The sequence below is a fragment of the Dermacentor albipictus genome, chromosome 1 (genome assembly GCF_038994185.2).
Source record: "Dermacentor albipictus isolate Rhodes 1998 colony chromosome 1, USDA_Dalb.pri_finalv2, whole genome shotgun sequence".
NCBI lineage: Eukaryota > Metazoa > Arthropoda > Arachnida > Ixodida > Ixodidae > Dermacentor > Dermacentor albipictus.
The window spans coordinates 365,059,115-365,131,203 of NC_091821.1; the positions used below are offsets into that span (position 1 = coordinate 365,059,115).

The window sequence follows — 72,089 nt, forward strand, 5'->3', positions numbered from 1 at the left end:
TATACCTCTTAAGTTTGATTACGACTACTGCTACCCTCTCGTTAATGCTGCAGAATTCGTCAATGTTGCTCGCTATGTCCTTATGGATTAGGAATCCTATCCCATATTGCTTCTTATCAGGGAAACCTCTATAGCAGAGAACATGAATGTTAATCAGCAATGTGTAAGCCGCACCAGTTTTTCTAGTCTCACTAAGGCCGATAATATCCCAAACAACCTCTGATAGTTCCTCAAAGATTCCTGCTATGCTAGCCTCACTCGAGAGAGTTCGGCTGTTAAAGGTCGACAGGCCAGTTTCCATTGGCGGCCTGTCCGGACCCAGAGATTGGCAGTCCAATGCCCATTGGCGGTTTACAAACAGAGTTCTGGTATAAACAGGTGTGAGTAACTGGATGATCTATCTCGCTTTTGAACCTTCTGCGATGCCGACGTAGAATCACCTTAGAGGGTGAAGTTAATGTGATGGGAGACTCATTACGGTAATCATCATCATCATCAGCATCATCATTAGCCTGGCTACGCCCACTGAAGGGCGAAGGCCGCTCCCATACTTCTCCAAATACCTCGGTCATGTGCTAATTGTGGCCATGTTGTCCCCGCAAACTTCTTAATCTCATCCACCCGCCTAATTTTCTGCCGCCCCCTGTTACGCTTCCTTTCTCTTGGAATCCAGTCCGTAACCCTTAATGACCATCAGTTATCTTCCCTCCTCATTACATGCCCTGCCCATACCCCTTTCTTTTTCTTGATTTCAACTTAGTTGTCATTAACTCGCGTTTGTTCCTCACCCAATCTGTTCTCTTCTTATCCCGCCTTAACATTACACACATCATTCTTCTTTCCATAGCTCGTTGCGTCGTCCTCAATTTAAGTAGAACCCTTTTCGTAAACCTCCAGGTTTCTGCCCCGTAGGTGAGTACTGGCAAGACACAGCTGTTATGCACTTTTCTCTTGAGGTATAATGACAACCTGCTGTTCATGATCCGAATGCCTGCGAAGCGCGCCCCATCCCATTCTTATTCGTCTGATTATATCAGTCACATGATCCGGATCCGGGGTTGCTACCTGCACTAAGTAGATGTATTCCCTGTGATCTTGATTTTCCCCTTTCCCATTCCCCCGCTGTAAGGTAGCCAACCGGACGTTATTCTGGTTAACCTCCCTGCCTTCTACTTTTCTCTCCCCCCCTCTCCCCCCCCCCCCCACTACTTCCAGTGCCTCGCTACCTATTGCAAACTGCTCTTCTCTTCCGAGACTCTTCCGAAATGTCACTCCCTCCTCTCTCGCTTCTACTTTCCCGGCGCTCACCTGCTAGCTCGCTCACTTGCCCGCAATAGCTGCGCGCGCTCGTTACATGCTCTGAGGTCAGCACCGGAGAGGGTGCGTAAGGAGCGCTTCGTGCACTGCTCGCTAGGTGGCAACGCCCTGCCGGGCGGTGTAGAGTCACTGGAAAAAACGCCGCAAAACGCCGACACCGACGCCGACACCCGACGCCGACGACACCGGCTTTTCTGCGACACGAGCTCCTTAACGCTATCGCGTTAAAATTCCAGTGACTCTAGGGTGGCGCGCGTGGCGCTTGCTCCTCGACCTCCTTCGTTCCTCGCCCGCTTATCGTGCCAGGGGAAAGACGTTCGCTCGCTTAGCCTAACGAACACCAACGCCGAGGTGCGTGTGCAACGTATGGACACCTATGTCAAAGACTAGGATCGCCTACCATTTTCTTTTTGCGCAGGCGATCACAAATTTGCAAATTACTTCTTTTGTACATTACATATAAAATTGTAAATATCTGTGCTAGAGGCACGTCTACGCACTTTCTAAAATTTGGAAACGTCCAGAGAAGCGTCTCGTACGTTCAGCTAACTTGGAAACACGTTTTTTTTTTCGGCATAGAAGGCTGACAGGGAGCGAAACCGGAAGTTTCTCGGGGTTGCAGGCTCACTGGTGCCAAGGCTTCTGCAAAACCGTCTATGCCGGTTAGGCGGGCTTCCTCCATGTAGGCGTGCTGTCGCAGATGATTGTGATGAGTGATTCGTCGTTCGAAGTTTCCTTGACTTCAGTCCTTGTCGACTTCGTAAGCTGCACCGTTGTATCTATGCGAACGTCCTTGGAATCGCAACACCTTTCCGATGAAAAGGATGAAGCTGGGGAACCGTTGATCCAGAACTGATTTATACCCCCTCGTTCTGTCTTTGTTTTACACGTCATAAGCTCTGATCTATGTGAAAGAAAAACAAACACTAGCGTCATGTTTTGCTGGGACGTCACCTTTATTTTATTTATTTATTTGAATACCTTCGAGGCCCAATTAAGGGAATATAGTAGCACCTATTTGAGCAAACTGATGAGATCCATGGGATTCTTGCGAGACATGAATAGAATTTCGATGCTGCCTTTCATTTTGAAATATATGTACATGAGAACATCGCCGAATGTCCATTCGTTTATTTTTTGCTGCAATTTTGAGAATGTATGTTCCACTGGGGCCAGCTCTGCTTAATAGCGTAAGCGGTTATGGCCTTCTTTATCTGCGTCCTTCTCGAGTTGCTTATGTTATGCTGATGCCGATTTCTGCGCCGTTTTCTTCTGACACACGCAGGCACACATGTGCGCGCGCACATGCGAAGAGACAACAAGTAACGTTAGGCGGGGGTTGCTTCGAGTCGTTTGTGCATTTTGGTTTCCAGATACGGGGATCCGGAGGATTTTCATTACAGCGAGGGCAACTTTTTTTTATTGAGTCGCTGTCTTTTCAGGTGGGTTCCAAAGGCGCAGTCATTTTAATGTATATCTTTTGTCGCTAAAGTACAGAGCAGTCTCTCAAAAAACAAATAGGTTAGCACCGCATGGCGTGCCATAAATGACTAATTTTCTGCCATTGCTAATCACCTCCTGTGCTTTATCATATTTCAAAAATTTGCAAGCCTAACTTATGAGCCCCGCATCCCTATGTTAAGCATCTTCAATTAAGCAAAGTTTTGGCTACAGAGCAATTGCGGAGCGCTGTCTTGAGCAAATCATCAAGTCAAGTTTTATTTACAACATGCACAAAACACAGGGTTGAAGGGCACCCTGGCAAGAAAGCTGTAAACATACAGCTTGGCGAGACCAGGGACCCCAAAAAAACTTGAAAGTTCACAGTGGAGAGGGGCTTTTTTCCATTCGCTAAGCGGCTCCTGGTCAACCTGTGTAGGATGACACTGGCCTGTAGAGTACGTTCTGAAACTCTTTCACACTGTTCTTTCGAAAAGAAAAAAAAAAGAAATACAACAAAAAAAAAAGAACGAGCAATATTGGTCGCTGGCGAGCAGCCTGCTGTTCACCTCGGATTCCTTCGCGGAAAGCACAACCGGTGGCTCCACGTGAGGCAGAGAAAAGCAAGAAAAAAAAAGATAATGGAAATGTAAGAGAAGCAACAACAAAAAGCAATAACAACATTTTTGTACATGGCGCCAGAAAAGCAATCAGGCCGTGCTGTCGCTACTATGAAGATCTCCTCCAGGTTGTCCATATGCCGCCGTGCTTTTCGGGGTAAGATCGCGGATCTTCGGGTTGGTTCCGGTGTGGAATCATGTTTCGCTCGAAGCTTTGCAGCATGCGAACCATAGTGCCCATGGTCTGAAAAAAGGGATAGGTGGAGAATTAGTTATGCGCGACTACAACCGGTGAAACCATTGAGCTGCAAACATATCGTTAAGACACTCAGCACAATTTAATGCTTACTTGAATTTGTCTGCATAGGTGGGAATATTCATTCTGAACAGAGAAAGGGTCCTTGATGCTGTTGTGCTGCAGTTCGTTTCGAGAGCCCGTATGATAGCGAAATATACAACCGTAGTCAAACCTAACACAAATATTGAATATAAGTGTGCAGTGGTATAATTCTAACAAACAAAGCCTGAAAGGAAAACATTGAGTACAGCCGAAGGAAGACGCACTTTTATAGTAGATTAAGGTAATGCTAACCAGAAAACTTCAGCACCTTCTGCGAGAGAAGCGAAGGAGCGCTTAAGACGTGTTTTGGTTAACTATCAGGGTGACTGCAAGGCCGCAGCTCTGTGGATGATGCAAAAATGTAAAATTTAGTCTGAATGCTGTGATAATGATCCACCTATTCTGATTATGCTTTACGCATGAAGCGAAACCTAAAGTAAATAATGTAAAGAACAAATTTTAAGAGAAGTGAGCACCGAAGCAATAAAGTAGCACAGCACTGAGTAAGCCGGATGGAAGTTGTGGCTGATGCTTTTTTACCGTCACCCTTAGGCGATACCAAACGTCTCGTGTATTGAGTACCATAAAACACAATATTGTTAAGCATTTTAAGCCTGCACTGCACGATGTAGCGCTGCACGCCATCGTCGACGTGTCAATAAGAAAAAATGCTAACACTAAATAGAGCACGTCTCTGTAAATTTGGTCGCCGTTAGCGTCGTAGTGTGTAAAATGTTTAAGCAAGGAGCTTTGCTAAGAAACTGTTCGCTTCGTGTCTTTCCAGGTGGAGGAGGAAGAGGAGGAGGATGAAAAGGAAAGAAGGAAAGGTAGAGAGGTTAACCAGAAGCACATCCGGTTTGCTACCCTACAGAAGGGAAGGGGTTTAAGGGAAGAAAAGAAAGGAGGGGGCGGGGAGAAGGTACTGTCTGGTGTCAGTACATGCGGATGCCCATAACTTCACGCCTAGAATCGGTCACTGAGGCCATTCGCTTTCATGCAGCGTAGCAGTGCCAGGGGGAACGTTTCAAATGAAGAACGAGTGTTTCATTCTTATGTTTGGCAACAGGAACAAAAAGGAAAAAGGGAATAAGCAGGCAGGCAACTGCCATCTGGCATAGACCTGCTTACTCTTCATGTAAAACAGAACAAGTGAAGTAAGGGATAAAGAAGGAGGGAATAAAGGAAAACAACACACTTCAAGAAACATAAAGCAACACCGCGAGGAAGCTATGTACTTCTGAAGTATTTTCACCAAAACGTGATTAAAATGCATCATAAGTACATAAATTAAGAGGTACGCTGCTGCTTTTGAACAGATATGTGTCAGAGGGCAGATTCGCTTGTTTTTGCAACGCAATATGCTATATACTAAATAGTATAGATAGTAAATGAAGGTGTCTTCAACAATACGGTTTGGCGCTACGTTGCTTGAATGGTAATCGCATTAATATCGATAGTCATCGAGTGTTGGATTTTGCCTGAATTATTTTCTGGATTTGGTTGTTTTTTCGCTTTGCTGCTCTTATGTGGAATTTTATCATTGTGTGTTTTTTATTCTGCCCGAAAATGTCATGCTGCTGTGTGTATGGGTTTATGGTCCTCGTGAAGTTGAAAAGAAGCGGCATTTAGTACAGCAAACTTCTTCTCAAAGGAAAATGAAATTGATGTGACTATGCGCACGCACCCTTCTTCTTATGTCGGCGAGATTGAACATCTCGCACGGATCGATCTCGAGGTCGAACAGGTAGGGCGGTTGCTGCGAGACGAAATTGCTGTGATAGGCGAGCACGCCGCACTGAACCGTGGCGTCCCTCCTCCAGTTGGGTCTCAGGGGCAGCCGGTTGGTGTTGTAGAACATGCGCAGCGCTTTGGCCGCCAGCGAGTTTTCCATGAGCCAGTCAAGCTCTTCATCTGCCTGCAACGTTGGCCTAGGCTGACCGGCCGTCTTGAGTTGCACGTCCGACGAACCCCTGATGGGAATGTCGTACACGATCTTGTGCTTGCCGTAGCGCAGGGCGCCCGAGCCCGTCACTGGGTCGATGTTGAGCAACACTTCTTTGCGCGGCGACCGCCAACCGCGGGACAGGGCCTCCCACATGTTGTAGCCGTCCACGTAGCCCAGGCTCGAAGGATTGCCCCCTGTTCGAAAAGAGCAAAACATTTGACTTGGCTCAGTGACAACAATATAACTGTGGGCGAGTGCTGCTCGACTAGAGCCTGAGAGAAAGAGGCAACACACCTGGAACGCACATGCTTTAGGATAGTGGCTATAGATTGCGAACAAGCTCTTGTGGATTATGACCTCGTTTACTAGCTTAAACATATTACGGGCAAGTTGCAGAACCGGACTTTTCGATCCCCCAAAAAGTGCTTTTGCCACTCACATGGAGAGTTACGGACGCTGTGTATAGGCTTCCCGTACGCGTTTACTACAGCCTATATATAGACTATCAACTGTTTCTGTCCTTATTGTCTCCCCGTTTCAGGTATCCGTTGTCTCTGCGGTAGCGATATGTTATGTTTAGAACAATGAACTATATATGGATGCGATATTAATGGTATCTATAAAACTCCCTATTGGCGGTCTACAAACTGAGTTCTGGCATAAACAGGTGTGAGTAACTGGATCATCAATCTCGATTTTGAAACTTAACTCCACCCTCTAAGGTGATTCTGCGTCTGTATCGCCGGTGAAGTTAATGCGATGGGAGACTCATTACGTTATTGGTGTATATATGCATGGTTTGTGCTTAAAGGCCCATGAGCTAGATGGCTACACGAAACTGATCTCGCACTCGAACCTCCGTGTATCTGCGTATCCATGTGCGTAATAGCACTGGGTGCTGTGCAACCTAGCGGTAGGTGAGAATGGCTCTTGTGCTTTTCTTAGGTAAATCTCGTTCCTTAGACATAGAGAGCGACAGAAAAAAAAAAGAGAAAGGCGGGGAGGTTAACAAGAGGAGAAGATCCCGTTTGGTACCCTACGCTTGGGAGAGAGGGGAGGGGGAGGTAAAGTGACAGGAAAGCAGAGAGAGAGAGAGAGACAGAGAGATAGAGAGAGAGCACACATACACGTATGCGTTCCTTAGACAACTTTGTTATAATGTCGATGTGGCAATTCGAGACCGTGCCCCTACCTGCAGCGGCGTAAAGTGTAGGCAGCCAGTCGGTGATGTGCATGAGCTGCCGGGAAACGCGACGCCGCTTCTGCAGGAGGGGGCTCCAGATGAATGCCGGCACGCGGACCCCTCCCTCCCAGAGCGACATCTTGGTGCCACGCAGGGGCCAGTTGAAGCCGCTGTTGGCGTGGGTGCCGTACGGCAGCGCCCCATTGTCGCTGCTGAACACTATTATTGCGTTCTCCAGCATATCGGCACGTTGTAGAGCTTCCGTGAGCCTTCCTATGGACTCATCAAGGTTGTCAACCATGGCTGCGAGTCAGAGAGTTGAATATCACCAAAACAACGAAGAATCTACAACCCTGCAGACACATATTGCTGCTACACCATTTCAATGCAAGACCACGGGCAGGAGCAAGTGCGAAAGCCGTGAAACCGCACCTTAAGGAACGGCACTACAGCTAAGGTTGTAGCACAGAAAATTGTCGCAAAGTGACATCCAAAAGAAAAGCGATGAAATGTCGTCCTAACAGTTGAATATTTTCACCATCACAGCGCCCATTGTACATCAATAATGCTTTCCTGTGATCTGTAGTGCGTGATGTATTCTTTGTGGTAGTATATACGAAGCACAGAAAAACAGGAAAGCGCAGGACATAGTACAGAGACAGAGGGAGAGCCCATAGTGTGAGGCTTTAGTATTAATTGGGTTGGTCGCATCGAATAATTGCCTGACTGATTTACTATCGCAATAGCAATTATATGGACACTCCAGGCGCATTTCACCCGTCGGCGTTGCCGTAATGTTCTGTATAAAGTCTAAGGGCCATAATACCGTTGCCGCGCGCCCTACGCTGTGTGTGCGAGTGAAAGGTTGCGAGGGAAGCCTAAGATCGCGGCGCCAGCTCGCTCACGCGAAAGGGAGGAGAGCAGGGAGGAAGCGTGCCGTCTTCATTCGCGCGCGAGGCACCCAACGTTGCGAGGCACTGGGCGGAGGGGAGGGAGGGAGGACGGCGTTTAACTCCGGCTGCAACTGCGTGTGTGGCGGCTGCGCGCGGTCGCGCGGCCATATATTGAGGGCGATCTGAGTCTAGGTGCGTCGACGGTTCGTAGCTTTGTGCGTGCCATGTGTTGTCGGCTTTGAGTCAACAACTGCGGAGCTAGCAGCGATTAATGTTGCACTGAAATACGTGCAACAGGAGTTAACTACATCGAAGGTTGCCATCTTTACGGACTCCCGTGCTGCCCTTAGCAGATTACAACGCAGTGAGATTGATTGTCCACTTGTGCGCAGCATTACTGACTCTGCGAGCAAAATTACATCACGTGGGGTATCTCTCGTTGCTCAATGGATACCTTCACACGTAGGAATCGCCGGAAATGAAGAGGCTGCCTGGCTCGCTTAAACTTGCGCTCATAACAATTGTGACTGCCCAGAAATTTTGTGCAAGCTTGATGACGCCCGTCTGCTGATTCGTCGCCACCTAATCAAGCAGCATCCAGACCAGCGCGTCGCAAAGGGAACATTCCCGCCCCGTGTTCGCGTTCGAGACTTGCCTCGTCGCGCTAGATCACAACTACTCAAGTTGAGGGTTGGTTGCGTGAACGTATACGAACGTTTATACAGACAAGGACGTGTGGCAAGTTCATTGTGTACGTCTTCTGACTGCTGCGAGACACTTGAACACGTTATATTTGAGTGTCCCGCTTTCAGTGAGCAGCGCATGTCGCTAGTGAGAAACTATCATCTCCTTGGCCTGCAGTGTTGCAGTGCGCGACACTCGAGGAATGTTTATACCCCATTGGTTGTGCCTCTAAACGTGATCAGGCCCATCGCGCCCTACTTACCTTTCTAGAGTTAACCAACTTAGGTTCACGTTTGTAGCGTTAACATTCAACATTCTGTAGTAGTGTGACCTTCAGTGACCGGCCCTACTGTGTGTGATCTGTACTGTGTTATACTTTAGTCTTTAAATTTGTCCTGTTGCTCTTCCTTTCTTCTTTCCTCCCCTCCTTCCTATCTTCCATTTCTGTGTTGCTGTCACCTCCCTTCAGAAGAGTAGGCAGGCGTTGTGCCCCTTCCGGTGGTAGTTGCCAGCCTGCTCCTCGCTTTCCCTTTCCTGTTAACTGTGTATATGTGTTCAAAACAAATTTGAGTTTCCGTTGAAGCGATAGAAGGCATGGAGGTCACTTTGCTCGCTGCTGCGGCGGCACTTGCTCACGCCAGCGTTTCGACAGCGAGTGTCCGCGGTCATCGAGTCAGATGTGTTCACGCTTGCTGTGCGCGCTGACACCTCGCTTGTTAATTCAGTTAGCAAGCGAACGTTTACAAGTTGATACGGCCGATAAAAGGCTATCCTTATCTCGTATGGCTGTCTGCTAATTTTGATGTCACAATCGATGCTTCGCCTTTCTGGCGAAACTGCGACTTTTTTTTTTTCCTTAGGATACAATCATTCACTTGATGGAAACAATTTGAGGGAATGACTGGTTTATTTGTATCGAACATTGTTTACCAATGACATAAAGGCACGCTAGACAAAAGGCCGATATCTCGCTGCGGTATTCATCATTTACCAGTAATTCTCGACCCTACTGAAAGCTCCCACATGCCCCATCCATATTCCTGTAAGATTATACAGAATACTGTATGAAAACCAGCATGTTTCCGTACAAATCCATATCGTCATATATGATTATGATACGGGGCATATGACATCTAAGGAGTGACAAAAATTCAAAAGTGAGATAGATCCTCAAGTAAAGGAATTCACGCGTATTTTTTTCACAATCAAGCAGCGTCATTTAACAGCCGCACACGTTTATCAAGCAAGCCGTTGTCGTGAGCGCTCACGCCAAGGCAAACAATGACCGTCCAGCCACTCTACAAGGATATTAACAAAATATTTATCTTCGGATGACATCAAGGGCTACAATCAAGACAACAGGGATGGTCGGTTTCTGAAAGCTCGCTTCTAATGCTGAAAGACTGTAGTAAGGCAGGCTGTGAACAGTCTGGTTGGACATGCCATTTTACGTATCCTCACTTTTTCACTGACGCTGCTCGTCGTCACCCGCCACACACATCATGATTATTCCCTGATGTCCAAGGAAATAAATTGTCGTTGAGGTATATCTTCACGGTTACAGAAACGGTGCACCTTAAGTGCTCACCTGCAAACATCGTCCTGTTGCCGTCTCCGATATAGCCGAACTTGCGAACGTTCTCATCTGGTGCCTGCAGGGGCTCTTTCTCCGTGGCTGCGTGAGGTGCCAGGTGGCTGAGGTACAAAAACAGAGGCTACCGAAAATAATGAAGAAGAGCCAAGCGTCCGTAAACTTGGAGCGCGACAGAATGACCGCTTGATAGCACACTGCCAGCGGCCTTGGCGACACACCTTCTAAACCACCATTAGCCAGTGTTATCTGCACGAGGCTTAAGGGATTAAATGGCAAACATAACTTCTACACTGTGCGAATAACCAACGTACTAGGAATTCTCTACTAAGAAAAGTACGATAGCTGGCTTGACGAAACACCCAGCTGGTGCTATTTCATCTTTTAAAGCATTAAACAGCAAACATAAATTTTACGCTTTGCAGAGAAGCAACGTATTTGGAATTATCAATTAAAGAATCATAGCTGGTTTGAATAACTGTAAGTTCTTAGCAGTCTAGTAACTGTACTAGCAGAAGAAAGTATAATTAAGGGCGCAGCTCACGTTGAAAGAGAATCAAGAAGCGAATAGCAGCAGGTGGAAAAATACACTATGAAGATATTCTAATCATAACCTGAAAGGCAACATTCGTACAAGAGAACGTTACTTTAACCTGTATCCCAAATGCACTCCTAATTCGTTTAGAGCGAGCGCAGAATTATTTAGAAATTGCAATTCGAAGAAAGTACCATTGCAATCTTTTTTCAACCCTCAAAAGAAAAGCTGGTGTGGTAATATCTATAGGTCACACGCTAGTGTACTTAATTCGAAAACATTATATGCCCAATTACGCGAAAATAAAAATCTGGCGTCATCGGCGGTGGCGGCGCCGAGCTATGGTACTCAAAATGGCCGACGGCGCAGAGAGTAAAAACACGTCAAACATGCTCGGATTGACGCCATCTTACTCAGGAAGGTTCGTGTACAAAAAGTAAATTAATGGCTTTGAAAAAAATTGGTACTCTTGAGTCTGGGTGGGGAATGGAACCAAGACCTCCGGGGGGCGAGATGAGCTCGCTTCTCTGATGCTACGGCGGTTCCACGGTTCTATCTCTCATTTGTTGGGCGCGTGATGGCGCAGCCAATTCGGGGGAGATTGCGCCATGTGAATGTTACCCGTGAACGAGAAGGGATTCATGATGTCTGCATTTTGTTGTCTTCCTGTTCGTGTTTTTCGTAACCTGTATGACAATATTATTTCTGCACTCATGTCAATTTTTTCGCCGCAGTGCGAAATAACTTTGTATAAGTAGTCGCATTTATCCCCATATTGTTTATATTTTTTATTGTTCATCTTGTATTTGTGCACGCATTGCTACGTGATGCCAAAGAAACCAATAAGGGACACAGACCTAGTCAAGCCGATTTTATGGCTTTTTGTCTGTGCCCCTGCTATCTGTACGTTGTATAGATGCAAATAAAGTTCAAAGTTCAAGTTCATGTCATGGTTGTATGAAATGAGCTCGCTGCCTCCCGCGCGTCACTTTTTCTTCGGATTTCATCGCGGCTGTGTCTATCGCGAAGGACTCTCGACACCACGTCATGATTGTGTAAAATGAGCCGATCTGTTGCCAACGCACATGCAAACATACATTCAAAATCAGCAGAAATAACTTTAAAGCATGTCTAAAATATAAATCGAGAACATTTCACCAAAGCGACTATAAAGCTTTTGCCTTCACACACATAAGCCGTCTTGAGTGTCTCTGCCGAATCTGTTTGAACTATCGCGTGGTGGAACATCGATTGCAATGCCGCACCGTATAGTGCTCGATGCTTCTTTGAAACTACTGTATTTATGCTGTTCAACATTTCACAAACCTTTCAAGTTCACGAGATGCAATAATTTATCATGGGTACTTAGCGCACCAATACCTTTAACCCAAGGAAGTTATGTAGAGTCAACCTCAAAAGTTTACGGACCATGGGTTCTCAGAAAACGTTCAATTTCCGAGCAGCCTGTAACAGTAATCAGTAAAACCGAACATCTATATGTTGTTCACATATAGTGGTAGAGGCTATAAATGCGAATACTTGGCTTCGTTGCAAGGCTGCGCAGATATGCAGCTTTTTCTCAGATTTTGTGTTGCGTAAAATTTTGTGGTGAAGTACTAGACACAAGAATGGACTCGTATGTGACAAGTTATTCAGGTGAAATACGGGTTAAGTATAAATCATATCTCATGGACTTGCTTGCATAAATGCGAAACAAATATCTACAATAATAGATATAATTTCTAATTTATTTTGCGGTGTAGCTAGCAAACGTTACATTTATTTAGAATGGCCAAGTAATTCTTGCACGTATTGTTTCTGAGATATATACGGGATTCTCCCAAGGTCGATATTTTCTGCACTGTGCTTCACAAAAAAAATTTGGGGATCTTCTTTTCACAGATCAAAATATGATGGATGTTATGAACACACTGATATGCTAAGGTTATAGGACATTTCACTGCTGATTGTAAACTTCGTTGAGACTGCTCCACAGCACAGCTCCTCCACAGTTCGTCCACCTTGAAATGCATCAATACCACAAAATAAGCAAACTGCCTAAAATCTGGATTGGGTAGCATTCAGCTGGCGATCAGCATCTCTTCGTTTACCCTATGTACATTGATATTAGAGTAATGTTTAGCAACCTTTCCATTTGAATGCGCGACACACATCATAGTTGCACTGGCCAGCATCGACAAGGACAATGTGCACAGCCAGAAGGGAGAGATGAAGCACAGCATGAACGTGTGTGCGACGAGAAAGAGTAAACGCATAAAGGAAATATGAATTAGCGATACAACACGATTTCTTTCTCTTTTTAAGAAATTTTTTTAATAATTTGCGTTTGATTTTAACATCATCGGGATGAACTCACGGAGATCATGTAAGCTAGATCTGTAATTTTTTAATCAACCGGCGTGTCCAATATGGCGCAGGTGACATTGCAGGGAACTTTTTAAAAAACGTCAAGCTTTATTTCCACGACGATGCTTCTGTTTCAGAGATCTCATGTCTAGGGACCAGAATATCGAAGAAGTGCTCATGTGGTTAGACACGCTAGATTTCTCAATGGGGAAATGTTCAGGTCGCTCCCACTTTAAGTAGTTTATTTCAGGTATCGCCGCTTTAAGAATATTGTCTTCAAATCTAGAGTAGGTTTCACACGCCATCAAGCTCACCGAAGGCCGGTGGTATGTGCCGCTTCCGCAATAACTTGCTGGCAATGCTTATTTTGAATAGATAACCAATGTTTGATCCAGCTTTGCGCATCTTGATTGGATGTTTATTGTCTTCTGGCGTTCTCGAGATATATACGAAGGTTCCCTTTTCATCTTTGAACTTTGTGTTATTTACAAATCGGCTTGAATATTAAGCGCTTGAAATAGCGTACCCAAAGACAGACCAGAGGGAAAATAGCATCTGCCTTTTTTCACCGTTCATGTTTTGTAAGCTTTAACTAACAAGGTGCATATTCCGCGAAGAAGAAAAAACTAGGGAACCCGATTAGGCGAAAGTAAATATACGGTTGTGCTAGCAAGTCACCTGGGATTTGTTGTGGCTTTCAATGAGTGATATGGCATGGTCAGCGAAGAGATCGGTGGCGTACCGACCAGAGCCCTTCTGCGTCGGGGCCATGTTCATCCTGAAGTCCAGACCGACATGCCTTTTCTGCAGGTCAAAAAACAGATGCGTAAATGACGAGTGGCTTCATCAGAGTTCGTAAAACCTAGATGCCTGTAAATTTACAATACTGAAGAGCCTTTATGGCCTAGCTGACTCACTCGAAAACTGAAAAATGGTGCAGATGACATTTTTCAGCCTTCTAGGCAGCTTCAGTTCATCATAATTATTAGGGAATATAGTTTCCGGGAGCGTATTAGAAGGAGATGTCTTTAGCCCATCACTGAAAGCAATGACAAATAATGTTTCTTTGTGCTAAAAAAATAGAGATTTGACAAGCCATCCGGTGAAAACAAGACCTTACACTCTGTTAGACACAAGAGAAAGAAGTCTGTTTATCTTAATCTCCAGATCAGTAGTTTGGAAGCACAACGATACCACGTGGTGACGGTCTTGGAACGGAATAGTTTAGTTATAATGGCCGCACTTACATATTGGTTTCTGTGGTGGTAGTAGTCGATGAATCCATTGTAGTATCCGTAAAATGAGTCAAAGCCACGGTATGTTGGCGTATATTCTTTCTGAAAATACCCTAGATGCCACTGTAATGGAAATAGTAAGAAAAACAGCATATAATCATAAATGTGGCCCTAACACATGGTAACGCGGAGAAAAATTACAGTGCAGAAAACAATGCAATGCTTTCAAATATTGAAGTTCAGACATGAATAGTTACACGCATCAAAGTACATCTAACTATTCGATGAAGTGTGCTTATGATTTGAATAACTGCTTCTCTCGATCAAGCTGCGAAGCATTACTGTAAACGCAATATCGGCATTCACTTATTTACGCGAGAAACTGGAAGAAAATTCGTACTTCGTGTGACATTTTCTCAGAATTTTAGCCTTGTTGCATGAAAATGTGAAAGCGTCGAAGTTGTTCTTATCAAACATAACGGCAACCAACTGCGGCGTCACTACGGCCGAAGATTTGCTACATTTTGCACACAATGTCGGCCTCGTAACCGTTCCTCGAAATTTAGGGACAAGAATAATGTATCGACGACAAAATAGTTTTTATGAAATACTGTTCAGTTTGCCTCACAATTATGTTGGTAGTAAAATAGGGACAAAGGGATGACGTTTTCGTGCACTATAATAGCACGCGAGCACATTATGAACGTCTTGAAACGTTGGAATAGACAATGATCTCATGACATACTATGCAGAAGGTATTGAACATCACAGCTATAATACTGCACGCAAAAAAACGCACATTAAAGGGCGCAACTGGTGAGTGTTCTGTATGGATTTGTTAGAAAATTCCTTGTTGACATCATGATGATGAGTAAACGTTGTCAATTAATGAGGCGACTCTATATTCATGGAAATCTTTATGTAGGCAAGGCGCTTCTATCACGTACAGTCGAGTGCAAAAGATTAAGGAGGAGAGTTGCCTCTAAATTTCAGTTTTTTCTTCTCAGCCTGAGCATAAAGGCTGAACTCAAGTGTACTGCCCACGTGCGCCTGCTTGACCAGCGCCATGCTTTTATACATTTACACGTTGCACGGCTGTGCTAGAAGAAATAATTTTTTTTTGGCGTGTGCCATGGCCTCTAGACTTTTGCACTCGACTGTGAGTGCTACGTAAAAGCGTTACCGGAAAGGAGCTTGAGTTACACTGATCTTACAGTGAACGTTTCGCGGAAGTGACTAAAGCATCTAAAGTATTGGAAACAGCCAACAGAGAGGCCTATTCCTCGTCGTAAACTTATGACGCAGCAAAAATAATAGAAAAACACAGCATGCTATACAAACATTATTTTGCCTCTCTGACTCCTCAGTGAACTTGAGTAATTTTTTCTAAAAACAGCACCGCTTTACCTTTCCGACAAGATGCGTTGCGTAGCCGAGCTCTTTGAGATACTGCGGCATAATTTTCAGCTCGAGAGGCAGTCCCCACGGTTCTGGACTCCTGATCACCCAGTGCTGCATGCCTGCGAAACAAGAAGTTTGTCAGCATTGAGTCAAAGCTCATGGCCCTGTGTGATTACGGTAAGTTCACCGGCTTATCGGCTACTGGCTGCTGCTTACATTCTGTAGTGCAGCACTCTGCCCGAGAAGCGCTAACACTGAGTTATTAAGCTAAGGCCCTATTTTAGCTGCGTGTGGAGTGCGCAGCACATTCGCGTATATGTGTCGAAAATGAAATCTTGTTTAGTCTAACCGAAGGTAGGTTTGGAAAATAAAACGCACGAGCTAATAAAAAATTATTTTAGTATACTTGTGAGTGGCGCTTCTTGCCCTCGCTCTTGTCCCCGCGCATCTTATGTCAGGTTTATCGGTTTTATTTAGCCGAAAGAAATGTAGTCGCCTAACTACAGGATAATCAGAGTTGCGCAACTGAAATGAACCTTCGGTGGAAACTTTATTATCACATTCATAAATTGCTATACGAATACGAAACTTACACAAAGCTCACATTCATAAAGTATATTTGCCAGGTAGGAAAAACGTTTGTATTAGAACAGAAAAAAGAAAACAGGGTGAGTGTCGTTTTCTGAACACTGCATACAATGCTCCTAATCAAGTACACTTGTAAAACAAAACATTGATTGTTCAAATAATTAAGCCGTTGCCTCCGCAAACTTTTTATTTTCCTTCCACTGGAAATTTCTTCAGGTGAAAAACGCATGAATAGAAGACAAAAGCGGCGACAGAAACTCCGCATTAAGGGATACTTACGATGCTTTGTTTAGAAGTAGTTTAAGAATGAGGCCACCCGTAATGTATCTGTTTGCTACACTCGACAGGGTAAGTCTTTCTATCCTTCATAAGTGTACTGACGGTAATCTGACGCTAATGAAGCCCAAGGTCGGTTAGGATTTTGCCTTTTGTTACCACTTTAATACCAAACCGCACGTGCTTGTGGTTAGCCCCCCTGCCTTTCCTTTATTTCTTTTTTCTCTCTCTCTTAATAACGATTTCTGTTTGCTACCTAAATTAAAATGGAGGACGACTCTTTTACGCATCGATCGATATCACGAAGCCAAGGTTAAAACTATTCCAGGCTTGACACGGACAGATTTTGTCGTCGAAAACTCGCGGACACTACACATGACCTATGACATCTCATGGCACTGCCATAGTTTATCACGGACATAATTTGGGTTGTGGGCTGACTAGTGGTGCCTATCATAAATTTTAAAACACCTGAACGTGCATGCCAATGCCACAAGAAAAGGATGCGGCATATAGCTGTCTCGTAACTGATGGTTTGACCAAGAGGGTTCTCGAGTTGCATGAGTGCGAAATGCGATGAGAGATGCTCTACTTTTGCTGTTCCTTTCTCTCTGCCAAATCTCTCCCTTTATTTCTCTCTCTCTCTCTCTCTCTCTCTATGTAGACCCCTTGTTAGGACCGTTCAGAACATGGGAGCACAGTACGCTTGAGAAATGTAGAGTAGGCGACACTGGTTCGGGATTGAGCGCCGATGTTCCACCAGAGCGTCTGCTCTCAGCAGAGCAAGCCACCATAGCTGATGCGTCTCGTTCTTATTTGCTTCGGGCAAGTCCAGCTGGTTACCTGCTCTATGCCACAAGTGATCCTTCGCAATCTAAAGGTAGTTATTTGACCGCAACCCTATTTTCGCGTGTATCATTCGGCCACCGCTGTAGTTACGGTGATGCGCAAGATTTCTTTGCCAGCCCCGTATTACAAGCTTTTTTCATGTGCTTGAGGCGAACGTTAATTTGTTCACAAACCTTCGCTAAACTCGAAAAATTACCACCTTCCATAAAAACTAAGTGAAAGATTAGCGACCTCACGATTTATTTCTTAGTGTATTTTTTTTATTCTGGTGCCACGACGCGTGGCTAAGCTAGGTCTGTGTGCGTGGCTTGAGTAAACTCAGCGCCCGATACATATTGAACTGACAGCATTGGATAGCTCACCCGTATGTATGGGGTACATGCCGGTCATCAGCGCCGACCTGGACGGAGTGCACATTGGCTGCACGTAGTAGTTGTTGAGGATGATGCCATCGGCCGCCAGTGTGTCTATGTTTGGAGTGGGGATCTGTGACGACCCGTGGAAGCTGACATCGTCCCAACCCTGTTGAATAAAACGAACGTGTCAGAGTAGTTGAAGAAGACACGACTGCTTTCAGTGTTCAAGGGCGCCAAGGTATTCAGGCAGCTGATAGTCGAGACGCAGACGCTTGCCTGAAATATGACCAGTTTTGTACGGCTTTGACTGGAAGGTTATTCGCTGACCTGCGCAAAGGAATGCTGTACAATTCCAAGTGCTCCTTATGCGCAACAGGCCCACGAAACAACGCGGACAATTCGGGTCGCCTATCTCCAGTGATTGCATTGGGCCATCAGGCGCTAGCGGACAGTCTGCTCTATTTTCAGTGTGCTGCTGCAGCGATGTCATTTTTATTTGATTCATCTTATGTCGTTATCGTCATTCCATGTCTCTAAATTAACGAATTGTACATGCATCTTCAACGAACATTTCGTTACGACATGTGTGATTTGTGCAGTGCGACACGAATTTTACAGATGTCGACATATGTTGTAAACAAATGACAAACCGATGCTGACCATTACATTGGCCCACATTTAGGAAACATGTTGCGTGGCTGTTGGAAAACATGTTGCTCAGTGCAAATAGGCCCTAAGGCTTGATTATAGCAAACTTTCAACATCAGATCACTTTGCGCCCCAGTATGCATTGTACTTTTTTTGCTGTAAATCCCAGGAAACTACTTGCTGCGTTAGTATTTTCTTATATGAACAGATATGTCCGTGTACACCATGAACAATACTACGAGACCATGAGAAGGAGGCACCTTATCGAAACTTGCGTATTCTGACTTACCAGATCATCAACGAGGACGAAGATGATATGCGGCAGAACCTTTTTGGAGACGACAACCGATGCCCAGAAGAGAACCAGCAAAGACCGCATCTTTATATACTTTTAGTGCTCACCTGTAAAACACATAATATTTACGTTAGCGCCATCGTAGCTGTGACCGTGTCTAGCGCTCAATAACCACTGGCAGATATTATGTGCACCAACGCGTGTGCACCTTTCTAGTGCTCTCTTTGTCACTCTTTCTCTTCTTTCTTGTAACTCTTTCCTTTGTGTAGGACAGCAAACGAGACACTTGTCTGGCTAACCTCCTTGTCTTTCCTCGTGGCTCTTTGTTCTCTCTCTCTAAACCTCATATGTCAAATTTCTTTTGTGAAAATCGTAGTTAGTGAGATTAGTACTACATTCGCCTTACCATATTAGCACGAAAATTCTGTTTTGAGTAATAGCCAGATTTTTTGTGCATGTATATGTCAGCATTGTGATGATATCCTATCAAGAGCAGAGGAAAAGTTAACAATTCGCGTGCTATGAGAAAATTGATACTTTCACACAATTACCAATGTGCTCCACTTTGTTACTCTGTTGCCAGCTGTGATATTTGGCATACCCTCCTGTTCACTTGTTGTAAAATTGCTTTCAGACTTTCTCCACCTTTTCAATTCATTCTAAGCATAGAGTGCTTGCGCAAATACATATCCATGCGATTACAAGTTTCTTGAGTTATGCTATTGAAAGATATGTATTCACCTGTGCGCATACAGACAAAGAAAAGAAGGGAAGGTTTTCTGCCAAATACCACGAGCGAAGTGTAGCTTCAGCCTCTGTAGCTGGCCTACTGCAATTTTCTTCCGCTTCAATGACAAGTGTGCTACGATGATTAGCCACGCAGTTGCCCTTCTCACTGGCTTTAAACCCGTCACTTTGTGCAGAGGTTAACCTCAACGCATGCATACGAATTTCAGAGCTTGCGCAAATATAAATAGGTAACTAGATGCACTCAATCTTAATGCTCAAATGTTTCTGTCTACCGAACATCAGCCTATTAAGGGTTCGATAACTGACGGCAGTTGATAGGGTACATGATGGCCAACACAAAAGTGATATAATTGCTCTTCTGACAACATCCATAAAAGGTTATAACGGTCATTTCGTTTCAGACTTTATTTAAAGCTAAGCTTTCTTCGCGAACTCTACCAGATATTCTTGACCGTGCCTGCTGGCGGGGGTTGCTGTCTCGCGAATATATGTGTGGATATATACAAAAATATTATATGAAGGTACGCAAGAAGTGGGTACTTTCATATAAACCTTGTATACTGAGCATGAATGTCCAGCTCTGCTCTTCGTAACAAAAAAAATGACTTAGTACAAGGAGCCTGCACTTAATTATAATGTCAGCTCACAGGCACCTCTAAAGCGCGCCGATCTGTTAATGATATGGCAAAATATATTTACCGGATTCTTTGATGTACTTTATTTTTCTTTGATTTAGCCACGCAATATGTACCACTTAGCTCTTGGCCAACCCTCCAGAATTGGCAAGGCCCACCAAGTACGATTCCTACATAAAATATGAATATATGACGTATGACGTCGGTTCACAAATGTTTCTAAAGTACTCCGATCTGGTAATGAAATTGTGATTATATTACAAAAATTTCTTGATTTACTTTACTTTCCTTGATTTAGCCATTCGATATGTTCCACTGGGGGTGTGGTCGTTCTCGGTAAATCTTCCAGGATGGATACGTCCCACTATGGCACGAAACGTACCGAATCCGTAAATGTTGCTTGATGGGTGTCGTTTCAGTGCATACACCTTTCATTTCCAAATTGTACACATCGCCGTTAGCTGCAAAACAGCAAATCATTTAGTTAACCACTTTTCTTGAACTTCGCTTCGCATAGATTTCAACAGGTGCATTGGGTCCGCATGAGTTTTCTTATCTGTCGGAAATGATCAAGAAAAGGCGTTTAATCGGTCGGTGGCGGTCTCTTTAGAGGGGCTAACAATTGCCCTCATGACACTTTAAATCACGAATTCGGGCCCATGGACATCGCTCGTTGCACTCTCAATACAGCTGGTGAGTCACGTGTTGCACCACTTTTTCCAAGTAAGTTTACTTAGAAAAAAAAAAAAGAAAACGTTTTGCGGGGGCCAGTCAGCGCCGGATAATAAAACGCATCTGCTGCGAGTATTTTCGTTGGTTGTACGTCGAGTGTCGACGCCTTGTCAAGTTTCGCGAGAACACGCCCAGTCAACACGATGTTTCACGTGAGCACGTCCAGCACGAGCACATATTCCTTGTTATGGTCATGATGTATACAGGCGGGGTAAGCCTGGCATACTTGGCTGGAAATCACTCCGCCTCAGCGATTCTTTGTGCGTCAAATATTGCCCCAGTAGACAATATGTTTAGCCTCTCACAGCAATGTGGGAAGAATTCATTACACTACTTTGCGCACTAGACGCCGTCCTTCCGAGAAAACTAACGGTTCTACTTGTTCGGGCGAACGTCCAGTCAAGAAGCGTCCCCCTTTAAGAAAAGAAGTCCTTGCAGGACCAGATGAAGGGCTCTGTATTACCCATAGTTGTACTCAGCGCAAGATGATAAAGAGCATGGTCGATCTTAAACATTCATGCAGGTGTGTAAGCTGACCTTGTTCTTTCCTTGTTAGGAGGGGGGCTGCAGTGGGGGTAAGTTCCTTTACAGCACAAGCCTTTCAGTCAGGCGATGTTCTGTAGACTTTAGAGTCGAACTGCGCACAAAACTATTTCCACATGCCTGAGCATGCTAAAAGAATGAGTAAGAAAGAAATGGTTAAGCTGTCGTTTACCATTAGTACGCGAATGAGTTTTAATTGTGAACTGGTACTCAGTTTTAGCCGACTCATGTATCCAGAACTAATGTCTCCACAACTACGGAACTAGTGAAAGGATGCGGAGTGCAAGATGTACCTGCTGGAGTAACCTTGGATGAACTTTGTCAAACGCGCATAAAACGGATTGGCAGACAGTGTGCTAGAGTAGGGGCGTTGAACGCCTGTGAACGCCGGGTACACTTCCCCAACCACTGCGAGAAAGGAAGAGCGTGGACGGAAAGGTTGCAGAGAGTCGTAGAACGGAGCCGTCAGCTGGGAGAGCTATTGTCCGAAGTGGGCCAGGCACAGCCGTAAGAGTGGAGACCAGCACCACCCCAGCAACCACAGGAATCATGCCCCGCATCGTCAGCGGTATATTGTTTCTCAAGACGCGGACCCGTATCCTGCAGCTCGCCTTGAGCGCATAGGTCGTGACCAACGAAAGGAAGGCGACGATCAGGCATGCGGAACGCGTGTTATGCTACCGCGCAGTAAATGGGAGCGCCCTAAGCGCTATGCGTTGGCGTATCGGTGCTTAGCTTATAGTCTCTTCTCGTATTTCGCTGGAAAGCGAAATTGGTCTGAACTCATTAAGCTTTTATTTTTTACCGCATTCCTGATACACTGCTCGACCGACTACTATGCCTCGAGGGTAGCTCGAACAGGCTCGCTGCTCTTATAAGCATGCTGAAACGGAGCGCGACAAACTGCAAGGAAATGCAAGGTTGTGATAACTCAACCACGGCAAGTTGGGCAACAGACTGTTTATGTTGTTCTCGTCGTTGGCGTCGTTGTCCTTCGTCGACTGGAAAATGTGGTCCAGCATGAACGCTCACCGGGAGCTCGCTAGAACCGGCGTCTGTGCTAAGTCGCATAATGAGTGCAATTAAGTGAGCGGATGGCCTTTTTGAATTACCTGAGGCGAACAGTACGATAGGTGGTTAACTGCGGCATTCTGAGAAAACGTCACAAAAGCACTAAATTCAAACAGATCACCAGAATACATAATTGCACGCTGTACGGGTCACGCGTCGGCGTCTCTGGGCCCCAATGCCCGCGCCTGACTGTCCCTGATGGCTTGACTGCCAACCACTCCGTTCCTCACAGAACGACGTCCGTACAACCTGAGGAAATAATTCCAACATTCCACATATCTAACCAACAGTTTATCGGGTTAACGAACTTCAGGGTCGTTTTGGGGCTACGTATGACGCAACCTAATTATACAGGCTAGTTTAGATACACAAATCTTCGCTAACATCTAAAGAAGACAAGGACGAAACCTGCGAGACATTGCAGTAAAGCCAGCGCATACGTACCCTGCAGCGACGAACTGCTTCGCGCGCTAGCACTTGCTTCGCTGCGTGTTGACACCGAACGGAATGCGTGAGTCTGCGGAAAAGAAGAAAGCAAATATCAAGCCAAGCCGCAGGCCAGGCTTCTGTGTGGCCGGCGGCGCTGTGCTGCAGATAGGTAACGCCCTTGCGAGCTGCTATTTTTGTTAGTACGTCTCCTTAGCGGCTCCCTCTCTCTTCGCGTACACCATGACCGTGAGTGAGGCTATCGTCGACGAATCTCAGCGTCATTTTAGCTAAACCTCTACACCTCCTCGCCTTCCTTCTCCCAAGTCTTTCTTCAAGCGCGTGCATTAAGCGTTTTAGAGGATGTTGATTGCTTGCCAGCCCACATGGTACACCGCCGCCACCACCGGCGCCGCCGTCATGGTCGAGCTTCTGGCGACGATACAACGCTTAAAAATTTCTTACTGCAGTTGTTGCTTGCTGGTCGTCTAAGCGAGAAAAAAGCATCCCCACCCTGGTGACATTGACCGTTACTGAGGGACAGATTAAATGTTTTGTTATGTTTCTTACATCATGAAGAAACACAAAAAGCACAACTTTTTTATGGCGCTTATGTAATACCGCGTAATCTTTAATGACTCCTCCTTATTGCCTGCGAATAATTTTACTGCTACTTCTTGTAGCCAAGCCTGGTCATTTTCCCAAACCCACGTCTTGTGTCGTGTGTAAGATACTTCAAATAGTACTGCTCTAGCGTTTTCCACCTGCTGTTTCGACGTCGCACACGTGATCTCATGCTCAGTCTGCTGGACCATTTGTGTACGGTACTAGGTCCCTAGACAGGTGAAATTGCGTTTTTTTCACAAATGAGCCAAGGGTAGATGCGATTCAAGGTTCTTGGATCATTAAAGTGGATGTCGTCAAGTGAAAAGCTTGCGCATCATTCGTTGCAATGCTTTGATTTGCTTATAGACAAGAGGAACTTTCTCGCATTGCCAACTCTGCAAGCACATGAAAGTGCCGGATTGCGACCGCGCTTAAGACGCACTGTTCTCACGTGAATTCAGAACTTGATAATCCGTCATCACTACAACATGACGTGTTCCTTCGATTATGCTATTGAAGAACGGTTATTGCGGTAGTAACCATTGCAGCAAAAAAAAAAAAATGAAAGAGGCTTGTGTTAGATTCCGATGCAAGACATGGTACACAGAAGACGCCAGAAGAGGACGCCGCGTGTATACGCAGATAAAATAAACAGGATGTGGCAAATGAAGATCCCAGGGCCTTCATATGAGGCTATATGTGTGCGTGGATGTCAAGAGAGGATCGAAACATCTAATGGTAACTTCACGTGGCAGTAATTGCTGCCTTGAGCACAATGCTTGGAATGCAGCTTCGACTGCCGGCAAGGACGCCTTGTACTGGTGCCAAAAGCAACTACAAGCTTCCCTGTCTTTTGCGCCAATCTCGAGAAAAAAGATGGGTAGCAGACTCACAAATGCACCAAGAGGCACGCTCATCCATGGGGTGATCAATAAACTCATCGATGCCCTCAGGCTCGTCCCGATCTCTTGATCACAATCTCACAAAGAAAGTGCAACTGTCGAGACATCGCGGTATGTCGAAGGATTACACGCGTTGGTTTCTCAGTGAGTTCAACGTCCCTTTCATATGTGTCTAGAGATATGACCTGCGGCCTCGCAGAAAATGGAGCTTTCGGAAGGAAGGAAAGGGTGCCGTCGGCGGTCTACAGCGCCGCACAGATTTCTCCGACACGAGGTATCAACGGGCACCGTTTAGCCGTCCAATGAGGGCGCGACCGGCTCCACTATGGGTGCAACGACCACCACTTGCAGTCGCAGATTCAGTAATAATAAACGTGATTAATAGGCATTGGCTCATTGTCGGCTGCGCAGATAAGGCAAAATGCACGCGCGATCAAAACCAACAACATACCTCTGCGTCCCGAGATGCGGAGAGAGCTGGCGCGGCTGCGGCGGCAGCCGAGATGAGAGGTGCGCGGCGACAGGCCTCCACCCACCGCTGCGGGGCTAGACTTTATACGGGCTTGTTGTCAGTAGGCTTGCCTAGGGCAAGGTTGATTTGGCCAACTCTTTCTCGCACCACGAAGCGACCCAGATCAGCGCGTGACGCGGCGCACTGGCACTGCTGAGCAAGAACGCTCGTCGTCGTCGATCGGCGCCGGTGGTGCGCCGGACTTCCCGGCATCCGCGGATGCGCCGGCGCTCTGCTGAAGAGAATGCGCAGCTCTGCTTCCTGCCGCAACTCGCACGTGCTTGACAGCACCACTTATAATTCGGCTTCAGTGCGGCAACGGGAGCGCAATGCGACCTGCCGATAGCTGTCTGCTCTGCCAATTGGTTAAGGCCGCGCCTTCTCTGTTGCCGCCTGTCTCGCGACGTTCACGGCGCCTACGTTGTCGTCACGTGTCGCAACAGCGTGACGTCAGATGTGTGCAGTTTCCAGGCAGTGGCCAGAAGCCGCCACCCGCTGCTGCCGCGATGTAATTGGCACCGCGGAGCCAATGAAAGGTTCGCCAGGAAAGTCTCCGTCGATCGACAAGGTGCTAAGAAACACGGATTAGGCTATCTCTGAGAGGTTTCGGATCAATCTACAGCTCGCTGAAAGGGACGGATTCTGTAGCTGGAAGCAAAGTCTGTGTCGCAATTGCCGTCTAATCAGACCACACCGCTAAGAGCCTGCAAGTTACCGTGCAGGGTGTTTGCAACGGCCTACTCCTGCAAGAAACGTTCAAGGTTGTGCGTGTACATTCCTTTTTCAGAGAAAGCAAAATGAAGAAAATGAAAGAAAATAAAGGCACGAAAGCACGTGTCTATGGCGCTCTCGTTTAATATCCTGTGGTCCTTGGCGCACTGCTTATCTTTCACTGTCGAATACTCCTGCGGGCAATCGTCCGACTCGGGCAGCGCGCAGGAACGTTCACGGCACTCAGCGGCGTGCTAATTTGCGGGACTTTCTCTCTTTAAATGCTTTCGTAGAAATTGCGGCTCTGATAGGAAATCTTTGACAGGAAACGCTGACAGGAAATGTGACTGGAAAAGCGGGCGAAAAATGCCGCCTAATGAAACATAGTTTTTTGGTGTAGCGATAGGCATCTCTGAAGTCTTCTGTGGGCAAAACTATCCGTTCGCGACACCGAAATCCTACGTTGAACAGGGCGGTTGAGGTTTCGCCAAATTTCATTGCGTGCCACCAGCTTGTCATCAGAACTGCCAGAAGCTACGGACAGACTTCTGCACTCCACGGACGTAAAACAAGCGGGAAAAAAAAACCTCTTTTGAGAGCCCCTGGGTATGAGATGCCCATGAGGTACATTTACGATATCCGGTTGTTTGGCCCAACACAACTTCAAAATTTGTTAAGCATGTGAAATGATAGCCTTTTCACACTGGCCATCATGTCCAAATTGCCTAAACAGATTTTGTGTTTGAATGTCGTCTTTATGGCTTTAGCCTTCTTTGGGATGAACAGCGAATACTTTTTTATTGAATGTACAAGTTATCAGCCATGAGCGCTAGAACATGAACAGTATATCTGCGATGTCAGTACGGTATCGAAAACCACAGCGTCAAGATAAGTAGTAAATGAGAAGACTTACCGATAGGGTAAAGAATTGGTTTAAGTATTCAATGCATTAGGTTGTACAAAACAGATCTTCTCTTTTACTAATCAGAGAACCGATGAGTACTTGTGGTTGTAGTGCCGTTTAAAATCAGCCACAAATAAATGTTCACATGCTCTATTCACTCAAATCTGTGGTACCGTGTGCCTGGATACCTTTCTCAAGACTTTCTTACAGATTACTTACTATATGTGGTGGTATTAAAAACTTTGACACCAGCTCTGTTTCCGCCACATTCATTTTTTTGTGTGCATTCAAATACAGCCACCTACGAAATAATCCCAATGCACAGTCCCAATCCCAATCCCAGCGTTCACAGCGCTCATGTCATTTTGAGAATATGTTCTTGAAGTATTTCTGGAAGCATCTTCTACTACTTGCCCTTGATTTCAGCAATCGTGTCGAAACAGCAGCTTGTGAGCTCGGTGTTTAATTTTGTGAAGAGAGCGAAGTCAGCGGGAAACAAATATGGCGAATGACACGTTTTTCACGCGGACTCGGAACGCGGAATCGCCGGTGATTGAACCTGGGTTCAGTCGTCGAGATGAAGCAACAGTCTTTGCATTGCTTAGCGACTTTGGCTTTTTCCTCGAAAAGCCGATGTCTAAGCCGAAAAGCCGACAGCTAAGTATCCAATTAGGCTCCGGTTTTCTGGTAAAATAAGCCAATATCACTCCGCAGAAATTAGTCCTGATGTCGACTTGGAATTGTAATTGCGTATCGTCACATGCATTCCAGTTGACTGTCATGAAGATAATAATGATATTTTGGGTTTTACGTGCCAAAACCACTTTCTGATTATGAGGCACGCCGTAGTGGAGGACTCCGGAAATTTTGACCACCTGGGGTTCTTTAACGTGCACCTAAATCTAAGCACACGGGTGTTTTCGCATTTCGCCCCCACCGAAATGCGGCCGCCGTGGCCGAGATTCGATCCCGCGACCTCGTGCTCAGCAGCCCAACACCATAGCCACTGAGGAACCACGGCGGGTAACTGTCATGAAGATCCTCGAAAGTGAGTTAACTGAGCTGTTTTTTTTTTACTACAGGCATATATGTTTTGTTGCATCTGTTTCTAATTTGCGCCACTAAGCCCATTTGCCGTTGTGGACAATGAATGTAAAGAAAAAGCAGTATATTATTGCAGCACGCAAGTAACAGGCGATAAAAGAAGTTGAAAGAGAGAAAAATGTATTATCGGGTATTAAATGCTTTTAGTGCTCAGTGCAGTTAGCGAAACCTTCTTGGAATCTTAGACCGCCAAATTTACAAACCTGTGTTAATACGAGAAGCGTTCACCGTTTACCGTTTGTGGAAGTAATCAAAGATGTCCAAGTCAATTTTAAGGCAAGCGACGCAAAGTGTGGAACATATACAGACTAGACCCACGGCAACTACATCTTGTTTGGACAAACTATGAAAGTGGCATCATAGGAAAGTGCACGAAAATCAAGACAGACACAGTGGCAATGGTCTCTGCTCGAATGTAGTGGCGAATGGTGCGTCGACGAGGTTTAAAACGATTACTGTCTGGATGTAGTCGCTAGACGCGCTATGACTGCGAAGTTGAATGTCGATGCAGCTGATACAAGTAAATAATAAGGTAACTGCGGGACCAGATGAGCAAGTTGAAGGCATTGATTCCTGCTACACTGGCGAAAATTACATGTATATACGTAAAGTGGTGCTTTCGACCAGTGGTGGGGAAGATTTGTCACTTGCTTTACTGCAATGGCAAGGGTCATCGGTAAGCGGTAATACTTGCGCATACGATAGCTGAGTCTGAGTTCATCGGTCCGCCCATGATAACCATGCCTAAACGATGTGTGGCAAGTGTCTGTAGTATCTTCAAGTTTTTCTTTACCGGATCAAATAGTGATGCAAAGAGAACCTTCATAACATATGTCGAAGCTACGATGAGCTGACTCCACGAGAGCACCTTACACTTTGACCCACTGCACTATGTGTACGCTGCGAGATGGATTCGCTGTCTATGTGACCTACGTTGTCATTTCTCACTCACGACAGGACTACGAGAAACGTAACTGTCGCGGACCTTCCAATCAATGACAGCTTGACTCGCTTTCTCCCGACGGCTTGCCGCAGCGAAAGGTTGCAGCACCCCGAGTCCTTGAAAAGGAAACGGCCTGCACCCCGCGCACCCGCCGAACGCCGCGAAGCGCGAAAGGGTAAACCTAGAACGTGGCGGCGGCGCCGGAAAAAAGTTTCCGCAACGCGTTGACTTCGAGAGACCTCCGGAGAAAGGAAACCGCCATAGGAGTGCGAGATCATACTTGTAAAAGATGAGGAGTGCAGCAGAGAGCGAGGGGGCGCAGAGACGCAAGTAGGAAGCCGGGCGCGCAGGCTATTACCGGTTCGAGCGCTCCGACGGGCCGGCCGTCTTCTTCCCTTTCCGGTTGACGTCGACGCCGGCAGCACCAGCAGCTTGCAGCCGCGGGAGACCTAGGGCAGCGCCGGCGTCGGCGCCGTAAGCGACGCCTCTGAGATGCGCCTGCGGCCGCGCAGCACCTTTCCGTCCGAGATGGCGCTTGAGCGAGAGTGAGCAGTGCTCACACCGGGCTGTAACAGAAAAGACGCCCTGTCTCCGTTGCAGATGTGTGACGCGCGTGCCGGCACGCGCTCGCGATGGACCGCGCCGATTGAGCCAAGGTAGTTCGCAAGGGTCGACCCATTTAAACTCGACCCGCGCGGACGATCCAGCCGTGAGATTTTGCCTGATTGGCTGCCTGTGCGTGCTGGCATTCTCGGTGCTCGGCTTTCTGCGTTTGTTTGCGTATAATTTTTGAAAAAAAAGATTGGTGCCTTTAGGTGGCACCGGCTACTCCACGTCTGAATAAAGTCTGAAGAGCACTGAATACAGTCAATCAGCACGAACTTAATGTTCTGCACACAAGCCGAGGAACCCACAGGAGATATGCATGTGCAGTTGCATACGTAAATACACGCACTTAGCTTTATTGTACAACTACTTTTTTGTTAACCGCCGGTGTTGTTACTGCTACTGCGAAAACGGCAGAAACTCATTTACATACTGACTCAAGGTAAACGAAAATGCGCGAGGATGTCCATCGCAGCAAGACGACGGACACCCCCAGTCCCAGGCGTTATTTCAAGAGGAAATGGCCCCGTAAGACGATGGTATCACGGAGCCTCCGATGGTGCGCGCTAGCTACTAGTTATCCAGTTCTCTTAGCAGTGATCTTTTCTGGAAGCTGACCCGACTTGCAGAAGTTTCTAGAAGCTGGCGCATGCTTTCTTTTTTTTTCAGTGAAAGGATGCCCTTGAACTTTCTGAGGCAGCCATTTCTCTGTTGGGCGCGCCGCGTTGTCGATTACATATCGCAAGAAGCACTTAGCTCTATGAATAACTCTGCATCAGCTGCAACGCAAGTGTCTGTGCGTTTGTAGTTTCTCTAGCGGATGCGAGAAAATTCATAGCTTTGTAGCTTTTCATTGTAGCTTTGTGACCACTGGCATCTGACTCACTTAACGACAAACAGTTACTATATACTTAATAATCTTTATAGGCATAATATTTTGTCCGCACTTATGAGTGATTCTGGAAACTTAGGGACATGGTAACACATTAGAATTCTAAAAGCAGCGCATTCGTTGAGACACTGGACAAACACTAAATCAGATAAGCGCATTTCTAACACATGACGTAGTAGTTCTGCGGAAACCCGTAAGGTGGAGAGAAGTAAGGTGGACGCAAGTTGGCCCGGTGACTGGTTTCGAGCCTGGTGACCTCAGCACAGCAGCCCGATACTCTAACCATTAGACTATGGACTAGCCAGTGACCCAATATGGTGGGAAAATGGCTAGAGACACGCACACAGGCAGACCGTCTGATAGACAGCCTCCTAGAATGTGCATGAGGTACTCCTTGAATGCCAAACGTCTTAAAAAAATATGGGTCGGAAAGACCGCAAGTTTTGATGCGATTAGCATTCTTGGGACACTTCACGCACTTTTCGGTGCCTATCTGTCGGTCTATGTCTCTAACCGTTTTCTATAGGAGAAAATCACGAGCGCTCCGTCAGGGGAACTGAGGTTATGTTATGGTGACCCGTGAAATTATGGATGTGATGGGCTGCATAATGGAGCAACTTGGAATGCAAGAACAAGCGTTGTTCTTGTATTACAACTTATATCGCATCAATAATCGCCGTGCGTATACTTTAACGGGACCTACAATCAATTTTCATGGTGCCCACTTTCTATAGTTTAATGAAGACCCCACGGCTTCAAGTGCCTGACCATGAGGTGGCAAAGCGGAAAACATCGCGGAACATTTTTTGTCAGCGCATAACCAGCGCACAATGCTGAGATCACGAAGAGGAAAAGACAAGGAGAGTGAGCACTGAGTGCACATGGGAGGACGCGATTCGAGAAGAGCTAAAGTTGGGGCTAGTTGGTTGTGAATGTTGATTGATTGCAGCGCGCTACTGTGAAATAACACACACACACACACACACACACACACACACACACACACACACACACACACACACACACACACACACACACACACACACACACACACACACACACACGCACACACACACACACACACACACACGCACGCACACGCACGCACGCACACGCACACACACACACACACGCACACGCGCACGCGCACGCGCACGCACACGCGCACGCGCGCACGCCCGCATGCACACGAGCACACGCACGCACAAAAAAAGGATGAAGACGACACTGGACAAGGCGCAACATGGATCGCGCTTTTGGAATGTCCAAGACACAGTGGATGCAGAGAAAATCTTGGTTCAAAGACGACGAGAGTGACAACCTAACTCAAATATGTTTATCTTTTATTCTCATCAACTCCTTTCTCCGCTTCCGTACGACTAATCAAAGCAGAACTTCTCAGTGACTGTCTTGCATTTAAGCCAGGCTCACAAAGGGAGTGCTCGAAGTCTTCGAAAAGCGGTGTTACGCGATTAACGCTTGGAATATCAGACGTCGTAAGTGCGTGAGTTATGCCGCGTCTCAACCCAAGCGAAAAAAAAAATGCGCATGTGCGCGTGTGGGCGTGCGTGTGTTCGAATTACCCAGGTTTTTCCTCATGGACCATAGGTTTGTTTACTTCTTCTAAGAAAATAAGACCAGAATAAAGAATATGGGTCCAGCAATCCAAATGAACAATAACGCGTCCATCTACAGATGATTATCGGATATCACCGCGTTATGGGTTACTGAACATGCTGCAGCATCAGAATGCGGCTACCACTGGTTCACCAACAGAAGTTTGAGTAAGTTTGAGTAAGTTGAGTAAGGTGAAAACTCAAACATGCGTCTCGTGTAGCTCGTTCGGCTTCCCAGCGGATACCGACGGTGCTTAGAGCTTGACATCCAAGCAGATAAACAAGGTGATGGCTACAAGCGTGGTGATACTGATGGCCGTTGCTCTTTATCTATAGTGTCTTATTGGACGAAAGTGTCAAACCTTCACAATTTATTATATATTAATAATGGCTGCGTACATTAAGTTGTATTATCACAGCATGTGTCATACGCAGGCCTGGTTATTACTCAACAGCCATGTCACAGCAAGATGGGCCGTGTAACCTATACGTATACGGTGCACATAGATAAGCCTCAGATAGGCTACTGCAACTTGCTGGCTAACATTGAATAGTTAATAAGACCTTCTCCTTTACTGAGCTGACACTATTTCCCGCAAGTCTGGTAGGAAAGGGTTACGCTGACCAGCACGAGCATTTTAGTTTATTGCAGGCGCGGTTGTCGGCAGTCACCCAGCTTAATTGCTCTTCAGACAGAGCGGATGTACAATTATGTTCAGCGCCACATATTTCCGGCCCTCGGCATTGGTACACTGACGCTGTAAGAGATAGTGTTTCCTGCACTTCTTTGCGGCGCGTTTCATGCCCTCTGCATTGGAGCATTGGCGCTGCATTGATAAGTTTTGATGCTTTTTGCACTTTTGCGCAATGCATTACAGGTCCGCTGCATTGGAAAGAGTTGGTGCTTCCTACAACTGCGCACTGTGCGTTTGATGTCCTTGGTATAGGCTGGCGCACTGGCGCTGTATTGCTAAGACTTGAGGCTCTCTGCGTTTTTTACGCAGTCCATTTCATGTAAGCTGCATTGGTGAATTGGCGCTACTTTGGCCAAAGTAGAGTAAAGCTTTGCGCTTTCTGCATTTTTCTGCAGTGCATTTCAGGTCTGCTGCATTGGCGCATCAGCGCTGTATTGGTAAGAGTTAAGTGTTTTCTGCACTTTAGTGCAGTGCGTTTCATGTACGCTGTACTAGGGTATTTCGTTAGCCGTTTTGGAAACCACTCAGCGTTGTCTGTCATGAAATATTTGTTGGGATACAATGGAAATACAAAATTCCGTCATTATCGTCTGAAATAAAACAGAAATGTCAGAAACAAAATAATAAAAGTACGTATTTCAACAGTGAATTCCCCCTTTTATTACTTCCTCTGTTTTTATCCCCTGCTCTATCTCCATCTCATTTCTTGCACTCTGTCCTCTCCTGGCCACATTGCTGATCTCTTTCTCTGATTCTCTCTCTCAACGTAATGTTGTGAATCTCAGTTCTAAGGACGGTAGATATCTTTTTCGGAAGAAGATGCTGAGCCACTGAAGATGTAATTTTCTAATAATAATAATAATAATAATAATAATAATAATAATAATAATAATAATAATAATAATAATAATAATAATAATAATAATAATAATAATAATAATAATAATAATAATTCTTAATCACTTGTACATGATGACGGAAGCAGGTAGTAAAAGCCATCGAAAAATTCAGCTGCTTGACTTAACCGTGAGCTCCAGGCTTGGCGATGAACAGCGGGTCGCGCGTTCACAATTTAAATGAAAAAAAAAGAAGTACAAAATAGTAAAACAAATGCATATAGTAAGAATGCGAAATACACAGACATATTCAAACCAATACGTTGACGGGGCCATGCGTTCTACATAAGAAAAAAAGCGTGGTAGATGCGAAAAACATAATTAACATATATGTAATTTCACACAAGCGTATGAACTCATAGACAGTCACAAAATTAAAAGTAAGCTCTTTGTAGGCTCGTTGCACATGATGCTCCTTTGTACCTCATGACCACCAGTTGTCTTATTGTCATGGGCAAGTTTCAACGGCCAGAACCTGCCACGTTCTCCGTGAGGAGTATGTGATCTTACGGCCCCATGCTGATGCCGCTGAGTGATGTCTAACCTTTCGTCCAAGTGCGACTAAACAAGGCTCCAGAATGAAAGGGTTCCTGATTTGATTCGAACCTTGACTTAGGCCCTGCAGAAACTTTTCTTACTATTGGCTGAGCTGTGGCAGGTTAATGACTGACCAGAAAGCGATGCCGGCCAGACTCTAGCACAGCTAACCTTGACGGCTTGGCGACAAGAAAGAAAGGTAGGGATTACGCATTCTGCAAGCGCGGTCGTCGCAAGTTTTTTCATTCGGTCGCTTCATAAATATGCGAGAAGGCAGGATAAACATAGCAGTCGGACTGCCGCCTTCCCACTGCCGGGTCATGAAGTGCTCGGAGCAAATGTCCTTTGCACGGTTTTCTCAGCACCCGTTGTCAGCTTCTCCCTTACGTTTTTGTTTGGCCTTATATAATGGCCATGCCTTCACCTGAAAAACGACACCGAACAGTTTTCGTCGAAGCCGGCGTTTGCTCCTGAGCGGAATTAAACTGGGTTATATTAGGAAGAGAACTTATTTTGATAAGGGCGTACGGAATTTAACATAACGTGACACTGCGCACCAGTATCTTGAGAAGCTTTCAGAAGTATTGCATTTCTTGAGCATGAACCCATCATGTAGGAGGCAGCTGTCCTCTACCACTGAAAACATAATTTATCCGCCCGGTCGTGACCAGGTGCTCTACATGCCATGCCGTTAACGCAGAGTCAAATCTGCTTCGTTATCTTATGCCATCTCCATAATTCCATTTCACGGTTACACTTTGAACTTGCCTTGTTATCTCTACCAAGGGAATCCTTCTTTAGGTTACCCTTACGATGACATATTTTTGTGTTGTGTTTTTATTCTTTCTGTTCTGGGGGCTTTCTTTTTGTTAGCCTTATTTTATGCATGTTGAGGACGTGTTACTAATTGTTATGTAGTTTCTGCTGCCTCTTATGATGGAAGATTTTGCATAGGTAAATGCCAATTGAGAGGCTTCCAGACGTTTTCTCGCTTTGAGGCACCCTTCTCTTCGTATATGGGAATATAAATAAATAAATAAATAAATAAATAAATAAATAAATAAATAAATAAATAAATAAATAAATAAATAAATAAATAAATAAAACATCCGTACTACGAAAGGGACTTCAACACATAGTATCAACAAATACCCCCTCCCCCCAAAAGAAAGAGGAAACAAGGATGCAAATCCTGTTGCATGAGCTAAAAGAGAATGGTTCGCTCGCACACCGCTATCTAACAAATCTAACGAGCAGGAGGAAGGATTACGACAATATTTTGAGCACAGCCTTCGAAAAAAAAAGCTACCTGTAGCAAGTCACAAGGAAAAGGTTTATCAACCGATACGCTGTGTATTCAGTTATGAAATCTTAAAGATGCCACGCAACAACCCTCCAGCCTCTAGCGCATAGGTTGTGCCATTTCAATCATGCGAAGCCTGTGGTGAGCCACAGCGAACGACTTGTACATCGGTAGTTCAATTCAGCTCCGCTTAGTCATTTCAATATCCATATCGCACTTGCGTGCTTCGCATCGAACGGTGTGCGCTTAGCGGCATAGGCACTGTTAACGCCAACGCCCACTTAAGGAGAGCCGACAACGGCAAGGACGCGCCTCGAAAGAGGGCGCGGAGCCACTTAGAGCCCTCACTCATGCGTTGCGGCTGAGCTTTCTGCGCGGATACGGAAACTTTTGCTTCTACGCATAAGAAATGCAGAACCGGTGCGGCCTTGCCCGAAACAACGCTTTTCCGAACGCATTTAACTGTTTGAGAACTCCGTGCTTGTGGTGCCCCGCGTAGACTGTTCATACGGCGTAATAATGCTCAGCATCTGCAGTCGTAAAACGAATCGTTTTCAGCAAGAACAGCTTACCGAACAGCGAGGCAAAACCGACTTTGAGAGATTGAAGGGATTCCGGTTCCTGAGGAAACCGCAGCATATCAAGTTTGTCTCGTGCCAGCGTACGGCACGGGCGTGAACTAGCGAGATCACACGCGCAGAAATTTCGGCACATACTTTTGCATGTTGTGAAAGGTGTGTAGTCAACTTTTGTAGTAGCAATATACCAGACAACCATTCTGATACTAGTAAGTGTTGCTCTATTCGAAGGGACTGCGGCATTTATTTCCAGTCTGAATGATCGGCTCACTCTCTAAATGTGTAATTGAAGTGTAAAATACTCTCCATCATACAATGGATGTGCCATAAATCGCTCTAGTTCTTACTCAGCCCGGAAGAAAAACCACTCAGGTATCAAGAATGCTTATGTATATGCTTGTCGTACTTCTCTAATCGATTTTATTGCGTGTGATCATTTCGCCGTATGGGGTGCTCTATTCTGTTGATCTTATCGTTCTGACTTCAGGGTTGAAGCGCGAACACATGGATGGCGCGTTGGAAATGAACACGTGATTCAGCTTTTTATGAAGTACCCCACAGGTTACATGCGTTGAACGTGGCACATCATCCCACGTGGACGACCTTGCCCTGAATTCAAACGCTACATTTCATAGGACAGAAAGGAAACTAACCATGTGGATGACCTTCACAGTAAAGCCGTTGATAAAGCTAAACGGCGCTACATGAGCAGCAAGATGCGGTACGTCGTTCGTCCTGCAAGCATGTGCAAATGCACTAGCAAGTGCGCAAGCGCATTTAAAGTACCGTTGCCCTGTTGCTTCCGCTTCCCGCTCCATTGCAACGTTGTTATGCCCGGCTCAGGATCGAGGTTAAATTCAGGAAAGCCTACTCATTCCGCATTGAAATGTCTGACGCAACAACGTGCAACTCTTGCGGAATCGAAGAAACTATTGAACAAGTCCTACGCTTTTTTTCTCGTTATGACGTCCAGTGCCACCCTATTTAGGACAGCATTAAAGCGGCTGTATTCAGGAGCATTATCTGAACTGCAGACTCTTGGATCATGGTCGTTCGCGTCACGGGTGCACAAAGCAACGAAGGCGTATGTTGCTATAATACTTGAAGTCGACAGGCCTTGCGACAGTTTCTAGACTTGGTGTGCTCCTCTAAGTGTGCGTCCGACTGGAGTACTCATTCGCTTACCTTTTCTTTCTCACTTTTCGTGGCTTAGCCATTCTCCCAGTGTGGGTAGTAAACTGAACGTGTCGGCTTAACCTTCCTACAGTTCCTCGCTCTCTTTCTCTTGAGGCTTCTGCCTTTACGCATATTGTAGAATGCTTCTTGCTACGAACTGCGGTCACGAAACAGTCGCTGAGTTAAGAAAGTTCTATGTGTGCTTTTCTATGCACAGCCGGCGAGGTAGCGTATCTAGATAAGGCTTACGAGAAGATAACATGATTCTATTCGAGAAATCACAACCACAAGAAGTGAACAGCTGAACAAGACCTATAGGAAGAACAGGAAAATAAAATTCGGAAATTATATCGCACGTGCGTGCGCTTAATTACTATGCGGTGTCAGGAGCCCAGCTTGCCTGGCTAAAAGAAGTTTTGTTTTAACTCCAGAGACTGACCTGACCGGGTAAGCACCGAGGGTTGCAAGAGCCGACCATCCACGTCGTTCATTCAACCAGGGCACGCGCACTGTCCACGGGGTTTTTCCATTCGACATCGTTCCGCGGAATGCAAAGCACTGCAAAATACCGGGCTTCGTAATCGCCCCGTGGTAGATCTTCTAGACGCCTGCGCAGGAGCTGTAGAACGAAGTGCCAGTCCATACTGCTTACCGATGTTCTAGCGGAGGCCGTTACTTGGCTTCGTGCGGGACGTTTTAAGACGGTAGTTCGTTGGAGCTATAAAGCGATGCAAATGGGCTCTTCAAGTACCGTCTAAAGACGACGTGCTCTTATCGGAAAGCCGTCCCGCGTGAATCCGATAGCTAGAGTGGGCCAGTCGTTTTCAAGATTACCTCTTTTTAAACAGGGAACCCTTATTTATAAGATAATGAGTCTTAACCGAAAACTGCGAGGAGGTCAGAAACTTTGGGTATCTCGTATTTTGAGAGCGTCGCTGCAGGAAGGGTCTCGACGCGGCCGACAACTGCCTCTGCAGGCAAGCAGGTCACGCACGCGCTGCTTACACATGCCTCGGAAATACGAGCCAAGACAAGACAAGGCGGCGCCCCGGCGGGGCGCAGACTCACCAAGCGGAGCGTGGGAGAGAGCAGTGGCGGCCACACAGTCCGGCACGTTTACGCCGTCACTCCGTAGTTGATCTCCTTTGGACTGCACGCCGGCCGCTTCGTAGTGAAACCAGTCGAGGGTGAAGAAGAGAAGATGAAAAAAAAAAGTGAAAGTGGCGAACCGTCGGTTCCGGCGGGCGACGACTGGCCGTCTCGCACGCAGTCGCCGAACACACTGGTGGTGGTGGTGGGGGCTCGAGGTCGGCAGCGGACGAAGGGAAAAGAACAGCAGAGCGCGGACGGCCGCCTTGTGCAATACCGGGAGCGATTTGGCACACAGCTAACCTTGAACCCTTCCGACGTTCGGTTACGCGCGACGCGTTGCTGCGGTACCTCGGACGTACGCTCCACCCTTTCGATTCACGGCGCTGCCGTCCTCTTTCTAAGAAGGCGAACGTCCGTCGTCCGCCCATGCCTAAGGACTTTCCCCCTTGACGGCAGAAAAGAAAAGAAACTTAAGGGAGAGAGGGATCGACCAGTCGATTGTCCCCGCCCTTTGTTACGCCAGTAACAGGAGTGAGTGCTGCCGCAACGCGCCCTTTCATTTGTCTAGTTAATGAGCAGCTAGTAGGAAGGAGATGAGAGGTTGACCTTAAGGGGTGCGCCCGACTTGGCGTCTAAACTGAGGAACGCAGCTAGCGTAGGCCGGCCGCGTTCGCGCCTTCCGCACGCACCTTGGCGTTGGCGATTGTAACTAGGCGTTGCCAGCATCGTTAGTGAAACGTCCACTAGGCAAATGTTGTGTAATGGGTGCGAACTCTGTAGGCTGGTCGTCCCGTTGTGCTATTTTCACTCGCTAATATTTTATTGTAAATTATTGTGTGCACCAGATGAACAGCCCTCAAATCGTTTCACACAACTACGCTAAGAACGACCAAAGTTCACGCGATGCATGCAGGGTGTTTCACGTAACTTGAACCAAGGATTTTAAAGAAGTGGTTAACCGCAGCTGAATGATACCAATGATATATGGTTTACCGTCGTCTGGCGCTCCTTATAGTTATATAATGTTGCGATTAATTAGTTTATAAGGTAATTACGCAAAGAACTTGATATACATTTTAGGGCCAAGTGCGTTTTTGTTACGTTGTAGAGGGGATACAGAAGCAACCGATCCATTTTTTTTTTGTGTGTGGCAACGTGCATGCTGGGTAGTGATTTTTTTTCGGCAGTTGAATAAAGCCCGCAAAATATGAAATAAGACCACGTGCCTGCGCTCACGCTGTATCATATTGCAGCCCTCTCAACGGTGCTTCGACTGAAATAACTCTGCGCACTGACAATGGTGAAGTGAGCGGCCGCAGCTCGATCTAGGCATCGGCTTCGCAGTGCGTCAGCATTTCTGATGGTGGTACACGGAAAGGAAGCGCCGTAGTCTCCCCATAAGCGATAGACTCGAAGCTCGGTTGAGAGCGCCGCAATACGAGAGCGCTTGAGCGCAGTCACGTGCTATTATTTCATATTTCGCGAGTTTTCTTTAGAAGCAACCACCCTCCCCCCCCCCCCCCCAAAAAAAAAGAAGCATAAAAATATCGCCACGCAGCATGTGCGTCGCCCCCCCCCCCCCAAAAAAAAAAAATCGGTTCAGTCGTTTCTGAACACCCTCTACAACGTGAGGAAACGCACTTGCCCTAAAGTGAATATTAATAATTTTGAATGATCGATCTCAGTTAATTAACAAATTAAGTTGAATATAAAGTATATTTTGGGGAGTGCCACATGGCGGCGAACAATGTGTGGCTGGTCTCATCCAGGTGCGGCTACCCACTTTCTTAAAATCCTTGGTTCAAGTTACTTGAAACACCCTGTACAAATATATCATCAGTGATTATGTACACAGAAAGATATCCATGCGAATGGGTAATCATCCGCAATTCTCCAGTATTTCATAAATTTCCTAAAGTAATAAAAAAATAACGTCAGCTTGTGCTTTCGAATTATGCCCCTCCTAATGTACGGGATAGACCGGTTCATCGTATGCTGCTCTAGAGGGTTCCAACTCGTTGTAGAATTTCCCGACTGATGTATATCGCTGGAGCCGGCCTGGATTTGCATAGATAATCATGTACGCCGTTGTGGCAATCTTCCAAAAAGAAATTATGATGCCACAGCTAGCAGGACACATAAAAAAAGAAAGAAAAAAAAATGAAAGAAACGTTAGACGTCGTTCCCACTTCTTTGAAAAAAGACGCCCAACCTAAGTCTACTGCTATGCTAAGCAGCTCCACTGCAATTACTCATCACATTCATGAGCGCTAATGAAGCATATATATATATATATATATACACTTATAGATTACGACTTGGTACAGCGTGCCGAAAGCGCTTTGTATACATATTAGCAAAAAGACAGGGAGAAGAACCTATTTGGTTCATCTCCCTGTCTTTCTCTTCATTTTCTCGTTTTTGCATTTCGCAAAGACCTGATGCGAAAGCTGGAGATTCCTTACAGAAGACTGTTGACGTTGGTCGTAAGTACAGGAAGTACAAAAACTGATACAATTTCTCAAACTAGACTCTAGAATAACTATTAGAGATTTATGAATAATTTTGATTATGTTGGTCTGTCTCTTCCTTTCATTCTAACACGTGCTTAATCATGTGCATTTATGTATTGCCGCATTTATAATAAGCGCAACTAGCTCGTCGTGGCTGACATCTTCTCATGCATGTTCATTGCGTATGTGTTGATAGTGTGATGCGTGCCATGCAAGGAGTGCCGATCTCCCTTTACATACATTTCACAATTATAATAATGAGGTACAAATGCAATGAATGGTGATGTTAATTCCTCGCATACAGAAAAAGAAGGCTGACGTAGTGTTCCTATCATTAAAGTCGACTGGGTGTTCGGGCGTGGCCGCAGACGACGTGTAGTCATGTGAGAATCCTGAATTTACCATCCATATACGAACGCTTCCAATGTCAAGTTTACGATCGAGTCCGATCGAAGTTGGAAAAGTGCGTGGCTTTCTCGTAATCATGCGGTAATATTTCCTGCTTAACAAGAAAGGTCCTCTTGATCTTGGCGGCTACGAAACAAAGTAATCTACGAGTGGTTTCCAATAATCGCTTTTCCTTTTACAAGCATCATTTTGGTAAAATGCAACACATACGTGCGGCTAGCTCTACGGTATCCATGTTTTGTATATGTAACCCAGAAAGTTTCAGTTTCAGTTTCTGTCTTTAATAAGTGGATGCATGCTTACATAAGTATACAGAAGGAGGTCCCAGAGCATGTGGCTGAGAGGGGACCTGTTGTCAGAAAATATATACATTAGAGCAAATATACAGCATAGAAGAGCAATATAGTAGTCACTAAGTGGTAGATTATACAAAGTAAATGTAGTACAAGCTGCAAATAATGTAAAGTCAATAACTAGTCGTAGAACTGAAACAGCAGTTAAGGCGTTCGCAACAGAACAAACCAAAAATATTTATAAAGGCTACAAATGAAAAAAAGAAACTGAAAAAGGAAAGATGGATAAGAAATGAGCAGGAGTGAAAGGAACAGCTTAGATATGTGGATTGTTTTGTCTATCTGGCAAAAAAGTGAAAAATGTTTTCTTGAAGAAACCTGAAGACGAAGTTCAAATGTCTTTTCACATGAACAAAAATGAGAACTTGTGTTTTATTTTTGGCTATGAATAGTACATCGGCATAAAAACGAAACAAATAATTAAATGCTCTCGAGTAAAAAAAAATGTGTTAGCATAATAAGTAATTAGTGAGCCACTGGTGAACAACCCACAACTGAGAACTTGCAGCTATATAAATCGTTTAAAAAATAAAATTTATAAAAAGCAAAGCTAATAAGGGATTTGTGTCAGCGCTTGAATCAAAGTGTGGAGATGTCACATTGAGCGTATGAAAAATGATACGTTGGGCTATGGCGGGATAAGCATGAATTCCCGAAACCAATCCCTTTCCTTCGTTCTTCATCAGCAAATACACTCGGACAAACGAGGTTGTGTATCTTGCCCATGAAACGTTGAAATGTGCTTCTTTGTATGTGACATATAGATGGAAAGCTGGCTGTGTCTGTCCTTCCACTCATGGCTAAACTTATCAGTGCTTGTTCCAAAATGTAAATGCAAAATAAAGTGATGCCGCTGTTATATGATCTAAATGTGGCGAATCCCAATCACGCGTAGTATCTTTAGAATGCATGTGGAATTCAGTAGGAAACACATTAACGCTAGTGGTGTCAGTGGGCACGCTAAATGAAGTCTCTCAATTTCCACCAGGACACGCGTAGACGTGGTTCGGTGAGAGCGCCGCCTCGTTTATGTTTCCTTCGTAACTGCATTCTTGTCCGAAAGGGCTCTCAGTTGGCGTGCAAAGGCTAGAAGTATACTAGTGTGACGCGTCTGTACGGATAGGCACAGCGTCGAGTTGGCGTCCTTGCATAGTGCGGACATTTCGGCCTTGTCCTGGCGCGTGATCACTAAGTTGCGTGCGATGCTTGGTCGTGCTCAAAATCAAAGTCAGGAGGAAAGTGTACGTACTCCCGAATCACTGTCTCTGTGACAGGAAAAAGAAAACAAGAGAAAAGCTTGGAGCGTGTGAGGCACTAACTGTGAACGAGGCTTCGTGATCGCTTAACAGCATACGAAGGAACTGCCAATGTTAAACTTGTGAACGGGAAAGTCGAAGGTCTGTTAATTGGTTCTTTCGTGCGAGACTAAGCAGCTGCGACAGTTAAACTCATACAATGCAATATAGAGACGCCGAACTCCAAATTTTTATCTTGCGATAACGTAGCATTTGGTTCGTTACCACGAGATGAACGCGAGTGGATCTGATGGAATGTCATATACAGAATGCCGAGGCTGGGCAGCCACTCAAAATGGTGAGCAATGTGACGGTAACAGAACAGTTCGAAGTTTTCTTGGCGAAAGAATTTTCTTCAGAGACATCTTGCCAAAGAATGCTTCAGTAATTTGGAAAACACGAAGTTTTCAAAGCAACCGGCTGCACCACCGAGACTCTCATCTGCGCCTTCGGATCGCAGCTCGACTCTGCAGACGCGAAGCTACCCTGCTTTGTCGAATATGGCTAGGAATGGCCTTTACGAAGTCTTTCGCTTTCGGAATCGGATGGGCCGACGACGCCTCGTGTGATGACTGCGGTGGCGAGGAGACTTTTCAGCACCTTCTCTGTGACTGTCCTCGCTACAATTTACAGAGACGATCGCTCGCAATCGCCATAGCGCGCTTGGACCAAAAACCTTTCACAGAGGAAACCATTTTAGAATGCTGATATCACAAGCACTCGTAGCGGAGGGCGACGAAGGCTCTATTGCAGTGTTTAAGGACAACAGACATGGACAAGCGGCTGTAGCCTGAACTGATGATTACAGTGCTACAAGTGCTACTGTGCAGTGCGGTATTTGTGTGCCGGGACAGTGACCCACTGTGATTGTGTATCTCTGCTCCCTTTCTTTCTCTATCTCTACGTTCCTTTCACTTTACCTCCCACCCCTCTCTCACCGGTGTAGGGTAGCAAACAGGATTTTGCTCTCTGTTTAATCTCCCTGAGTTTCCCTTTTCTTCTTTCTCTCTCTGTCCCTCTATGTTGGCTGCCGAGCAGTGTACTTATACAGTTAAAGCTCGTTAATTCGAACCGCAAGGGGAAGCCGCTTCAGTTCGAATTAACGAATGTTCGAACTAACGAAAGTGAAGGAGGGCAACAGTACACTGCGATTTGGAAACAGTAGGGCATGTCAGAAATTTGGCGTGTCAGAAAGTGTTTGGCGTGTCAGAAAGTCAGAAAGTGTCAGATGGCGTGTGCCGCGGGCACACGCCATCTTCAAGTCGAAGCTCTGGGTCTGACTGTGCCACACCACCGATGTCCACCGAAACGAACGTTAGCCGAGGCTTAACACCATCACAATGAATCGCGACGGCCGATACCTCCTAAGCTGAAAACAGAGGTGCACAACCGATGAAGACTGCCGAGACAAAGATGCTGAACATGTGAAGGTGGCGAAAGCCCTGATTCGTTGGTTCTTGATTGCAAGCGCAGCTACAACGTACTTGATTCGCTGTGTTTTGGAGCTTGCCATGCCATCTCCTCACAACATTCGCAGCTGTACAAGATTTGCAAAGCCTCCGAGATTCGCAACGGGCAAGAAGTCTCGGAGGTTACGTAGAACGGAGAGGCGGCAGCCGCCGCTGCCTTCTGGCTCACCCCGCGTCAGTTAGATTTTTTTCCGATTTTGCCTTCTCTCGCCGTTCTCTCCGTTTCGGAGGCAATACAGCCTTGTGTGTAGGCAGTAGGTGCGTTTCTCTGGCTGTGTGCCAGGCGAGCGTAGTTCGAATTATCCGTGAGGGAACCTTCTCGCGTTCGAATTAACGGACTTTTTTATATATAACTTCTGTGGAGCTTGGCCGGACCAAATCGTACAGTTCGAATTATCCATAAATTCGAATTATTGAAGTTCGAATTAACGAGCTTTCACTGTATTAAGGTAATAGAAAAAACCAACCATATTCTGGCTCCTGTTTTCTAACAGTGATTGTTTTCTTGGCTTTGCAGAATACGGCTAAAACTTGACGCAATTTGTCAGTTGGTAATTCAGACAAAACCACTGCAAAAGCATTGCACCTCCAAGTAGAACATGCCCTCATATTTCTAGGAATGGCTCCGCTCCTTACGCTACCTTACCACTGACTCATCGATCCAGATTCGCTTTAATGAACCGAACACTCAAGTACGCACGTACGCACGCACAAATGTAGACCGCAGGAGGGATTTGTTCTGATAGCATTTCCACTACTACAAACATTCGCTTGTTTGCGTATTGCTTACCGCATAAGTGGGACATCACCGTTAACAACTTCCAATGGACAGTGAGCCAGTTAACGGAGCAGTTAACGCGGCAGTGCTCGTTTCTCTGTTCTTGACGAAGCAATGCGAGCTTGCAAACATGGAGCGCCACGCGATGAGTGTCGGCCGAGAGCGCAGCGTGTCTCGAGCACGCTCCATTTCTCATCGCAGCAGCGCCCCGCAGTGCTCGGCGGAAAGTGCAGCGACGATCGCACGATTCGATGGGCGCGCAAATTGTTTGTCTCGGATGCCAAGGTCGCGATCGTATCCGACCCAACGCGTCGGCTTGCCGGGGAAAGATAACGCCCTCCTCCCAGCTAACTACAGCGCGCTGCTTCACTGCGCCCGGCCACCTTGCCCCCGATCCGTATTTATTGCACTCGCCCGATTATAGTGTCAAGTGTTCCCTCTTCCTAAAGTCGTAAAGCATAATCGGCTGCCGCTGCTGTCGTGGCTCAAAATCAACGCGTGTGACCTGTAAACTAACGTCATCAGGCCATATTCCGTTCTATGTGTTGGTGTTGTTGGTTACATACGACGTAAACGGAGATGCGAAACTTTCGCTTTCGTTGGTGTTATCCTTCAAAGCGTCTCTGTGAAGAATAAATCATACTCTGCGAGAAGCTATAGCTAGTGTGGGAGCGTAAGTCTCTTCGTGTCACACAGTGTCATACGTCTGACTGAACTTTGCGAGACATCTTTAAAGACATTTGCATTTTAGAACAGTTGCCTTCACATGGCATATAGATACGACATTGCAACTACTATAGCACGGTAATAAACGTAACTAGAAGGCTCGATGTGACGTAAATAAAGAGGCAGCGTTAACAGAAGTGACGATGCATGCAATTTGCTGGGGCCGGCCATATTTAATAGTAGTCGGATTCATTTGCCATTACTCTTTTCTGATCGAATGTCGCGTCGAGTGACCGAGGCCAGTGTAAGCGGCGACGTGGGGGCGACCAAGCCAAGGACAAGCGGCGAGAACAATGCAAAATGAAAAGGGTGACTTGAAATGCGGCGTCTAAAGTCTATACAGTGCATTGATCTGTGGGGAATGTTGTGCCATCACCACAAGCCCGGATTCTGAATCTGCAAGATGCAGAATCTATCCTGCGAGCGCCCTAATTCTCCCTTCACAAGTCAAGATGCTGAGCCGTCAGGCAGCGGGATCCTGCGGGAGAAGCCTCGGCGAGCAGCAGGTTTGGACGTGTCCGCGAGTACCAGACAGCCCGGCGCCGCACCTCCTCTTGCATGGAGGTCACCACGCGCGCGAACTTTGAACCGGGTGGCCAGCGCGGTCGCTGGTTGGACCCCTCGGACGACCGTCGTGTGCTGACTTTGTATTGGGCCGTTTGAGTGACAATGGTTCTCGGGGATTATAAAAGCAGCAACGCGCTGCCTGAAAAACAGGATCCGCCGACCCACCGGGAGAGAGTGTCGCTCCCGACTGGGGTGAGATGTGTCACGCGTTTTCGCCGGACGCCGTCGTGCGGGAACAGTCGCGTTTGTGTGAGCTCTCGGCCCCAGTGCCGATCCGATCTTGTCCTGTACAATGACCTGTATATAATGTATAAAATCCCTTTCGTTATTCTCATCGACGCCTGGCTCGGAGTCTTCGCTACCAACGCTCTGTCACGAAACGGGTGACGAGCGCTACGGGACCACAAAGCCGTAATCAGGGTGCAGCGGTACAAGTTCGTAACACTGGATGGCAGCTACGGGATTGACCGGCATCAGCTACCTCGGCGCGGTGAGTGCCTGAAGTTTACCTCAAACACCAGACTTTCTCTGACACAGGTTATAGTAGCTTAGGGAAGGATTTGGTGTTGCATTGTGATAACCTAGTGTGTTTCAAGCCTAGTAAGAGTGTTTTGAAAACCAGGGGATGCTGAGGGGGTAAACAGGGCAGTGTGTGAAATACTTGCATATGTCTTACTAGTAGTGTTATAGTAGCGTACGGCAGGTGTATTCAAAAAGGGTAAACAGCAGGAGGACAGTGTGAACGATGGAGAAGTACAAGGTGAAGGAACTTCTCGAAATTTGTGAGGAGTTGGGCATTGAGTTGGGCTCAACTAAAAGAAAGAATGCGATCCTTGAGGTCATGAGGACTGGGGACGTAACGGCGGAGGAAGCCGCAGAGGCCTGGGCGGATATCAATGAACGTCGGGAAAGGGAGGAGAAGGAACGTTGCGAGCGGGAAAGGAGAGAACAGGAACGTCGCGAAGAGGAAAAGGAGGAAAGGAGAGAAAAGGAACGTCGCGAGGAGGAAAAGAGGGAGAAGGAACGTTGCGTGGAGGAAAGGAGAGAGATTCGTGAGCACGAGCTTAAAATGAAAGAGTTGGAGACCCGAAATAACTCGCCAGCGCCTAGTCTCACTTCTAACGGTCCAAGAATACGCGATCAACTTCCACCCTTTGTCGTCGGAGAGGATATGGCCAAATACCTCGTGAAATTTGAGCACGTGTGCGAACGGAATAGCATTGAGCGATCCCTCTGGGCACAGAATCTGTTAGCGTTGCTTCCTGGGGAGGCATCAGACGTAATAACTTGCTTATCGAAAGAGGCGTTTGAGAGCTACAGTGATGTGAAGGAAGCGCTACTGCGGAAGTACAAATTGTCGCCCGAAGCTTTCCGGCAGAGGTTCCGGTATGCAAAAAAGGGTAAGGAGTCGAATGTTGACTTCGCGTTTCGTCTAAAAGCCGACCTGGTGGAATGGCTGAAGGGCGAAGAGGTTTACGACGACCGCGACAAAATTGTCGAATGCATCGCGTTGGAGCAGTTCTACCGTTGCATTGATGAGGATGTCCGGCTCTGGCTGCAAGATAGGCTAAAGGAGGTTAAGCTAAACAAGGCAGCAGAGTTAGCGGAAGAGTATTACACCCGCCGCGGCTTGCACAGCAAGGCAGCGCGCATAGAAAAAGCAGATAGAAGAGATGGGTTTTACGGGAAGCCCGACGAACGGAAGGAAATCACGCGTCGCGAGTTTCGGGAAGACGAGTCCCTTCCCAAAGAAACTGTAAGGGATGGACAGAATGCATCTCAGAATGATGACGATGGTCCGAAACAGCGAAACGAAATGACGCGTTCTTTTGAAAAACGTAAACCGTTAACCTGCTACAATTGCAAAAAGCAAGGGCACATCGCTGCAAGCTGCCCAGAGAGAATTGCTTTTGCAACGATACAGGAAACTCACAAGAACATACGTCTATTGGAGCCCTATGTGCAGGAAATTAAGGTAAACGGCAAGAAGTGCCGAGCACTGCGGGACTCTGCAGCAACTATGGACGTTGTTCACCCGTCTTTCGTCTCCTCGAGGGATTTTACGGGAGAGTGCGTTAGGATACGGCAAGTGGCCGAGAAGGAGAGTGTCTGTTTACCGATCGCAACGGTTATCATTGAAGGAGAATTTGGGAAACTTAACACCGAAGCCGCTGTGTCAGCCGCCCTCCCGGAGCAATTTTCCTACCTCTTCTCAAATAGCTCGGAGCAGCTGCTGAGGGATCAGGGCAAATCATTCTTTGCCGACGTGGCGTACATGGCCCCCACGCGATCCAAAGCGCGCCCGCTGTCGAGGGAACTTGACTTAGCGTCGGTGAGCGAAAGGCGGTGCGGCACACGGACTGATCAAGGTAACTTGAGTGGCGAGCAGTCACGGGAGAGGCAGAGCTCGGACGCTGGCCTAGACGAGCGGGTCCTGGAAGTGAGTGGGAGTGGCGCGTGCAGTGCTAGCCGCGATATAGACACGACGCCGCAATTAGGCGACGCGGGCTCCACACTCGCTCCGGTTTCCGCCAGCTGGCACGAGCAGGCTGCAGTTGAAAGGGAAACTCGGATTCGCGAGCAACAGGAAGATTGTTCACTAGCCGATCTGAGGAAGAGCGTCAAACGGGGAGTGAAAAAAAAAGGGGGTTTCATTTGGCAAAGAATCTGGCTTATCGTACCGCCGCTACACGGATAAGCAGGGTCGCAAATATAAGCAGCTTCGGATTCCGCGAAAATATCGCCGGGAAAAATGAATGACCTCATTTGCTTCCTCAGAAGTATGTTTTCGGTCCAAGTGATTTCAAGGGGACCATTCTATTTGTAATTATTATTGCTGATTAATAATTGTTTCTATTTTGTTGTGTTGTTGATTTGAAAACTGATTGTTTGAGCCTTGTGTGCTAGATCGTACACCTGCCTCTTGTTGCAGCGGGAGCAAAAAAAAGGGGATAGCGATTTAGTTAGGTTGATTTGAATTATGGCTTTGTCTGGTGTTTGACGGGAGACAGAGGGCACTTGTTCGTGTTGGGTGTTGCCTTTTGCCGGTCGGTATTGCAAGCTGCAGAACGACCAAGCGGGACCAGTGGCGAGAAGCAAGGTCTTAGGAACGACCCGAGCGGAGCTGGTCAAGGTGCCTTGGCGACGACGCGGTGAGCAGAGCTCCTGTCCTGGCGAGTCGGACCTGGGCACGTGAAGTTACCTGGCGTCCCGACACTGGACGTGAACTTGGACGAGCCTGACGAACGTGCGCGCCTGGCATCCGAGCCACGTGGAGGCAGCTCGTCTTCCCGGCGCCTTATCTGAGGGCGGGGATGCTGTTGTGCCATCGCCACAAGCCCGGATTCCGAATCTGCAAGATGCAGAATCTATCCTGCGAGCGCCCTAATTCTCCCTTCACAAGTCAAGATGCTGAGCCGTCAGGCAGCGGGATCCTGCGGGAGAAGCCTCGGCGAGCAGCAGGTTTGGACGTGTCCGCGAGTACCAGACAGCCCGGCGCCGCACCTCCTCTTGCATGGAGGTCACCACGCGCGCGAACTTTGAACCGGGTGGCCAGCGCGGTCGCTGGTTGGACCCCTCGGACGACCGTCGTGTGCTGACTTTGTATTGGGCCGTTTGAGTGACAATGGTTCTCGGGGATTATAAAAGCAGCAACGCGCTGCCTGAAAAACAGGATCCGCCGACCCATCGGGAGAGAGTGTCGCTCCCGACTGGGGTGAGATGTGTCACGCGTTTTCGCCGGACGCCGTCGTGCGGGAACAGTCGCGTTTGTGTGAGCTCTCGGCCCCAGTGCCGATCCGATCTTGTCCTGTACAATGACCTGTATATAATGTATAAAATCCCTTTCGTTATTCTCATCGACGCCTGGCTCGGAGTCTTCGCTACCAACGCTCTGTCACGAAACGGGTGACGAGCGCTACGGGACCACAAAGCCGTAATCGGGGTGCAGCGGTACAAGTTCGTAACAGGAAGTAGACATTAGCATGGATGGGTGGGGGCTGTATGATAGAGAGAAGTCATAAGGTAAAGGTAGGGAGGTTAACCGGGCAGAGCCCGGTAGGCTGCCCTGAACTGGGCAATGGCGAAACGTGATTGAACGAGAAGAAGGAAGAGAGACGTTCACATTTTGCCCTTTTGCACACACAAGCGTTCATCGCTCAGTCCGTCACAGGCGGTCGTACAGGCTGCCGAATTTCAATAAACGCCGGAGCACCTTTATGTCCTTGCATATAGCAGAGGCTCGACGCCATAGGCCTAGATCTTCTCTGTTAAGAAGCTTTAGCTTGGGTGCTCCTATCTAAATACATGTAAAAGGAGAATTCGTTTTTCTCGGCAACGACTGCACCAAACTTGACGAGATTTGTTGAATTTAAAAGAAAAACTTACAATCTAGTGACTGCTGGTTTCAAATTCTCAATTTAAGCCGTCCATTTCTTAAAAAAAATTGACAAAAATTGAATATTTTTTGGAAAACGAAACTCAATATTACAACACTTGTAACTCAGCTACGAAAAATGATATCACAGTTCTGTCAATGGCACCTCATGGTATATGTAAAGCCGACAAAATTTATGTGTTACACATGAATCTAAAAAAAATTAGTAATGTCTTAATACACCTTTTGCAGAACCCTTATTCACAAGGTAACAAATTCACGTAATATATAATTTGACACATCGAATTTATCCGCTTTGACTGATCTAATAGAGGCCTGTTTACGGAACCATGATATCTGGTCTTGACAGAGAGCTATTAATTTGGAAACTTCGTGCTCCTATTTTTTCCGAAGTTTAGAATAATTCAAAATTCTTTCAACGAAATTCAGGCCCTAAATCGAAATTACACTCCCAACAGTCACTTGAATTTTACTTTCACTCTGAAATGCAAAAAATTTCATTAACATTAGTCCAGGGGTTATCTAAGAAAAGCGTTCTCGCGTTTTACCTGTATTTCAATAGGCCGCGTCGGAGTTGGGCCCGAGCTAAAGCTTCCTTTTAAAGGCCTGCAGTCCGAAGTGCACTCCTCTCATTTTAATATACGGGGTAGTGATACAGGAGATGTTTGGTCATTTTTTGACACCACATGTTCAGCAATTGGCACTGTCCGCCATTCCGATTAGAAATGGGTAGCCATTTGTGAATAAAGTGCCTATTCGTACTGCGCTACGGAGGGCGGAAAGTTCGTACCCAGTCGATTTTGTGACGTGACTGATCATGAACTTCCTGCAGACTGACGTCGACGGAATGACTACCTCACCAGTAGAGGTGGTTAAAGTTGAAGAGCCATCTGTATCGAAGGAACTCACTTACGCGTGCCCTTTTGCAATGGCAATCGTTATTCCCATATATACATGCACATTAATATATACCCATATGCATGTGAATAGACCATCGATGGCACAAAAAAGCATATCTTTGTGTTTTATTTATGTTTATATATTTACTTGTTTGCATTTTCACAGAATAACAAAATGTATATGGCACCGAAATCTAGAGCTGGGCATAGCTTGGCGGAGGTCCCTTTAGGGGCAGTTACAACTGGTACAGTACACGGAAATCAGTGCAGGTGAAACAATACAGAACTCAAGAACTGAAGAAAAACTATGCAATCGAAATGAAACAATGAAAAAACAAACATTGGACGTTATTATTAAGAATGACACATTGTATCCCGGCCACGGCGGCCGCATTTCGATTGGGGCGAAATGCGCAAGCACCTGTGTGCTTAGATTTAGGTGCACATTAAAGAACCCGAGGTGGTTCAAATTTCTGGAGCCCGCTACTACGGCGTCACTCATAATCAGATCGTGGTTTTGGCCCATAAAACCCAATAATTCAATTCAGTATATGAGTCACTTGTTTGCGACAATACCGAAGGAAGGCCCGGTTCAGCATGTGGAACAGTACATCCTACGCGCCAGTAGAAATCTTGGAAGCAGCCAACTTCACGTATATATATATATATATATATATATATATATATATATATATATATATATGTATGTATGTATATATATATATATATATATATATATATATATATATATATATATATATATATATATATATATATACATATATATATACTTCCAGATGCTTTTCCATTAAAAAATCTGTGTAAGCGCTGTATTACCAAAAGTGCATTCGCTCAATCAGTGTGTCTCGTTCTCGTAAAAGGACTTGCACCCGACCACGCTCACTATACATGCCAGTGACTCGGTGATCGATTTGTCCAGCGGTACGCACAAAATATAAGATTACAATTTCCGAAGACTTTTTTTTCATTTTTATTAGCAATGTACTAGCGGAAAGCGCGCTTTCGCATTTCAGCATTATATAGACTTGTCTGTGCGCGTTTGTTATTCGTGGCTACGCATTCAGCTGAGCACGTCTCTCGGCAAAGCAGTGAGGCAGTGGCCAAGAAAAGGGCGTGAAAAGTTGGAACAGGTTTAATTTGCTCTAATAAACTCTACATCCTTTTTTGTGTGCTCACGGCAAGACATGCATATATAAAGCATGTGGTGGATGGAACAAGGGGGCACGGAATATGCGAGCAGTTTTCAGACGTCTAAGTGATGCCTTTTAACTGCGCAAACAAATCTTGTCATTACAGAGTATTGGGAAAGTGTCAGATGCACATTGCAAAGGAGGAGGAGAAGGAGGTAAAGAGAGAAGACGTGCATTGCAGATGGTGGATGTATTTCATCCGTAAAGTGAAGTTGTTGGCCAGTTACCAATGCTGAATTCGTCGCCCGTCTTTTACCAACCAATGTATAGGTTCTCCTACATAATAAAGAAATAAAACCGAATAAGGACACCACACAAGCTTATTGCTGCTGATGAAAGAGCTGCAGGAACACCTACGCTGAAAAAACAAAGCAGTCGTACGAGGTAAATTCTGTTGAGGACTTCAGTTCCGTAGAGGATATTTGTTCCTATGGCTGAGACCTAGAATTCCGTTGACGATGTATGCCGGCTCTCTGTTGTATATTAAAGATTAACTTCCTCACGACTTACCTCCATGTATCAGTAACAAGAATAGCTGCTTTTTAGTCCTTCGCGCATATGATGTTTGGCCGAGAAGCGAACAAGCAAAAGTTATATAGCTAAATAAATTCGGGAAATAACGAATGGGATGGACCACACCACAAGAGACACGTACAGAAGAAAAAAAGAAAAACAATACACATCACGTACGTACAACTCAAGCCTCAGGTTCACCCCATACCTGCGGCGTGTATGTATTCATGAGTCAGCGTCCTTGTTAACGAGTGAAGGACAACGCCGATAGGAATGCGTTTTTCGAGGTTAGGCAGGTGGCGATCTCGTCTAGGGCTGGACTTCCTGTTGTTGGCATACTTTGGATATATTGTGATATGGTAAATGAGGGCACCGTGTTATGACTGGTGGACTGTGCTACAACATTCTAATTTGACACGAAAGTGGGGCAAACTAGCTGAAGAATGTCTTGGACTATTTCGGGGCAACTCCTGACTTAGCTAAGCTGGTCATTTGCCAACGTGTTTATGTTGCGGTAAAAGATTGCTACCCCAACATTATCGCTGCCTTCAATTAATGTATGCCGGCCTATAAGCAAGGTCACGATAATAGCTGGTCGCATTTCCTTGATCTTCTTTTTTTTGTTGGCCTTGCTAATGTTGCCATGTTTATGTATCTGTATATAGTAGGTTGGGTCTGAAAGTGGAGGCGATATGCGAGCGAATCAGCGAGGTATAAGCTCAACACTGTATACATAAGCAGAAACAGTAATGCCGGTATTTTGTTGAACATTAGCGCGAGTGGCAATAAAGTCATCGCGGCGTTACTTAAAGGAGACCGGACTGTGCAAGAAATTGTGAGTGTGCGTCACTATGAACTGTGCGACGTTGTATGGGTCGTATCTGACACTGACGTGTACGACACTGTAAAAAAACATGTAGGGCACAGTACGTGACAATGTAACGCCTGAATAGATGGTGTGACAGTCTCACACAGTCTTCTGTTGTTGATCCGCACCTTCTGTACTTTCTTTCTCTTCTCTCATCTGTCATTTCCCCTTTTCCATCTCCCAGTACAGGGTAGCCGACACGATATGTCTTCTGGAGATATAAACTGTCTGTCCCTTTTTTTTATCACTCTCTCTCCTCATGATATTGACTTGATATAAAAAGGCATATTTATATTACTGATACGAAACCCAGTTTTGAAAATTTTTTTACCCCATGAGATAAATTTTCAACACGCACTTCTATGCTTCTACACAAAAGGAATGCGAGTCGCGATTCGAGTAGCGTGGGGAAGAGAAAGAAACCTTAACAGTATGGTATTTAGATTGACCGCACGGCAATGTAATTGAAGCAATTGGCACATAAAGATGCAAAGCGGTGCTTTAGGTACTATTCCAACTCCTAAACTAAAGATTTGAAGTCTTATTAGTAACATTTGATAACAATTCCAGCTCATTCTTCTATCCACAGAACATACTACCACGGTAACTGATAAGTTTCGACGTTGTAAATCTACATCACAAGCAGTCACAACCCTCGATTACATATGACAAACTTGTTTCCTTTGCCAGCGTCGAAATTCTCAACATAAAAATGAATCTTCATTCTTCTTCCATCGTAATGCTGCTTTCGACACGTGAAAGCAAATATTTTGACCGGTTGAAAGGCAGCCATAATAGCGATAGGTGGCTATAGGTTTCAAGTCGTTTTAAAATAGGAAAGAAGGAATCAGACAATCAGGGGTAGGCTGTTACGTTGGTGTGCTTTATAAAAACCTCGAAGACACTGGAGCCTACCCACCCACTATGGTTCGCTTCCGATCACACCTGTCCGCTCAAGACGTCGTGCTCCAGCTTTACAACCAGATTATAAACGACCCAACTAGCGCCAACCGGGCCATTCTCGGCCTAGATATGGAAAAAGAATTCCACAATGTAGCAGATGCAGCAATTCTGAACCGAATTAACAAGCTCAGCATGGGCGAGTGAAGCTACGACTACATCAGAGACTTCTTGTCGCGCCGCACAGTCACTCTCGCGGTCGATAGCATATTCGACGAACATGCACTAGCAAGCGCCTGCACATCTCAAGGGTCAATCATATCGACACTCCCTTTCAACCTCGTGATGCTGGGTCTCCCGGCGTACCTCGACGTGATTGACAGCCTCCATCAAGCCTTATATGCAGACGACATCACCCTGTCTGTGGGTCGACAAGGGTAGTGACGGTAAGATAAAAAACACCTTACAAGCAGCGGTCTCTGCAGTAGATGCCTACCTCAAAGACACGAGTCTCCGACTATCGTCACTCAAATCGGAGCTGCTCCTCTACAACCGCGTAGCTGGCCCAAGCCTACCGGGGAATCGCGCCAATGTGAGGAAACACTCCTGTATACGCAAGCCGGCTCCTGTATTTCCCGAGTCCCGAAGATACGCATCTTCGGGATGCATATAGCAGTCAACGGGTCAAACGCAGAAGCTATCCGCACGATCGAAGGCAAGGTTACAGCGGCTACTCGCCTGATCAAACGCATTACAAACAAGCACACGGGCATGAGGGAGGACAGCGTCATGTGACTCATATACTGTTTCGCAATCAGTCCCATTACTTATTTGGCTGCCTTCCACAAGTGGAATATCACCGAAAGGGTTAAACTCAATACCCTTATACGCAAGACTTACTAGATTGCCTTTGGCCTACCGGAGTCCACGAGCACTGTTCGTCGGCTGCAGCTGTGGGTATACAACACGCTTAAAGAAATGGTGGATGCGCAAAGAGCCTCGGCAATTCGAACACATTTTCCTGACAGCGACGGATCGGTACATCCTGCAGAAACTCGGCTTTAATTGCCGCATCTAACATGGTTGGAAACACACCGTTCCAACCGATATCAGCGACACGCTGATCGCAGCCCCTATCCCTTGAAATATGCACTCCGAACATAACGCGGCCGACGCCAGGCCCGTGCCAAGGCACTGCTGGGCTCTTTTGGTGGGAAGAGGACTGCGCGCTTCGTATTCGCTGCAGAATATAGAAAAGAGCACCGGTTCACGGCGGTAGTCATAGACGTTAACTCTCGGCTTACGCACAGGTATAGTGTCAGCACACGGAATACCCAGAAATAGCGGAAGAGGTTGCGATTGCGCTTACGCTTACCGACCGCGTCTGCGAAGCATTCCTTAGCGACTCACAATTCACAGCTCGTAACTATGCGCGAACGCGCATTTCCTCCGAAACTCTCCAGATGCTAAGGAAAGCTGGTTGGCAGCACTTCGACAGCACCGCAATCATGTGGTTCTCAGCGCACGTCGTCACCTCCACCGACGAGGGCCCCCAAAACATGAACGAGGTAGCAGACCATTCAGCGCGAGAAATGACTCGCCGCGCAGAGTCGGCGTCCCCCTCTTCTAGTTCCGACCTCCTGGTTCGAAACACGTCAGAACTTTTAGGGAGGTACAACGGCATGCCCAAGCATTACCAGTCAGGCAGGGGGATGTTGCCCGACCTCACTGCAAGCTGGAACGTCGGCAAGCAGTCTTCTGACGGCAACTGCAGACACACACCTTCCCGAGTCCGGTGTGATGGTGGTTCGATTTTGAGCGCAATCACTCAAGTGCTCTTTGCAATGTATGTCAGGCAACTAGAGAGACGCTCTCGCGCATGTTGTGGGATTGTCCTGTTATAGCAGCTAAAGTGGCAGTAGCTCCGGAGGGTCATGCGTGGAAGTCGACTACCGCTCTGCGCAACTCAAACCACAAAAGTGGGCACAAGAGTATACAGTCCAGCGGCCTCGAGAGGCGGCGACGAGGCAAGGCCTCGAAGTCTGCTCATGGGAGGCCTGAGCCAGGGTCGTTAAACTTTGCCGGATTCTCTATAAGGTTGTTTCCCTCCATCCATTCTTTGTGTCCGTCCATGTATAAAAATTATCATGAGCAGCAATGGCTCATACCCCCCTAAGCAAGCACGAATGCAATGGCTCATCCCCTTCCTAATACAGATGCTACATGCACTCAGCAAATGGAGGCGAACAGTGCATACATTCATTGGAATCACTCATGCAACGTAAAGAACAGCGGACGTTTCAATAAAGAACAAGCTCAAAACAAGCGTCTGTCTTTAACAGCAATGGTTCATATTCCCGTAAGCAAGCAAAAATGCAATAGCTCATATCTGTGTAAATACGCAAAAAATGAAATGGCTCATAGTCTCGTAAGGTAGAGGCTACAAGCGCTCAGCAAATTCAAGCAAACAGTGCATACATTCGTTGCAGTCACCCATACAACACACAGAACAGCATGTGTTCAATAAAGAACAAGCTCAAAACTAGCATACGAACCACCAATAAAGCATTGCATACCCCCCTGAATATTTGTAGGGGTGGTTTTCCAACAGCTTCACCGGACATCCACTTTCGCAGGACCGGGATGGCGAGCCAACTTCTCTTTTTTTTTTCGGCAGTAAGCAAGTTTTCTTCCTTGTTCCTGGAAGCGGACAAGCTGCGGGTTTGGCTCTGGCATAACATTTCTATCTAAGCACAATGAACCTAATAATATAGCATACCTGCAATGAGCCAGTGTAGGGGCGTATTATGTATGCAGTTTCTCTTGGAATAAGTTTGCGCCCAGTAATGGATGGAACAGGCAACGTAAAGGAGAAAAAAAGAAAGGAGAAAGGAGAAAGAAAGAACCAGGAGCTGACAGCAAGATCGTGGTGCGGTAGCATTGCGTGATCGCGTGAGATTGCATACTGCAAAGAGGATTGACCTTGTCGCGCACAGGCGTACGTTGCGATCGCTACTGTGTTATCAAGCCTTTCGGATGGAAGTGAAGAACAGACAGGAGCCTACTAACGAAAACACAAAGAAAGAACGTAAGCAAGAACTCGCTGCAAAGCTGGTCATGCATATAGTTGCAACAAACAACCGTACGAAGCACCACGCGTGCGCCAGCGGCAAGAATGAGAAAAAGAAACACACACATTAAGCTTGGTGCTTTTTTACAATAGTGTTTGTTTTCCTTCACAGTCTCCTCTTTTCTTTAACACGACCGTATTTTTGTCAAGAAGGGAGCAGGCGTCGGGCGAGACGCACCCGTCTAATAATGCCAGGTGTTTTTCCAAGGCCGCAGTTGGTGATGCCTCGGTGCATCCGAGGTCGCGTTGAAAAAAGAATGGGGCCCGCTAAATAAAAATAATGGCAATGACTGAAACTTTAGCCATTGTGAAAACGTTCAGCAGGAATGGGCGGAAGGTTGTAGAAGTGCCAGGCCTAGCGGTTTCAGAACGAGCTCCGCATATAAAGAGGGGAAAATAACGTAAAAAATGAAATTATGGCACATAGAAAAAGTGGCTTTAAGTGTCTGAAAGACAGACTAATGAAAAGAAAAAACTGAAAAAAGTGCGAGACTTGCGTACATCATTAAAAGAACGAATTGATTCTTTCTCTGTGTCGTGGTTTGCTGAATTGTGAAAAAAAAAGCTAGGGGCACCTTGGTATCACGCATAGACAACTCTATGTAAAGCATAAGCCATGAAAGTGGAAATATGGAGTGCACTTTCTAAGAAGTTTAAAAACGCCGTGTTCATATCTTCCTAGTTCATTCGCTCTCTGCTTCTATCGTAGATCTTGAATAATGGTTACAGATGAAGACTGTGGATGATGTTAAAGATGCTGTCTGTTTACGAATGAAGAACACGGTAAGCAAGCACCTATATCCCACACTCTAAAAACAAAGGGAGTGCCGGGCACTCTCTTTGAGGGAGTAGCGGCTTGTCCCATATTTCACTCTCTTTTCGAGAGTAGATCGACCCTCTTTGAGAGAGAGTAGGTCAACTCCTGTTGACAGAGTTTTGTTACTCCACCGCCAGGGATTGCTAGTACTCTTCCGCAGAGTGATAATACTCTTCCCACAGGGAGTGCTAGTACTCTTCCGCAGAGTGCTAATACTCTCACCGCAGGGGTAATGGCACTCCACCAGACCGAGTACTTCTACTTCCCCAAACAGAGTGCTAGTACTCTTCCCAATACCCTCTTAGCGAAGTCCTGGCCATGCATGCAGGCAGGAAATCAGATCAAATTAGGGTCGCTGATATACCGTTCCCTAGGCGGCTCCTCAGAGTCAGTAGCCCAATTCCAAGCGGCCTACAGAATAGGCGTGAGCAAAGTTATGCAGGATTTTAAAGTCATTTTTCCTGGCTATTTGCTGCCTACCATGAGGCGTGACTGCTCGGAATCGGCCTATGCGTATGCGTCGCGAACGCCACTGCGGACGAAAAAAAGTTAATTAACATTTAATCCGCAATTATCTCCGCACATTTCACAATCAGGAGACACATAGTCTAATTAGAACACAATAGTCGAGGGAATCACATAGTTATGGAGAACCACATTGCTCTATACATCACGTGGATTCGAACCCGCGTACACTCGCATCTATACAATTCAAAGCACACATCCTAACCATTACACCACAGAGCCACCACGCTCAGCCGTGTTGTTTTAGAGGTTATATATATAACAAATGTATTTGAGGAATCGGCTGCGGTGGGTGGAGTTTCTCAGCAGTGTGCTGTGCTGTTGTGTACTGGAATACGTTTGCGTTTGCATCATTTCCATTCCTTGCTACGACTAACGAAGGAATACAACGTAGACGACGACGTGAGAACTATTCACGGCTTGTCGTCACCCCAGGAAAATAACAAATGTGCCGTTCAGCTCACGATCGAGTGCTTTTTCAGTCCATGCATTATATGTTCTCCGAAAATACGCGGATACAAAGTATCGTGCCAACCATCCACGTATGTGAATTTAAGTCACGCGTATACTGGTGAGCATGTCTGTTTATTTTTTCCGCCAGTTCCATTCGTATGTGGTTAACTGCGACGCCAGTACCAGGCATTTCGACGTGCCTCACGCTGCCGTGTAGGCGTTCTTTTCAAGTGCATTAGTTTAAAGTTCGGTTCAGTCCGCTGTGAGCTATTGTCCTGCATTAGCAGCGGATCGCTAGCGTTTTGAAGAGCATGTATTTCAGCATTTGGAGACTGCTTATGCCGATAGCCGCGTCACATGCATTGGCACGCATGTTTAAATGACTAATGTGTCCACTTGTTACGCGTGCACTGCTCGTATCCGGTGGCAGTGCTCGTTCTAAAAGCTTCGAAGACCATCTACATTCATACGTGTGTTCAATATATATGCACAGGATGGACTTGTCGGCTAGTTGGTTGAGCATTTTAGAAGAAACAGCACAACGCATGGACGACGCAAAAACATGGACCACACCACGAAGCACTGGTGTGGTTGCTTTTTTTCGTCCTGGTGTTTGCGCTGTTCCTTCTTGCACGATACACGCACACCACAGGTAGGCAAAAGTTTAGGAGCATAGGGCGTTAACTTTGTTAACCCGTTTCTTCTCAGTGTCAATGGCACAATGCGTTGCCCGGAATTGCGCACGCTTACCCTCATATTCAGAAATGCATCATAACTTGAAGCCCATGCTTGACTTGATCTAAATGACGCAAGCCGTGAACGCACCAAAAGAAAGGCAGTGAGCGTCTAGGGGACGTTCGCACCAGGCGTCGTTTATATAAAGTCAAGCATGAGCTTTGTATTAAGATACATTTCTGAATATGGGGGTTAGTCATCTACTTCTCACAGAAAATGGCGAAGAAACGCCCACCAAAACCAGGCACATTCGTAAACTTAACTAGGCAATACGAAGCTCCATAGAAAAAGAGTGGTATTAAAAGCTTTCAGTATTTTGCTTTACTCCAAAATGGTTGCGCTCTCGTGGCTTCAATGTACAGAGATAGTGCAGCGTTAGCTAAAAAGCATGAATTTCCAAACTCCACGCCAAAATAAGCTTGTAAAATTATTTAGGTGCTAGAATTCAGGGTTTGTAGCGATCCTTGAAAACCCTTTATTTCTAAAATGCCATTTTCAAGGCATTGAAAACCCTGGAATTTCTAGAAGTACTGGAAAGTCCTTAAATTTTTACACTTGGCTAGACTTAGCAGACATTGCCAAGCGTTTTTTTTTCCCTTCTGTGACACTCTTCGCATGTCACAGAGAATTGTCTGTGGAAGTAATAGAAAGAAAGCGACATCGTTAAAGTTGAAATTACAAAGGAGCTGCAGATACGAGTTTTAGGCACACGGAACCGGCGACAAATGTACCTGGAGGAGCAGAAGCAGGAAGCTCAACAGTTGAGGCATTCAAAGAAAAGCCGTGATGAGTAAATCGAGAGCTACAGACACAATAAAAGGAAATTACAAACGACTTGCTTATTTGGTGGTGAAAAGCTGAGGCAACAGATGACATCACATACACTGTCAAACCAGACAGTATTCAAAAACTGCAAATGTTGCAGGCCCAAGTAGTTAATTGTGCTATTGCAGAAAAACTTTGAGCGCTTTTTTGAAATGCTTGCTTGTGTGCGTTTAGTGTGAAAGGCAAATTAGCAGTCTTTCAAATGTTTGAAATCAGTGAAATGCGATTTGTTTTGTTTTCTTTCGTTTGCATTAAAGTTAACGATGCTGTTGAACAAGTTATTGCCTGTCCAAACTACTAAAAAAATTGCACGAGGTCCTTGAAGTTACTGTGTCGGGGCCTCGAAAGTTCTTGAAAACCATTTCATTTTTTTCTTTAATATTGCTACGAACCCAGTAGAACAACTGTCATGGAGTAAAAACCTTGGCTGAACAGGGGCTTATACGAAGAGCACAGGAAGACTAGAAATGCAGTTGTAGGCATGGAGGGCCCTGAAAAAAATGTGCCACATCTGCTTGTCTGCCTTATGTTTCTGCATTGACTATCCCATTTTTAATAGAAGTGCACTTACTGTTCTACTCCAATAAACGCAACATTACCAACTCCAGTGTGGGGCAGTCCTTCAGCCAGTGCAGAACTCTTTCTGTACATCCCTGTCAGCTCTGTCATTTTTCCAGCATTGTAGTACAAGATTTGTTAAACTGGTGTCGCAGAATATGAGCAGTATACTCTTAAATTAGCTGTTTATTTGTATGCACAAGTTCAGGTCCTCAGTTTGGTTGCATGACAAATTGACATACCTCAATAGATACAAGAAAAAATGTTATTAGAGTTTAATAACATCCAAACAGTAATAATCACAACAATATAATGACATACATTTCTTTTGGTACGTATACAGCCCATGTCTTGGCACTGTATAAATTCAACTATACATCGCAAGTACTGTGTCCTGACCACTGTTATTCACATGTGTAAAACCATCACAGCAATTCTTCAACAAATATCACAGTGATTAGTGACATACACTTTGTAACAGCTTTACGTGAGCATAATGTATACAAATGGTCCCTGTGTACCTACACAGGACTAGTGCCACCCGAGTATATTACTCACAGGTGTAAAACCAACAAAGCAGTTCCTTAAAAATATCACAGCGCTTAGTGACGTACATGCTGTAACTCCCTTGTAAAAGCTTAATACAAACACGTGAGCACACAGAAAGCTAGCAGTGCGCCTACATGGAAATACCACCGCCTCAATACTAATTCACAAGTGTACAACCAACCAAGCAGTTCTTCCAAGAATATCACAATGCTTAGTGACATACAATTTGTAACTAGCTTATATAAGATTTATACAAACATGAGAACATACCCAAAGCTATCGGTGCACCTACATGGAAGTGAGGCCATCTGAACACTATTATTTGCAAGTGTAAGCTCAACAGAAAAGTTCGTTATAGTGACGCCCATTTTGTAACCGCCTTATACAAGCTTAGTGCAAGCACAAGAATGCGGAAAAAATAAATTAAAAACTTGCTCTATGAATACACAAACAGATCAACACAAATGGTAAACACCGCTTTGAAGACACGTGACCGTGACAAAGCGCAGTGCTGTGCCGGTTGAAACTGCCATCCACAAAAGTATTGAGCAATGCTTAAACCACACGCAATAAAGTGCTGAAAGACTGCATCTGTAATGTACCTATTTTAATTCAAATTTCTTGAATATAGGGCTCTCTTGCAGATAAGGCATCTGATCCAACTGACCTGATTTTACACCTGCTAAATGCATACAATGCACTCAGGTATAACTGGTAATAATAATTGTAAAAGGCATTTAAAAACTTGATAGTATGATGAAGATGCATGACTAGAAAAGTTCTGTCCCCTTCGTACTTGATAAAAAGGTGTAAGTACGACACATGTTCTTTTTTTCCGCAATTTTTGCATTAATGGACACCCGGGAACCTCGAACCCACAAAAAAAGAAGATACTGCTGTGTTAATAGTGTTGTGAATAATTTTTTGTGAAAGTTTTTTACAGACAAGTTGCAGTCGTTTCTGGAGGTTGAGCTGTATCATGCAAAATAACATGGAAAGTCGTCACATGGGAGCATGACACTACGCCATAATGTTCGTTTCAGTTGACTCTCTTGCCCTACAAGTCAGTGCTCACTGTGACCAGTGATGGAACAGCAGTGATTGTGTGATTTTCATCACACTTCTGTCCTATCCCATCTTTACCAGAGTTGGTGGCACATAGATACCCAAATTTCGATAGTGTTGCTTTCTCAGGTGGTTGTTTTTGATTTGCTCAATATCAGTTGGCACTTCAGCTGCATCAAACTTCTTTTTTACCTCTTCAACAACAACATAAACAACAATCTTATGACACCTGTGTTGTCCTTCTAGTTGCCTACAAAGAAAAGTTAATCTAGCAACAACACTGACAGTCTCTACTATCTTCTAATGGAGAAGAGGTGTGTCCCACCATGTGTTCCACGTTGTTGTCGCTATGTGGGCTGGCTGGGGAGGCAACAACTGTAATATGTTTGCATATTCTAAAGTGATGCTTGTACTGTGTTATAACAGCTAACTTAGTCTTGCACTTGCTGCACAAGAACACTGGCTCACAGTCGTGGTGAAAAGCTTTTGTATGTTGAGCAAATGAGCTGTATGCACTACAAAAAAAGTCACAGTGATAGCACACATGTTGCTCTACCAGGCCTGGTGCGGTTCCTTCTGACACTGCTGCTGATGCTGACACACTGCTGCTTGCCTCGTACACTGTTGCAGCTGCAGTAGACATGGCCCTCTCTGTATCTATTGCTGCCGTGCCACCTGTCATGGTAACTTCAGGTGGTATCGGGCTCACTTCTGCAACAGAGATGTCGTTTGCCCCTTGAGGGCTCTCGTCATCAGGGCCAATAATTTCGTAGGCATTGTCTCCTGCATCGAAGAACCAATAAGAACAGCCTGAATTAATAAACATAGCTCTAAAAAGTACGGACATCAAAACTTAACCACAAGCTTTGCACATCAGTGACCAGCTAGGCTTAAGGAATAATACTTGCAGGAGGAGTTACACAATTGTGTGCATACATTACAGTTAAGTCTCATTAGAAGAGATACTCAAGAGGCACGGGAAACATGTCTCTCGAAACCAAAAATTTTAAAACACTGAGGAGCCAGACTAGATCACCTTATTATGCATCATCACTAAAGTATGTTTAAATATATCTGAAGGAATAATTGCTCAGGGTGGCTTAAAGGGCCCCTAAACCACTTCTTGATTCATATGACATAACTCTGACACGCCAACTCATATTAGCAAATGCACAGGCATGTCCAAAACAATAAGCGTATGCAAAGAAGCGCCCTCGCAATTGTAATTCCACACAGCGGCCGTTATATTCGATGCCGATGCATAACTAGCTGCTCGACAATTCACCGAGTTCGTAGACATAAGCATCCTTTCAGTTTCGCACCATGCACGAAAACCGCAACAGGAGACAAAACCAGACCTACCTATAATCACACCATTTCAATACATGAGAAAAACAGTTCAGTCTTAGGGATAAACACTGTGAGAGCGATTTAGTGCGCGACGGCGACGAGCGACAAAACGGGCCGTCGCTTGAACAGATGGCTCGGTTAAGGAAATCTAGAAATCATCGCTCGTCGCCCAAAAGTGCTATGAGCGACTAGCCAATAGCACGAAGCCGGAACTAGATGTACATCGCTCAAATACTACCGATTGTAGCGCGGAACGAGCAAATGATTCAATTTTTATACGTGCAAGGATAAGAACCAACGGCAGGACCTCCGGAAATATTTTATGCTACTTTTTTAGTAAAATACATCAACGTAAATTACTAAAGCACGCGTCACGCGTGATTGCAGCCCTCATGCCGGCAACACCGGGGAGGCGTCGCTCAGTATCGTCGCTCGCACGGAGTACGACTTGTAGGCGACGAGCGAACGCGGCAGCCATCTCCATCGCATCGCTTGTAGCTGTCGCGCGCAAGATCGCTTATATGGGGTTCATACTCTTTTCAGCATAAAACATGGATTCCTCATGCGTTTTCAGTAAGTTCAAGATAACGCGCCCAACTGACCTCTTGCAGCATGCAGCTGAATGCCTGCGGCAAAGTTTCTAACTAGCACTGGTGCTGCACGTAACTTCAGTGGTCGCAGATTCCCCCTGCGTGAGACACCGTCAAGCGCGCGGTTTATTTATAAAAAAAGCATGCTGCCAGCAAAATGACGCCTTCTGTTATGTGATTCCTTAGTTCAACAGCGTTCCGTACACAGTAGACTGCTAAACTGAATAAATTCAAACACACAAAACGCACGCTAATCACGCTCCGCATAGGCTCGGAATCACGGGCTGGTGAACGAACCATTTTAAGCTTCCTCTCGCCTGGAGTCTTATTGAACATACCATAGTTCTGGCAGCGTTTGCGATCTTTAAAGCTCTTACGGACAACGGCAACGTGATAAAATCACATGCAGTTATCGCGACGACTGGCTTTTTCGATTGACATGGAGAGACACAGCGCGTATGCCTAGTCCTTTGTCAATCGCGTCGGCTAAGCGCAGCGACGACTTCCTGGCGATAGCATGACATATACGGAGAATGTGCACCTAAGTTAGAATTCACTTACCGTGGAGGATTTGCTGTTATATCCAAGGCATGACGAACGACTGTCGTGTTTTCGTAGCGACGCGAGATGGCTGACATACGATCTCCGTTGGCTGGCCTTCGCGGCGGCGGTGCAGCTCGCTGTACGGATCACCTTTCTCCGGTGCTGTGTTGTTCCGCGATCTTGAGGGCGCGCGCGCGGTGGAGCAAATCCGAGTGAAAAAGTAGAGCGCTCGCTACGCGTTCCTTTGAACTGCGGCGGCCTGTTCTCTTAGAAGCAACTGCATGTAATAAAGCCACAATTAGGTTTCTGGCCTCCTGTAACAAAATCACGCCGGACAGATGTCCTATTCTGCCGTCTAAGAATAGGACACACTTTTGGCACACATAACTTCTTACACCCGGGAAACGAGCCTCCAACCTGTGGTAGATGCGGGGAGAGGCTGACCGTCCTCCACGTCCTACTGGAGTGTCGGGAAGCCGAATCCGAAAGAAAAAAACATTTTCTCTTAGCATACCGGCACCACATCCCCCTTCATCCTGTTATGTTACTTGGCCCAGAACCACTCTTTGACACCAACGCCGTCCTAGGTTTTTTGAAAGATGTTGTGTTGCATATTATTAGCCCCACACGTTCGTAGCGCTTCCTCTCTTCAGAGGATGCCGCTGCGATAATTATTTTGAATAGCACATGCCTCTAGGCCCTTGTGGTTCAAGGGCTCTGGCGAGGCAGTAGTGCTGTAAGCAATTTAACATCTCGCATATTTTAAACAATGCATCATTCCTTTACGATGGATTTTAATGTTCATAGTATTCGTCATTAGTCATCGCCATAATTTTATAGCACGTAGATTTTACGCACTTTACAGCGACTATTTTTAGGCCACTTTACAGCCAAGTCACATCTTCCATAATACATCGTTAACATTACCACTTGTCATGGCGCTCTTTGGCCAAACCTGGCCCTTGCGCCACAAAACACCACACAGCATCATCATCTTAGAAGCAAAACGATGTGTTCATTGCTCAGCGTGCATGAATGATACATTGCCATGTTCGGGGCCAGCCACCTACAGTTGAAGCAGAAGATTACGCTACGTTTTGTTCTCTATTGCCGCAAGAGTAGTTCTACTCTCTCTCTCTCTGAAGGGGAGAGTGAAAAGCACATTTCACTCTCTCCTTGGTGACAGAGTGAACAATGCATTTCACTCTCCTCGACATTTTGCGAGAGTAAAACGACGCTTTGAAGAGTGAACCGGCCGCTTCACTCCCGCGATACCCTTCCTAGTTTTTAGAGTGCAGTAGATGACCAAGTGGTAATGACATATTATAAGGGAAAAGAATAGAGCTACGACTTGAGAATATGTTCTTGCAATCTTAATGGATCCGCCTCGGGGTAACTTGGGGGCTATGCCATTGCACTGCCGCACTCGAGAAATGCAAAAATACTCGCGCATTCGATTTAGGCACTCGTTAAAGAGCCCCAGCTAATCAAAAATAATACCGAATTTCTCACTCCGGCGTGCCTTATAAGCAGATTGTGTAAATAAACTATATATATATATATATATATATATATATATATATATATATATATATATATATATATATATATATATATATATATATATATATATATGGTCTGCTCTGGGCTATCGTCAGTTCCACGTTGCTCCTCGCATTGGCAGGACGTGTGTTGAATGAGTTCGTGAGCCACATTTCGCAATGTTGCGAACGCGGTTTAAATCATGAGTCCGGGAGCCCAGCGAGGCGCGAGGTAATGCTACCTCATTTCTCTCCCATTTTACCGCTAAATCACCACAGAATATTCTTTTAAATAATGATGCTGACCTCTATACTATAGCTGACTGCCTTTATGAGCTCTACTTCAACCAATATTCTCCCTTTCTTCCTGGTTTCACTACCGCGAACGTTTATTTCGATGTGTCAATTATCCTTTAAAGCCCTTAATGGGCCCTAACTTTCCACTAGTGTCGTAGGGATAGCGTTGTCTTTGTTTCGTTCTCTACACAAATCCACCCGGCTAGTTAACGTCGTACAGACCAACCGAAGGTTTAGATGGAACTGAACAAAGATAGTGAAAGGTCAACGCGAGCGCGGTGTCCATGAGTGATCTACATTGCATCGAAAGAGGGGCATTCGTAATCCCAAGAACACGACTTTATAGGCAGCGTCCAAAGAGACCTCGCGCTATAGCTTCACGATAGCTCCAGCCCTCAAGCGTGTGCATTAAAAGAGTCTTAAATGCAACCGGCTGTGCGCGAAAAATTCGAAAAAAAAGAAAGTATGTGGTTCCGGCTGTTAACGACCTTGCTAAGCAACGGAGACCTAATTGCGTCCTTCGCTGAAGGCCATCGGGCTGACCAGCATCGTGGCGCGTTCGAAACTAAATGCGTGGAAAGCGGCAACGGAGCGCAAGTGCAAGTGAAAGATTAAGATTACTATTCAGCGAGGCGGACCGTGCCGCTCACTGGCAGTGACAACCGTGGCGGAAGTCTGCACTGCGCGGTCCACCGCATAGGAGGCTGTGCAGCACAGCCTGCTTCTATGCCGTTAGACGTATGCCGTAAGATAAGTGCTATTTCGGCTGCTTAAAGATAAAGAGGCTACAAAGATGGTTAAGAAATGAGAGGAGGAAGAAGAAAGGAAGAAAAAGCAGGCAGGTTAATAAGGACGTGGGTACAGTTTGCTACCCTACACAGAGAGAAGGGGTTAAGGGATTGAATAAAAGGGAAGAGTGCAAGAAAAAAGTACTTTCTGTGTAAACAAGTGCGGTTGACGGCTGCCCACCACGCCTGCAATCGCTCACTGACGCGAGTCGATTTCCTAAATTGGAGTAATGCCCGCTACGCTCTGTAAGCCTTGCGGCGCGTGGGGCCGTAATACAGAAATTTGTGCCTCTCATGATGGTCTATAACCTAGCCAGCTTAACGCTCTCCAAGGAACGTGGCGTTCGACATTCTAACAATTCCAAAGACACAACGCGTGCTCGACTGCCTCTTCAAGGATTCACTGTCAGAATCGATGGCATCTGACATTCTAATTAGGAATGTCTATAGGCTTTCGTAAGAGCCATAATCAGAGGCGGCGGAGTAACGTTGCATCACTTGAACACATGAGGAAAGAAAATACGCGAGTAAACGAAACGAATTAGCTGTCATGCATACTTTACATTTCCCGGCCTTTTAAATTAACCGAACGCACTCCGAAGCGTAATTTGCATTCTCCAGCGTATCAGCCTCCATTATCTCGACAGCCACTCATGAATTCAGTAACAACAGAAAGACACTGGATGTCCTCCATGGTAGCGGTTATTAAAAACAAGGGTCTAAAGTTGTGGACGTACACGCGTAAACAATCTAGCTTGTCGCTCTAAATGTATTTCGGAATGGCGGATACATAAGAAGAACGCTATTCTGCAACCGCATCCCGCGACGCTTCCGACTTACTTAAGGACACAGTGCTTAAAATGCATACAGAGTTGCTTCTCATACAGGCATACCTTCCCGTAATCCCATGTGATAGCTAGGAAACTTCACAAACAAGTGGGAGGAGTACATGTCGTATTGCATTTCGACAACGATCAGTGCTAGCGCTGCGGAGCGCTAGCTATTCTAACCAAGGAGGCGATTAGAAGCGGCTCTATAGGCGTTGAATGAGTTATTTGACAAGCGGTTAGAGTTGTGCGCTTTACGTACGTTCTACTCTAACCTTTATTTTATAAGGTACTTAACACAAACAGTCACTGCATGTTCCGTTAGAAAAGCGAGCCCTCAGCTGTGTTGACGCTGATTACCATCGCACTGAGCGACCTTTGGTGTATTCTCGATCCAGTTTGTGCTGAGTCCCATTTATACAGCATTCACTACTTAAGTAGACTAAGAAGCATTAAAGTATAAGGGTGTTTATTCTTCTGACACGGTCGAAAATGCTTTTAAATGTATCCAGAACCACGACGTCTTATACGACGTCGTAACGCGCCATACTAACTTTTGCTTTTATTAGGTATGATAAAAGCAGTTTCGCAAACGAGCGTCAAGAAAGAACTGCTTTGAGCGACAAAGCAAATGTAGCGGCAAGGATTATTCAAGCCTCTTGTGAGGTGAGCTCCACAAAGAACTGAAGTGGCGCAACACCGCTTCTCTGAAGAGTCTGTTGTCCTCATGAAGCACTCTTGTGAATGAATTCCCAGACAGCGCTCTATGGGCGAGGCTGTCCGCCATCTCGTTGCCTATGATACCTATGTGCGAGGGCACTCATTGGAAACGTATGGAAAAGCCTCTGATACGAAGATTGTGCACCGATCGTAGGGAGCTAAGACATAAGGCATCAGTAGGGAACCCATGCTCCAACTTTTGAAGGGCACATTTTGAATCTGTAAGAATGACAACAGGTTGAGGCGTACAAAACCGTAGTTTCTTTAGAGCTGCCTCAATGGCAACGCTTTCGGCCGTTGTGGAGGACACGACTGCAGTGAAGCGAAGAGACCAATCATACTTCAAAGAGGGAATGTGAAAAGCAGCTTCACTAGATCCTTTGATCTCACAATTAAGCCATGTGTGATCAAGGGTCTCAAAAGAAACCAAGCGACGTTACTGCTCCGCATTCGCTCGTACCCCTGCGTGGATGTATAAGACTGGCCTGGCGTTATCACTATTATGTTCAACGTGTGGTGTGTGCGGTGACATAGAACATTACCTAATGTGCTGTACTTGTGCATAACGCGGAAAGGAGGGTGTTATTCGGGTTCCTCAAGAAGACAGGAGTTCCTCACTGTTCTCTTCAGGACATTGTTTTCCTGAGCGGGAACCGGTTGTGTAGGAAGGAAGTCTCTCGCATTCTTTTAAATTTCCTACAGGACACGGATGTGGCCTCCACATGGTGAAGTGAGGAGTGACCATTTATAATTGTGAGGTCTGTGTCTGATTATGTGATTTATTTATTTTAAGTGTCGCTACGATGGAGCAATTGCCGGCAGCAACTGCAAGGCTGATTACACCAGTAGCCTACAGCAACTCAACTCAACTCAACTCAACTAATCACGCCTCTTCGCGAAAAAAAAAAAGCTGAAGGCGACATCAACAGCCGTCAGCTGAGATAACTGTACGGAGAAGGGTTGGGCTTCTCTGCCTTCGTTAGTAAACGATGCTGTCAATTTCCGGATCGCCCGTTCGACTTCGACGACTCCGTAATTGTGAAATGCTGCAACACGAACAGATTTTCATCAATCAGTGAATCGGTTGCGAAGCGTTGTTGCAGCGTTGCTGTATTTGCGATACGCGTAGCATCGCGTCGGGGCGCACCGAATGGAGTGCGTTTTTCTTACTGTGAACGCACGACAGTTACAGCTATCAGGAGCACACCTACCAGCGCGGCCTGCGTCGAAACAGGCACGCTGTGCCAAAACACACACAGAATAAGCGCTGACGCGAGAGAAACATGCATTTATCTGTTCAGCCGGCTTATGACCGACGTATCTAACTTCAAACATGCTAAAACTAGCAAGAAATCTCGACGTGTTTTCACGGAAACACTACCGGATCCGTCTAACGTATCTGTAAAGAAAGTTGGAGGGAGACGTCGGTTGCACCTTCAGCCACAGTCTATTAAAAGTAGCTGGGTCTGCATTATATAGCAAAAGTATCGAGATATCCAAAGAAACTTGAAAAATTCCCTCATTCAATGGCAGCTGACACTCATCGCATCAAATAACAATTCAACTATTCACTCGTCGTCTGCTGGTTAAAGTGAGGTTTGCTACCTAATTAAATAGGGTACCGAACTATTTAAACCATCGTGCTCCATTGCTTTTCTTTAAGGAAGCAGCTATGAAGCTGGCAATTATATATTGGCACCTGAATATCAGCCTCAGTGAAAGTACAATCACGCCTATAGAGACACTCACCAACAAGGTACTGTTGTTTTAGCTTGCCAAGAACGACAACTGCCGCTCTTATATCACTAAAGTTAGAGAGAATAAGAAAGAAACCTTAGGAAGTAATTCCGTACGAGACTGACAAAGAAACTAGAAAATAAGTTAAAGACCGTGCAAAGAGCGATGGAACAAAAAATGTTAGGCGTAATGTTAAGAGGCAAGAAGAGAGCGATATGGATCACAGAGCAAATTGGTATAGCCAACACTCTAATTACACGTTCTAATTACCCGACATTCCAGTGCTCGTGTGTCCCCCTTCACTGTGTCCTTGTAAATTGTGCGCGCTAAATATTTTACTATGAATTCGTA

The 72,089-nt window shown here is 45.9% G+C and overlaps 1 protein-coding gene and 1 long non-coding RNA gene across 4 annotated transcripts; both read right to left on the reverse strand.

The window, feature by feature from the left end:
- Positions 1-3,011: 3,011 nt before the first annotated feature.
- On the reverse strand, positions 3,012-38,187 carry LOC135906975 (arylsulfatase I-like). Of its 3 annotated transcripts, none has more exons than XM_065438624.2 (12): positions 37,769-38,187; positions 28,760-28,967; positions 22,739-22,811; positions 18,558-18,670; positions 17,627-17,786; positions 15,558-15,670; positions 14,163-14,273; positions 13,594-13,719; positions 10,011-10,137; positions 6,855-7,148; positions 5,402-5,856; positions 3,012-3,621 (listed from the first exon to the last, which is right to left on the reverse strand). In XM_065438624.2, exons 4-12 carry the CDS (start codon positions 18,645-18,647, stop codon positions 3,487-3,489), a joined length of 1,611 nt encoding a protein of 536 aa, XP_065294696.2. In that variant the 5' UTR covers positions 18,648-18,670; positions 22,739-22,811; positions 28,760-28,967; positions 37,769-38,187; the 3' UTR covers positions 3,012-3,486. The 3 variants fall into 3 exon arrangements, with proteins under 3 accessions (XP_065294696.2, XP_070387961.1, XP_065294695.2); XM_070531860.1 differs by lacking the exons at positions 28,760-28,967; positions 37,769-38,187 and adding exons at positions 20,236-20,409; positions 24,680-25,246 and having other exon boundaries at positions 18,558-18,669; XM_065438623.2 differs by lacking the exons at positions 28,760-28,967; positions 37,769-38,187 and adding an exon at positions 24,680-25,243.
- A 23,795-nt stretch (positions 38,188-61,982) lies between these two features.
- LOC135906982 (uncharacterized) lies at positions 61,983-66,068 on the reverse strand. Its single transcript, XR_010565860.2, has 2 exons — positions 65,847-66,068; positions 61,983-64,128 (listed from the first exon to the last, which is right to left on the reverse strand). It is a non-coding gene; the product is annotated as an uncharacterized lncRNA (long non-coding RNA).
- Positions 66,069-72,089: the final 6,021 nt, after the last annotated feature.

What these genes read in the sequence shown, in the direction of transcription:
- LOC135906975 (XM_065438624.2), bottom strand. Translation starts at nt 18,647, where the DNA reads ATGCGGTCTTTGCTGGTTCTCTTCTGGGCATCGGTTGTCGTCTCCAAA. An exon ending in ACCACCACAGAAACCAATAT is followed by an intron (nt 13,720 to 14,162) that starts GTAAGTGCGGCC and finishes TTTGACCTGCAG; the next exon opens with AAAAGGCATGTCGGTCTGGA. An exon ending in TCGCCGACATAAGAAGAAGG is followed by an intron (nt 3,622 to 5,401) that starts GTGCGTGCGCAT and finishes CCCTTTTTTCAG; the next exon opens with ACCATGGGCACTATGGTTCG.